A 72089-nucleotide genomic window follows, 5' to 3' on the forward strand; every position below is an offset into this window, starting at 1 on the left:
TCTCTCACACAGCACAGAACTCCTACTCCGACCTGCAGGAGCTGGCTCATGCCTGGCAGGACTTGGGCTCCGTGGTGGGCAAAAGCAGCTGCAGCACGGGAGCCTGACTGTCCTTGGAAATGCTGTAGCCAACAGCTGCATTTTAGGGAATGCCTATGGCTCAGGTGATGTGCAGTAACTTTCCTCTGGACATCCTGGAGTGCACTGTGCTTGTCTGGGCACCTGCCACAGATCCACAGAAGGGATCTTGGTGGGAGTTGCCAGGGTGAGTTGGATTCAGGCTCTCAGCCTTCAGCAGGCTCCAGAGTACTTGGCACGGGGGCAAGGCTCTCACAACAGCTGTGCCCCTTTGCTAATGGCTTGACAAATATGAGCATTTTTGCATTTGTCACAAAATCCCCAGGCCTGTCGCTTTCAAGTTTCTCAAGGCTTTAATTCCATGCCAGTATATTGGGCTGGGGGGAGTGAGGGAGAAGCAATGCTCCACAGATGTCCAAGGCTGGAATATCCTGGGAAGCATTAATCCTCTGAAGACAAATATTCCGTGAAGAGAGAGATTTTGAATATGCGCTGCGTTTCTACAAACACTTTAAGCTGGCATAAGCCAGCTCTGCAGCAACTTCTTTCAGAGGGCAGACCACTATTCCTGTTCCTCTGCCTTCTCCTTCCTGGCCCAGTACTGCTCCTTTCCCCATGCTGGCACCAGCACACACATGATTGTGAAGTGAACCAGGCCAGGGAACTCTGCCAGCTAAAAACTAAACAATTTCCTTTTCCCCAGGTTAGTTTTGACCTGGATGAGTTCCCTGATGTGGTTCACTGCGGGGCCACAAGAACACTTGTGCTGGCACAAGGTAGGGAGCAGCAGAGGGAATGAGGAGGAATGTGGGCTGCGGGTGTGGGGAAGGAAGGGCCATTTCCTTCAGCAGCAGTGCTGGTTTATGCTGGCTTAGAGACTTGCTGTATCTGTGGTGTTAATTGCTGAAAATTATGTGCTTCAAACTGTGTGTCACAGCTGAGAGATTTTCAGGGAAAAAAGCCTCTCTCTCTTTTAAAATGGGACCTGATTTCTTAGGTTCTTCTTAGTTAAAGTTTGGTGGGTTGTAGTCAAAACCGATATCATGATGTTATTGTGCCAAATAATTGTCAGTCTACCTTGGCACGATAAAAAGGGAGATGAGAGCATGGGGCAGGGAAAAACTGCTTCTAAAATTATACAGCAGATTAGGAGCAGAGGCACAGTGACCTGACATGTCTCCTTGCAGCCTGGTTCCCACCAGTGACTTCCCTGTCTCTCTGTATGGCAAGGAGAAAACCAAGTCAGTTGGCTGCCACACGGTACTCAGTTCCCATGTGCATTGAAGGTGCACATTTATTATGTGTTTATTTAAATATCAAGGAGAATAAATCACCTGAGTGGCAGCTTGGTGAATGATTTGTTGGAAGTTGTCTCATTTATCCTAATAAAATGTGAACGAATTCATTTATCCCAGTGAAGCTTTCTCTGGATGTACAGTGGTGTAGCTGAAAGCAGGATTGCCTCCATGACTCTGTAGCAGCATTGGTGAGTATTCCAAATATTGTGTTCTACTGGGTTCATCTGAGGCATCCATTAAATTTTGGGGCACAAATCTGCCTTTCATTTATAGCTGTAACCAACAAGGAGATACCAAAATCTGACCCATTAATGGAATAATGGAAATCAGCAGAAACTCTCTGTATTTGCTCCCCTGCAGTTCCACTGGGTGAGGCACTCATTTCAGCCCCGCTGGGCAGTGCTGAGGTCACTGTGGCTGCTCTGGCTCTACAAGGGGTTTTCTAACAGGGAGATGTGAGATGTTCATTATGCTCCTCATGTCTGTAGTTCACACTGAATCAGCCCATCAGATGGATTTTGAAGGTGAGGTTCTTGTGCATAAGAAATTCTCCTTTTTAAGAAAAAGCCCCTTAATTTTGGTTCTTTTCTTCCCCTTTTCTTTGGTTCCTTAGAATGTTATTGTTTTCAACTGAGAGGATAATTTAAAGTGAATCTTGTCCATATTCCAATACCTTTTGCCACCTGAGGAGAGATGTACATGAATTGATTTGCATATTTATTGAATAGATGCTCCTAGGATGGCCACACTGCGATGTCGTGTCTCATTTACAGCTTGTTCCTGCTGACTCTCCAGCTTGTTAAAGGAGAGACACTGTAAAAAGAAAACAAGTGTTATATGGGGACTACAAACATAAAAGTGACTGAAGTATGGAGGGAAAGGGATAGATTGGCAGCCTGAAAATGTAATAAACCATTAAAGCTTTATAGGGAGGCCTGCTGAGCTTGTTGTTTAATTACTTCTAGTGATGAAGAATATCAATAATTATCATTTTCAAGCCTCTATGACCTTTACATTTGTAAAAGCTTCAGAGGTTGGCTTTAGTAAAACCTGCTGAGGCTACTTTTAAGGAGCTCAGATGAGGCTTGCAATGCTACTTCTTATGAAAAGAATGGATTTTATACATCTATGCTCAGCCTATTGGATGCCCACAGCCTATAGCAAACATGTCCAGCCCGAGCCAGTCAAAGCAATGGGATGGTCTGGTCACACATTTATGACAGAGCCTGAGATGAGTGGTAGAAATAGCAATTTAAAGAGTGGCTTTGTTGGAGTGCCTTTGGCATCTCTCATTTCACAGGTATATCACTAATGAGAATTGAAGTGGCCCCAGATGTTGGCAGTGGTAGAATTTCTGTGATAAGACAAGGTTAAAGGATCAGTAAACTCTCAGTTTCTAGAGGTTTTCTGTGATAAGTTTGAGTAATTTCACAACCCAACATTTTGATAGCTCTTTTAACTCAATGGAGATGATAAAAAAATTAAGATTATGAAAATAAGAGAGAAATTAGGGTCATTGTAAAATGCCACGTGGTAACTTATCTGAAAGATCTCATAATTCCAGATTAATTTCCTATGCCCTGTAATAATATTGTCCTTATACTAGTCTTTGGCACTCAGATGCATAAAATTTTAGCATAAGTTATTAGAAACTATAAATAAGATCTCAGTCTGATTGAAATCCTTCAGAGAAATGGAAAATAATAATCTGGAGGAAAAAAAATCACATCGTAATTACAATATCAAATAAGATTAATTAGCAACAACAGTGACACTTTTGTTTTAGTTTCAGACAAAATGTGTATATTTAATGAAAATATGATAGGTGGTTTTTATACAAAGCTATAATTCCTTATTTATGCTGGTACAGGTGAGAGTAGAATCTGATCCCGAGTTCTGAAAGGCTTTCTGCATATTATATCACCTCACAAAAGTATTATTGTGAAAAAATCTAGCATTTGAAAACTTTCACTGCAAGGAGTTTGAAAAGATTCTTTTTGTTTCTTTTACACCTCCACAAATATTCTTCAATTTTTTTAAACCAGAATGCTTATGAAGACATTATTCTTATTTTGGTTCCACAACACCCAGAGAATAAGTATTGTTGCAGAGACAGGAAGAGATACTTTTTGATTTACTAAAAAATGCTTAAAAATATTTTTAAAGGGCATGAGATGTTTTGTGTTAAATATTGCCAATGCTGAAAGATGCTGAAGGTTTCATTTGAACAGCTTGGTGCAAGGTTCCCTCTTTCAACAAGTCTATGTCTCAAACTCTGTTGTGTAATAAAACCAGATGCCAACTATTTTGAAAAATAAACTGCCTAAGTTGGATTCCTGTTAAGCAATCAGCTTTAATCCTCTGGAGAAAGGGTGAGCAGCTTTGTTCCTCTTTGTTGAAGGCTGGGTTAACCTCCTTCATTTCTTGGGCTGTAATAACTTGGTTTTATAGAGAAAGCCTTCCATGTGCTTAAAGCTCTGCTTGGACACAGGGCACTTCCCAGCTCCCAGGACAGCTGGTTTGTGTGTTTGGATACCTCTTCAACCACCCAACTCTGGCCTTTGTGAGATTCTCAATACCACAGAAGAGCACTCGGAGAGCAGTTCCACAGTTACCCTGAGCTGACCTAAATCAGCACAATGCCCACACCACTGGTCTTGCCCTCCTATCTCTGTTTGGAGACAGGTCTTTTGGAAAAGTAAGGATCATTTGGAGCACGGTTTCACAACAGCCTAAGCTAGTCTGAGCTGGGACTGGCACAGCTTCTGGCTGTGCATTCCCTCCACGCTCACGGTTGGATCAGAGTTCACAAGTTAATGACTTTTTTCTTTTTGTATTGTTAATTTTTTTGCCACCTTCGCGACCTGAACTGGGTCATGCAGGAGGGAATCCAAAGAGTGCCTTTTCCTGTGCCAAGAACAAAATGAAATGTGCACAGGAGTTCAGTATCTACTAGGATAGACCTTGACAAAGAGGTTCTGAGACTGTCAGCAAGAGAAGCATGTCTGATACACTCGGGCTAGGACTTTCCTGGTTTGGTTTTCCAGTATATTTGCAAACACACTCGTATTTGGTTTTTTTGTTGTTTAAACACCTCTCTCTTTTTGTCTGGGACAGGTCTGCTCCCTGCTCTGGCAGCTGACAATGCATTTCCTTCTGCAGGGAGTCCTCACAGACTCCCCAGGGTTGGCAGAACACAGAGAAGAGGGTTGCTAGAGGCACTTTCACACCTACTAATGGAAGAGTCATCAAAACTGGTCTCTAAGGGAAATGATTTCTCCTTGAAAGTGAAAAGAGTTAAATCATGGTGGGTGCTTCCTGACACGAAATTCAGCCCGTGAGAGGAGACTGCTGGAGGGGAGGGAGTTGTCCCTCTTTAGGACTATACACACCCTTCTGAACATTCTCTCTGCTTGCTTCTTGTCTTACAAGAATATGCAAAAGATGACAAGTATCTTTTGCAAGACCTGCAGCTATTTACTACAGGATTTGTAGAGAAAAACAGTACAGCCTCCCTGTTTCCCCTCCAAACCCAGGACTGAGATTATTGCAGCAAAAGAATTAAGGCTCTTGCTGGAAAAGAAAAACTCACTCGTTTGCATGGGAGTTACAGGCAGGACTTGGGTGATGGGCTAATACCCATCAACACATTTTTGATGTCACTGTGCTGTTCCCCTCTACTTGAGCTGACAGCTGATGGCAGGGCTTGGCTGCATCTCCCCTGCATTGAGAGGAGTTTGGATGTCAGATGGAGGGAGATGGAGCAAGCTTGAGCAGCCAGCCGTGAGCAGAGCGAAGCAGTGAGGAATGACTCTCTGCTCGGGGGTGTGAGGTGCCACTGCGAGCCTGACCTTTTGAATACAAAGCATTTGTCAGAAATCCGGAGAAAAACGAGCCGAACCAGTCAGGGTGGCTCTGCCTTTCTTTCAAGGGAAGCTCATGTATTTAAGCAGACACACCTACCCCCAGGCATGACCCAGACATTGTATGCAGGGATCTCTGATGATACTGGGGGCCCTCGTTAACTCCAGCTAGCAGGAGAAATAAACTTCACAACCTTGTGTGGGCTCTTTGCTCATTCCAGATGGGAGTCCAGTAACTCCCATTCTAGCCAGGGCAAGTTGTAAAAGGTAACAAGATGTTAAAGGCACCATGACCTGGGTGCAGGCAGCTCTGCTAAGAGATGTGTGTATCCTAAATATCCCGTCCTGCACCTTGGAGTTTCAGTGCTCAGTGTCTACCACACAGACAGCCTCTCTCAGAGTCTGTCTCCCAACATCTCTGTGAGTCCCTGAGCCACCACTCTCCAATGCAGATCTCCCAAAATCTCATGCCTGGAGCTCTGGACTCCCATGACTGAATCCCCCATGATGTTCTCCGTGTGCACCACGGCCTCTCAGCCATGGAGGTTCTCAGCCTCACACCTTGGTGGTCATGGCAGGAGAATGAGGATGTGAATGGCAGCTCGGGGTCAGGAGAGAGCAGTGAAGTTTATGCACCCTGGAATCCCTCTCAGAGGCACTTTCATGCACCACAGCTGAGAGTTCTGTCCATCCAGATCTGGAGAGCTGAGACACGCCATCCTAAGTATGAGAGGTCACACATGATGAACCGTCCTTACACTCCACCATTCCAAGTATGCTTTTCCCAGGAGCATTTCTTCCCTCCTTTATTAGATCTGCTTTAAGCTGCTGCAGAGCTGCACCCCCAGTAACCTCCCAGGGACTCTTGGAAACATCCACAGGTTGCGCACCATGGAATAACACATCAGCACATTCCAGAGTCACTTTCAACTCCGCTCTCCTCCCTAAGCCATTCGCGCACGCAAATCTCCTCTGTGGATTAGGGAAGGCAGAACTCCAGCTGGGAAGGACCCCCTCCTGTTCCCTGCTCCTTTCTGCAGCAGCAGACAGAACAATTGGCCTCCGAGCGAAGCTCGAGTCCCGCAGCGCTGCCTGAGCCGTGCGGGGCAAACATCCAGCGGGGTGAGGAACCGGCGGATCGGGGAGCGAGCCCTGGTGTCGCTCCGTGCTCGGCCCTGACATCTAGTGGAACAATTCCTCTAAAGCACCTCAAGCCGAGCGGGAAGGATCAGGGTTCGCTTCCCTGCGAAGCTCGATGGAACAGCCGTTCGTCTGTGTGATCGTTTCTCTTATTGCACGTGACGGTGCCAAAGGATTTGTTGCGGGAGAAAGGAGGAGGTCGCTGCATGAACAAGGAGAACGCACTTTGGGTAGTAATTTTTACCTTTTCCTCCAAATCTGAAGTTCTTTTTGCTGTCAGGTGGAAGGTCTTTTTGCTGCAGCAGTGACAATCATCAGTTTCACAGTTACTTCTTGATTAACACCATTAAATGAAAACCAACTGTGACACAATCCCCAGAGACCATAGGGTAAAACTGTCAGAGAGCTCATAATAAACCCTGTGAAAGATGCAAAATTGCTATGGGCTAAATTTTCCACCTGGCTTCTCAGAACACAGCTGTGCCACTTGTAAGTACCACTGTTTGCACACACGACCCCTTGCTCTGTTTTCACAGGTGAGAAAGGAGCTCTCAGTGCACGGAAACATTTTGTCTGTATAAACCAGATTTTTCAACTGCTCAGCTGGAAGTGATGCACACAATTGTCTTTCATAAGGAAATGCATAAAAACCTCACTGCAGCCAAGAGGCCAAATGTGGTTTTTTTTTTTTGCTCTTGGAAAGTTGTGGAGTGGTTGTGATGCACTTTGTGTAGGAGCTGGAAGCATTGCAGTGACAGTGACAGCAAAGATGGCCAGCTGCTGCTGAGGTACAACAGGAATCTTTATTTGTAAGATTTATAGACTCTGCATTTGTGGTGCTTGATCACCAGCACAGACAAATTGAGTTTCCCATAGCCAGACAGCCCTGTAAGGGTCTGGGTCTTAAGTTCATGCCTTCCCACATGCAGGTCAGATCTTTACAAAGGCCAAACCTCATTCTTTTACATTATTCAAAGAGGGGCATAGAGAAAGGGGCAGGAATGCCTTAAATGGCCCCAGGAATTTCCACCCCAAGGTTGGAGTACTCCTCAGAGATGTGCTTCAGGGTGCCTGGCCAAGTGACTGACTAACCCTGGGGAAAGTTACTGCCCATCAGCTGACTCTGCTTGTGGGGCACACCTTATTTCATCTCTAATGCCAACAGAGTTGGTTACTGGGCTGTGCTGATTGTTGGCAACTTATTAAACTGCTTTCAGTTGCATGTCTGGACCTTAAAAGTCTGATCTGAGACAGGTGAAGTAGAATCAGAGCCAAAGCTTTTGTACTCTTTCCATCTGCTACTTGATTCTTCATCAAATTCAGGGCAGAGGCAGTGTCAGAGAGCTCCTGCAGAACAGAGGCATCTCTGCTGTTAATGTGCTGGGCAGTGCCTCTGTCTCAGGGCCAGGGCTTCTCCTGGTGGGTTTATTTAGAATTTGCACAGTTTGATCACTGCACAAGTCTTAAACAAGGAATTAATTGAGATTTTAATAAATGGTCACTGCATGCTAATTGAGTACCCACTTGATTATTTAAAGATATTATGTGAAGTTTGTGTAATTGGTTACATTGGTATTAAATTAGCATATAAAATCTCCTGCAACTCTCATATGATTTAATGAGGCTGTTATCGTGCGTGAATAAAACGGTGATTGATGAGTGAAAACCTCTTTTCCGAGCACCGAGATTGTTTAATAAAGTCAGAAATATTTCTGACATGTACTGAGTTACTCATGTTATGCAGGTCACTTTTTGACAACAGAGTGACCCATGTGTATAATGAGGACTTTGAGATTGAAATGGATTTCTAACTAACCCAGCATGTGACTGGATTTGGACCTGCAGTCTCACAGCAGCCCATGAAACAAAGAGAGGTCACTACTCTGTCCTGGCTGAACTCTCTTTTTAATTGTCAAACACTGAAATGAACTGAGCTGTATTTCAGGGTTCAAAAGAATAGAAAATATAAAAGACAAGCAGTAATCTGGAAAAGGAGGTTTTGAAGCTTCTTCTCACATTACTGTAATCCTGATGCCACTTCCATCTGACAGCTCAGAGCTGCCTCATGTGTGGTCTGTCTTGGGTGTGCTGAAACCCCAGCATCAGCCCAGGGACAGCCCAGCCAAACCCCCTTTCCTCTGGCTGTGACTTCCATCTCCTACTGTCCTGGCAACAGAAAGGTGCAGCATCTTAAGAGAATCTTTGATGGCCATTACAGGAATTGTGGTGTGTTGCACTGATTTGGGGCCAGAGTATGTGGATAAAATGGCACCTGTAGATGCATTTGAGCAAAGCCACTCCAGCAGTGTGGGGGAGAGGGACATTACCCTGCAATGAACTGTTTTGGGGTTCACTGGCAGTTGGTGTAAGAAAGAACAGCCACATTGGCAGGAGCTGAGGGCTGTTTGCAGGGAGTGTGGAGTCGCTCCTGCTCCCGAGTTCCTGAGCTGATGGCAGGGTACTCAGCCGCATAAGGTGAAAATATGGATGCTAGGATTTGATGTAACTGAGCCCTGCTCTGCCTGTGTGGAAAGCAGATGTTCTCAAGTTTCCAGGTGTTGAGAAATGCTGTGTCAAGCTCATGGAGAAGCTTGCCAGGTAGTTTAAAGATTGTTAGTTTTCTCATCTCCTGGGCACACTCCCAAGCCAGTGTTCGATGCCTGAAACAAGGTAGACAAACATCTGTCAAGACTGATGCCGGCAGAGCTGCTCCTGCCTTGGGGCATCCAGACAGTCTAGGTGATCTTTAGAGACCCTTTCCAGCCCTTATCTGAGACTAATTTCTTGAAGAAATAGGACCTGTACGAACTTTCTACTTCTCAATCCTCCCTCTCTCCAACAGTTTTGGAGCCAATTGGCCATTTTTAAATATGTTTAAATTGGCCAATTTTAAATATTTAAATTCTTTAAATAAGAATGAAGAATAGATATCTATGGTTGGGTGGCTGTGCATATCCATGATTCCTGGGAATCATACTACCTGTGCTCACAGTAGGAAGGAAGCAGAAGATGTGCCCAGGTTGGTATTTTGTGTTGCCACATTTCCATTCTGTGCTCTGGGCTCTGCAGTAGGATGAGTGTGCAGGATTCTGATGTTTGTGTGTGAACAGTCTGCCCAGGCCTAAAGATACAGGGACAAATTTTGAAAACAAGGTTCATTGCATTCCCTCTAGAGGTCTGATTCCTTATCTTTTTCCCTCCTGCTCGCTGGCTTGATTTTGCATGCTTATCTGTTACATCCTCTTCCTGCCCAATAAAAAGCCATTTTTGGAGGCGGATGTGCACATGTGCCTGAGTGCTGACCTCTACAAAGCTTTCTAAATATCCCAAGCTGCAAGCATACATTTAACTGACTGATGTCTGAGTCAGTATTCTTATTTACTCACACTTATGGCAGAACCTATAACCTAGCAGACCTAATGAGAGGAGTACTGGGATGGCTGGTTTGCTTCTGACTGTGGGGGGTGTGTGGGGTGCAGCCAGATCATACTTCTTTCTGCCACAGAGCCTCCAGGCAGATTCTTGTCTGAGACTTGTGCTCAAACATGTAAGGTCAAATCACAAGCTGTGCTTTTGATTATGCCAGAGTTCATTCCAAGGAGGAGCAAACTCAATTGTTGATTCTTCATCAAAAAATCTCCCTCGGTTTGCCACCACAGCTCTCCAGTCGGCATCAGAGAAGAGATCCCAAAGTGTCTCAGCCCAGAGAACCATGAGGAATATCAGGCACCAGTGCCTACAGAAAGGGTGATGGCCCGGAGCACTGTGAGAGAGGACCACATTTCCCTGGGTGCACATGCAGAGCCTGCAGACAGGGCAGTAACGTGTCCCTGAGGGCAGAGAACACCCATTTCCCTCTCTGCTGGGGCACTGTGTATGGTGGCATCTGAAAGGCAACCTGGAAACCACTGCCTGACAGGCAAAGCTGAGGGGGAAGCTAAAATGAGCAGTAAGAGCAAGGTGTGACTCACTGAGACTCACTGAAAACACACTCCAGGCTGGGGCTGGTTCTTGCTGCAAAGAGAAAACAGAGATGGTGAGAAATAAGGTAGAAACCACAAAGTGATGCAGTATCTTGCTTAGGGTCACACAACAGGATGGTGGCAGAAGTTGAACTGAGCTTTCTTGGTGCCTGGTTTAGTGCTAGTTCAGCTCAGCTGCCTGGCTTCCATCATGTTGTGACTGCAGAGCCCACAGTCACTTTGGCCTGTTATTATTTGTATGTCTGCTGCAGCAGGTTTCTGGATTTCACCCATGCTGGTCTATCCTCCTGGGAAGTGAAATGGAAATGCTGCAGCCTCTAACGATCTCATTCCCCTGCCAATGCACTGGAATCACAAGCGTTTGCCTTCGCTAAATATAGCAGAGAGGGACCTGTGGTTGATCAGTATTTCTCCCATTAGTGCTGTAGGTGGAACTGCACTTAATAGGAATTACACTAAATGGATATAGGAGACATGGGGATAATTGACCAAACTTGTCTTAAATGTGTTTGTGGAGAGAAAGAAGCCGCAAAATGACAGGCATTTTCCCCATTAGCCTCTCTAGAGAAGTTGCAGGCACTGTAGGCCAGATTCTCAGCTAGAGGGATTTGCCACTGCCTTTTTGTCTTCCCTGGAATCAGGCTGATTTACCCCAGATGCAAACAGTTTATTGGAGTCGCCTGGAATATTAAATGTCTTAGGCTTGTGGAAAAGTGAGGAAAAGACATAACTACTACAACCACAGGTTTATTGTCATGAGTTTGAGCTTTTAAAATAGGAATAACTGAGCCTGTTGAATAGTAGAATTAAGGCAAATATGCCCACTGGTGTAAATGAGCATGCAGCTGTATGGCCAGAAATAGGATTCCACACATTATGCCAGGAAGTAATTTAACACTGAATGTATTATTTCCTTAATATACAATGCATACAAGCTGACAGGCTCATTTACCAGAAGGCATATTTTAGTACCAGTACACCTGAAACTGCAGAATAGATATGTCTTTTGCCTTTCCTCTCCACAAACACAAAGCTGTTTATTTAAATGAAAGGGGACTTAATGCACCATTTATAGATGTGCGTTTTGTTCTGGTATTTGCATTCAACATTGATTCCCTTTTATTTTAAAGGAGGCTGTGGAAGGATTTGTAAATTATTCCCAGCCACTCTACAGTCTAAAAACCAGAGGTTGTGGGGTTTTTTTCACAATCACCTCTGGGGATTGTGCTACATGGTAACCTCCATGTAATGGTTCTGGTCTTTGACCCCACCTCCAGTGATGTCTTCTGCCAACATCTCTTTATACCAGTGCATTCATCTTCTGGTGACACGTGGATTTCTCAGACCTCAGGAAGATCTTCCTTTGAGGGGACGTTATGCTGCAATGCACTGGCATGCTTCATGGCTCTAATTCAGGAAAAAAATCTTGAAGTCAAGTGTGCCACTAAGATTGAAGGAAGAAGCTTTATTTTAAAAAAAAAATTCTAGCCAGCATAGTGACAAGCAAAAAAAATAACATCCTGGGATGCTTTTTTTTCCCCCGGTGTCATGCCAGTCTAATGATTCTAGGACCTGAGTCATGATTTTGGAATGCTCCATTGACTCCACTGGAAATTAAGCACTTCAGGTTGAAGTGCTTGTATAAGTCTTGTCTTGAGTAAGATTAGATTTATATTTGTGTTTAAGTGCTTTGCTGAACAAGGGCACAATTAAGTTAAATATGATTATTTTGTTTCCAGAGACAATCCCCTTTCATGAGTCTGCAGGAAACAGCTCCCGCAAATGTATTCATCCTTAGGAATGAACACAAATGCCTTTACCATGACTCAAATTAAAATGGAGCAGTTTATTTTAAAGAGAGGCTGGATTTTCATCTTTTCTAATGAAAAAAAAAAGAAACCTGATTAAACTCTTTACACTTATAAGTGCCCTACTTTCAAATCAGACCTGACACTAAGTAGGTTAGTGGGAGGGGAGATTTAACAAATTTCCTTTAACAGAACTTGATGTGATCCTCTGACCTGAATTTTCAGGCTTAATCTGCTTTAAAGAACATGCTTGAACCTAAAACAACAGCAAAACTCACAAAAGAGCTAAGCTGTTAATTTAAAACAACAACAACAGCACCACAGCAATAACAACCCCCCAGCAAACACAGAGCCTCAGCCTAGGACCGTGCACAGTCAGGCTGTGATGATTTTACTCGTGCACGTGTGTGCATGAGTGTGCTTGTGGGCTCTCATGTGCTTCTTTTCCTTGCCCCTTTTTTTTTTTTTTAAAGGAAGAAAAGTGGCTATTGAAAGTGTTAAAGAAGCAAACCTGGGACTAAGCCCAATGCTACTGAAAGGGGCTTTTGATGATACATCCCCTGAAAAACTACAGTCCTCCCATAAGTCATCAGATATGGTATTGCAAAGGCATTTAAATGTGAGGTCCTGTCAAGTTATGCGAAAGCCCCGTGATATATGGCCCAGAGGAGTTTATCTTGCTCTGGGAAAAAAAGACCTTGGAACTGACACTTTATATTCCGAAGCCAATAAAAACATCTTAAAATAACGCCCCCTCCCTTCCTCAAAGAGCAACTGACAGTGAGAGAGAGAGCAGGGGTGGGAGAGCAGTGATCAGCCGTGATTCGGTTTCTGGGTCTGAGAACTTTGTTGTGGGCAGTGCAACTCTGATGATTTATAATTAACTCCAACATGAAGAAGAAAATGCCAGGCTTTCATAACAGCGCTACAAAAATAACCACATTCTCAGTGTTTGCAAAATTGGAAACAAATGTCCCAAGGAAAACAAGAGCTCTTTACAGTCCTCTCCATGCTTTGGAGCAAGGAAAATGCTGGAATTCAATCAGGACCACAGATGATGAGCCAATATCATTTGTCATGGGAAATTCATCTGGGTAAAACAGGATTGCTCCATTACCCTTCCATCACTCTAACAAATAACTGGATTGAAATCTCTTAAATTAAAAGCAGTTGAGACCTTTTCTTCTGTTTGGCAGAGAAATATTGTCATCCTCTGTACCCCAAGGACCTGAAAGTGAAAAGTGATAGACTAAAATATATACATTTCTTGCATTCAGCTGGTGACACAAGATTCCCGAAATCTGGCTCATCACATGAGTGATCTTAGATAGTTGCAGTTGCTTAAAGACAACTGATGGTTTTGGGGTTTGGACCCAGCACTTTCTGGTTTATGGGATTTTAAGTAGGGCATGTTATTTCAATTTAGCAAGATATTACTTTTAAAGACAGGAGTACTCCCAGTACAGCCAGTGGGGCTACCAGGCAGAGATGTAAAGTATCTTGCTGACTCAGGACCCGAATTAGACAAGTAGCAGTGGCATAAAGGCCCCCAGAGGATCACAGTGAAAATCCTGAACTGGGTCATGAGGAAATAGTAAAGATGAAAAGTTTCTCTAAGGAGGATTCATAAGGGAAGCCCCGAACAGATCATTGCTGGCTTCCATTATGTTAGTAGTACTCTTGTGCTAATGGATCTTCTTTCTTAAAAATTAATCTCCAGGGTCCTGGGATTTTAGAAACCTCTCTATTTCTGCATCTTTATCTATCTCTATCTCTATCTTTAAAAAACTTGTAATTCTTAGAGTTCAAGGTTAAAGAAAAGCTGATATAATCACAACCCCTACTTTCCCAAATACCAGTGCCTGTCCGTATGCACAGAGGAGCAGATACATTCAGAAAGGAACACAGAGCAAAATGTTCTTTTTGAATTCTTTTGTGAGTCCTTATTTTGTGGATCCTGAGGTGAGATGTGTCAGGGACATGCTCAGCACTCCAGAGCTGAATCCTCCGGTGGCTCCCCCATTTTTATTGATATATTTCATGCTAAGGACGATACAGAAAGTAGTCATGCCAAGCAATGATGACAGCCCCTGACCAGGAGCATTTACAGTATAAAAAACACAAATCAATAAAAGTCACTGCTACTACACAACAGAGCAAATGCAACACTAACCTGACAAAGGAAGACAAAAGCAAATGTGTAATGAAAACATCCTCTCAATGTGTTTTTTATACTCCAGCGACTCTATAGCCAGCATTTATAACTACAGCCACCTATATAGCTGTCACTCCATTCCTGATAAGATGTATCCCTGTTTAAGACGACAGTTTCTTTGGAGCTACTTGAAAGGAAAGCACTGTCATTCTCAGGCATTATTATTTTGGTCCAGACTTAACATTTTTCTTTTTTTTTTTTTTCTTTTCCTCCTCTGCTCCAGCTGAACTCCTGTCAAATGCACCCATTGGAAACAATAAGATAAACCACCTCTGTCATTTACTTCCAATGCAGGAAGTGTTAACTGTGCTCTCTGTTCATTAGCACTCCCGGCTTCCCGAGCAGCCATCCGCAGAGCTGCTGCAGGATTCACAGCTACGAGCCTCTGGAACCTAATTCTGATTCATGAGCTGGAATCTCTCTGGCACAGCCCTTGTGGAGCTCAAAATCTAGCTGGTTTTTACCTGGCCTTACATGTGCCGAGCCAGCATTTGGCCATATGCAGAAGATTTTGCAGAAGCCACCTAAAATCTTTTGCTGAAGAGGTTTTGCAGAGTGGGAGCTTGGCAAGGTGGTTTTATGTGCTGTAATTTGGAGGTTGCTGTCAGACTTCTGCAAAACCTGACTAGTATTCTGTTTTGCTGGCTAGTACAAATCTTGTTGTGCTGAATGTAATCAAACATCTCTCAAATTAACAGTTACCAGAGGCACTGGGTACTTTTTGATTTTGTAAAAGAAGAACTTAACTTTTAAGTCTGTCTTACTCTGAAAGATATTTCTGTGTGGCAAATGCACTAGAAGTAGTCCACTGGAAAATATCCATTTAACAAAACTCAAATATTTTCACAAGTGTAACAGCTTCATCAGTATTTACATGGGAAGATATTTCTTACATAAGACTGAAATGCTTCATTTGATAAGAAAGGACCTTTAATTCCAAAAGGGTCAAAATGTTTCATTTCAATTTCAAGATGATTTCTTATAATGTATGAATTAAATTAAAAGGAAATACAGTGTGAACACATTTTGACCTTTCTGACAGAAAACATGGTTATGCAGCATAAATGAGGACTGTTTCAACAGAAAGTTTGAAGTTTTTAGTTTTCTTCAAAATTCAGAATGAAACATCCTTCAAAAATATTGATTTTCCTTTTCACATTTTTATGTTTAGAAAGAATTTAAATTTTCTTCAAGAACTGCAAGTGTTTATTATACTTGCATCTACATGGTCAAGATGTTACTACTTCAGTTTTTCCTAGAGATTAGGACCACGATTGTCTTTAAAATAATAATAATAACAATATTGCATTTACTGGCATGTAGCCATATCTGGGAATTCTTGAGAAAGCTCTATTTTAATAACTGGATTGGTGGTAGTGAAAATCCTCATAAACACTGGCTAAGAGCCAGGTGAGGAAAATATTATATTAATTTAATGGATAGACAACCTGCTGTACAAAATGGTCACTTCAGTGTCTGTGCCAGTATCACAAGTCCTGAGCAGGTGAAATTGGAGTAGATACTTGGCCATGCAGCAGCTGACTGTGGACTCTGTCTGGCCAGCCAGCCTTTCTTCTGCACGTCCCCAGAACTCAGACATCAGCACTTGGAAAATTCTTGTATCTTCCCCAAATTTTTCTCGAGTACATTGTTGTGCAACACACTGGCAGCTTCCAGTGCTTCTGTAACTACACATCTAGGGGAGAGTTTTTGTCTGGGAGGAATTTGCTAGGTTGAAGGAAAAATAAAGGAGGCTGTATTCCCTCTTCCTTTAGGATCCCACAGCGCATGGCATTTTTTCTGGCAGTGGGATGGAGGATTGTCCATATAGCTGCAAAATCCTTTCATGCACATAACTTCCATTCCTGCTCCCCCAGGAGTCACTGATTTACCTCTGTGTTCTCTGAACTGGTTAAAGCAGCACCTTCCAGCTGCTCCTCTCTCTGCTGAGCTACCAGTCCTAAAATCCTGTTCCTAATGAAGAAATGCTCTTCCTGGCACTTGTGGGATTTAACCAGCCCTAAGCCCTGGACAATTCTGTGTTTTAACCAAGCTAATGTGAAGTGTGCTACAAACACATGTCACCTCCTGTATGTATCTTCTGATTTTTTTACCTGTTTTTCCTAGATGAGAATTGTCCCATTTTTTATTCCCCTATGCAGAATTAATTCTTCTATTTTAGACCTTAGAGATGCTTGTATTAAAGCAACAAGGGAGGAGCTTGGCTGTAAAAGACTATCCCAAAAATGCCAAGTAAAACTGGCCTTTGTTTTGTGCCATTTCCGGACTCTGCAACATTTTAATAACAAATCCTGAAGCCATATGACAGTAATATGGAGCATCTTTTTATGATAAACATAAGTAATGAGCCTTGTCAAAGAGACAGGGGAATGAGTAACACATAGTGATCTCCATTCAAAGAAAAAGAAAGAACAACTGTTGGGGAAAAAAAAAAACCATGACATTTTCCCAAATCTCTGCATATCGGTGGCCATAAAGCAATAAAATTCCAGGACACTGTGAGCTTAGGCACACAGAGAAGTAAATGGGAAAAAATGTTTGGGAAGACAATGCAACATTGTCTCATAATTTACAAACCCCTAATGATTTCCAAAGCTGGTATGCGAGATTTACCCTCCTTTTTTGGCATTCAAATTGACGCAGGGGCTTTTTCCTGCCAACTGGAACATTCTTTAGGTGTTTTTTTTCCTTTGCATGAAGTTCGTTGTGATCCCATGCTTGCTATTATTCATAAATTAATTTCTGGCATCGCAATAAATTCTAGGAAAACCAATAAACCACAAACGTACAGCTAATTCTTTGTCATTTTTCTTTCTTTCTCTCTTTTTTTTCTGTGGGAAAGAAAAAAAAAAAGAAGCAGTAAATGTTTGCCGAGGTGCTGGATCCACAGCAGGAATTTATGTTTCCAATTGTTCTTCCTAACTTGTCAAAGAAGTTTTATTGCAGTCGACAATCTTTATTGGGTCTGTTGGGCAGAGCCAGCTTCAGAACGTATCTTAGAGTGAGCCTGTGTAATACATGGAAACACATTTCCAGTGCCTGCTGAAACTGGGGCAGATCCCAAAACTCTGACTTGCTTTCTGCTCAGTCTTTACTGTGAGATCAACAGGGTGGGTTTTTTGTGTGGAAAAACTCACCTCTGAAAAAAGTCATGGGGTCCTTAACTATTGCATGAGGTAAATGTTCCCAGCTGCATTTAACTGGAATTTCAGGTCAGCAGGAATTTTCATTCCAGAAGTAGAAGGGCTTGGTTGCTCACCAAGGTGTGCATTTGTGCTTGCACATTGCCCACGTGTGCACCAAGTGCTTTGGGGCAGGAAGTATTGCTTCTCACAGCAGCTGTACCAAGCAGGCTGACACGGGCCAGGCAACAGGAAAAAAACCATCATTAACAACCAGGGGAGAGCCTGTCACTTGCAGCTCATTCCCCAAGACAAAGGAAAATGTGTGTCTAGTCCATTAGGCAACTGAGATGTGAAAATAGCTCCATTTTTCTTGGTGTGATAATACAGATTTAGAGCCTCATTTCCATTAAAATTACTGGGTTGAAATGTCCACACCAGATCCTTATTATGATTAATCTATATACAGGCAGGTATGTACATATAGTAGCTCTAACTCATCTCTCTGTCTCTTTTGGCTGAGCTGGGTTCAGATTCCATTTCCTTTGGGAAACAGCAGGCAGAGATTGTAAAGTCCTTCCCTGATTGAAGACTTCATTCCAGAACTTAATGGAATTTAGGTGCCAACTGCCCACTGAAGTATTAGGAGTACCTAAGTGCACTGAGGAGCTGGGCATCCCAGCTGCAGCTCCAGGAAAGCTTCAAGAACTTCAGCTGCTTAAAGAGTGCTACATCACTGGAGATGGTAGGAGTTTTCTTGGCCATCTGGAAGCTGAGCTTCAGCACCTGCAAGTTTTTCTCTTTAAGGCTTTCATGCTACAGCTGGGGAAAGCTTGCATGAGCTGCCATGTCCTGCCCTTGAAAGCATGGAGGTTCCTTCAGGCTTGAGGGGCACTGTTGGCAAAAAGAACAGATTTACAAACAGAAGGGATGAATGAACTCTCAGTATCCTTCTAAATGAGGAAAAGCCCTGCCTGAAGTTTTCTTACGTGAGCTGACCAGCTTCAGTTCAAGTACTACAGCAATTAGGAAAATCTTGCTTTTTGCCAACAGGGGATGATTAACAGAAAGATGTTTGTTTTTTCTTGTAACCAGTCTTCTTTCTGAGTGAGTCCTGTCAAAACTCAACCAGGCCTGCAAAAGCACTTGGAATTCCCAGCATGCCAGGTGGTAATGCTAAGAGGCAAAACTCCTACAAAGTGTTTTTCTTGGAGTTCCTCACCTTTCTCACTAGAGTCAAGTGCACACAGGCAGGATCCCTTTCAGCTGCTGGTAAAGAATAGTAAATAATAAGCAGTACATGGACATGTATGCCACCCACAGCCCTGTGAGGTGACATGGGAAAGATGCTGCTGGAGGAACTGCTACCCAGTTCCTTCCAGCCCTGTGTGGTGTGTGGGCATGCCTGGGCTCTGCTCTGATCTGATTAGTGCTGTGGTAGCTGCCATCTTCAGTCCCAGATCTTTGGATTCAGTGATGTGCCAGAGCTGTGGTCACTTCATTTCAGACATCACCCATCAACTGAGCTCCAGTACTATCCCTGTGTGCACTCCTGGCTTGCTCCAGAAGCAAAGGAGCCCAGTTTAGTGTCAATACCTTTGCCTCAGGTCAAGTGGGGTCAAATTACGCCACATGTGATGCTGTCTGGAGCTCTGTGTGCTGGACTCAGAGTTCAGCAGAACACAGTAATTTGTGGTATGAATATATATCTGAGCCTCTTGTCTGTTTTGGTTTTTGGGAGATGACTGTGAAAGCTTTTGGAAGGAGATGCCACATGCCAATGGCTCTTGGGTAGTGTGGAAGAAATGGATGTGAATGTGATATCAGGAAGATCAAGGAAAAAACCTCAGTTGTGGATGAGAAGACTGGGCAGATCACGTATCTCCTCATCACGACCACATGGATATACGTGCCCAGCTCTGGAAGAGAATCCTTCCTCTCCCCTTCTTCCTCTGCTCCATTTCTTGTGCTCCTCAGCCTAAAGAGAACAAAACGTGATGGTATCTGGTTCACTGCAGGACTGTGAGCAGTGGACAGTCAGCTGTGGGTTGGCAAGAAATGATTAATTTTTACAGAACACTGCACTGCTCTTTTATAAAACATATTAGTGTTGTTATAAATCAATGAACATGGTTTATAATAGCAATGATGCCCTTGAAATCTGTTAATACTGCAGTCAGTGGTGGTTTGCCAGAGCATTTAGTGCCCTTGGTTTCACCTTGGGCTATTAACTAACAAATCGGTTATTAGCCAGTGGTAATGACCAATTTTCTAGGGATGATTGCTTAAATATTGCCCACCTTGAAAAGAGAATTATTGCTCAACTGAAAACGGAACCCTTATTTTCAACTCGACAGAGCTAATGATCTTATCTGATTTCTTTATCTTCCTCCACCTACTCGAAGGTGGTCCAGGACTGTATTACCAGAGAATGGCTTTGCCTTCTGCCTTTTGTGACTTGAGTCCAGGAAAAGTTCCATATTTAATATTTATTCCCTAAGCATCGGTGGATGAAGACAGATGGTAATGAAACCAGCGTTGCTGAAAGTGACCACAATGATAATAGATTCTTTATGATGTCCAGAAATTCTGGACTCTCAGTCTCAGCTTAAATGTAGCGTGGCGCCAAGCCCGTCACCTTAAGCTTAGTATTCCTGTCATCTCCCTGACCTGTCTTTAGACCTGATGAGTGCAAGCTGCACTAAAGGCATCAATCTGTCTTTTTCCCCCTATAAATGTTTTAAATACCCAAAGCTGGTCACAAGTGACACATTCTGCAAGAAAACCTGTGTGAGGTGGGGGCTGGGAAGCAAAATATCTAGGGTACAAAAGAAAAAAACAGAGAATCTTTACTCACTGGATGTATATGTTTGTTAACATGCTATACATTGGAAGGATATGCCTGTGGTTTGTGCTTTCTGCTTCTTACACTCATCTTCCCAAAGCAGCATGTTTTAGATATTTTTGGAATTGTGAACCCAACCATTTTTTCAGAAGTGCAAACACTTACGTATGAATTTAGTATATAGAGAGTGGAATTTTGGTTGTTAACTTTTGAGGATCCTTTAGGAGTTACCTAGGTGAGTGAATGAAAGGGTTTTGACTAGAAGCTGAATTTTCCTCTCTTCTCAGGCTAATTCTGCTGCTAAATAAAACCTTTGCATTTCAGAAATGAAAACACCTAAGTTTGGTTTTAACCAGCAATAGTTTGGACCTTGTGTGGATGGGGTGGGCTTGGAACAAGGAGTCAGAGGAAGAATTTGGGCAGCATGTTTGGGTCCTTCAATTCCTGGTGCCAGCAATGCTCTCTGGCAGCTCACACAAATTGTCCTGCAGGATGCAGTTCCTGCACTGTGATTCCTGCCCAGCTGCAGGACCAGGCCCACCCATGGTAAGGTTAAAACAGAAGTCCATGATTTCCACAGGCACGTAGGGTATTGTATGCTCACCTCTCTCTTCCTCCAGGAAGGTGTAAATGAGAGTTTAAACCTGTGCTATGGCACCAGATGGACTCAGCTTCTCCCTGCCCAGAAGTCTTTCTCTCTTAAAAAAAAGAAAACCAACCCAGAAAACAAGCAACAGTATTCTGTGCACAAGCAACTTATTTTTTATACCATCCTCTGCTTTTATTTTGCTTCATTTATCTTACACCTGAAGGCTGTGCAGTTTGTGTTGTTACAATGGAACTTGTATATGGAACTGAGCTCAGGAAAATTAATGGCAAAAAATCCCAGAGTCCTAAAAGTTGAGATGCACATGGCAAATATTTGAGGAGGGGTGGAGATGAATTCTTAGCTAAAACTGGAAAAGCTTGAATAACTATGGAGGAATTTGATGTTGAATATTATGTTACTTCATTTTTTTTACAGCTGGACTTGATGATCTTTTCCAAGCTAAATGATTCTATGATACTATTATATAAAATAACAACATTTTAATTGCTACAAAAATAGTGGAGCATGGGTGTAAGAAACTGTGTCTTACAGGACAGCAATGGAAAATCAGGTCCACCTAGCAGGGATTGAATCTTCTAAGATGCTGCTGGATAAATAAATAAATAGACTTCCTTTTTTCTTACTTTCCAAACAAGAGCAACATGCAGTGCTCTTCATCTGTCTGAGACAGCAGGAACAGTCTGCTGGGGACATTGGGGAGCATCTTTTTTGCCTCCACTCTACGCTGCCAGTGTCAGGTCGCTGGTGCTGGGTTTTGTTGAGATTCCCAGTCCAAGAGGAGTAAATAATGGATGTTGCACCAGCTGGCTGGTTGGCCTGTAAAATTCTGTTTCTAAACACAGGATAAAAGGAGAGAAAAAAACCAACTTGCTCTCCTCATATCCTCAATATTGCTTTAATCTAAAGTATGTAATACAACTCTTACTTAGCAATGTTTTTAGAAGACTTTTCTGAGTATATTAGGTGAAAGCATAGTCATTGTGTATGATAAGGCTCTGTATTTATATTTGTATTAGTTAAATTAGCTATACTACTTCTTTGCGCTACCTAAACACTTGCATCCTGGTGACCTTCAAGAGTGCTCTAAAAATCCAGAATTAACAAACCAGAAGGCTTCTCAGGGGTGAGTCCAGGCAGGCTATGAAGGGGAAAAAGGGGCTGTGTGACCCCCTCTTCAAAAGCTGACTGCTGTCACTCTGCCCTCACTGAGAGCTCAGAACCATTCCCACAGAGGGCAGCTTAATGCCAACACCAGCAGCATCGGAACCACCTCTCCTTTAGCAAAAATATCTTAAGGACAGATATTCAGGGAGAGACCCCTGAAGTGACTTCCTTGACCAGCTGGAAATACTTGAAAAACACCTACATTTCAGAAAGTGGTTGCTGCACTCAGCTTGAATTCTCACTGAATGGTTTGAGCCCTCAGAATTTAAGTCCTCATGATCACCAGGCATTTTGAAAAGCCTAGTGATTGTTGTGCTGTCAAACTTTTGAGGAACTGTATGAAACAGGTAAAGCTCAACAATAATTAGGTCTTTGCTTTCAAGACAGAACATGAAGTCTCAGGAGAGGCACTAAAATTTGGCATGACGAAGTGCAGAACAAATTAAATCATTATGCAGTTGAAATTCCCTTCTTTCAGTAACTCACAATACAGACAAATGCACCTTAATTTGCAAAATTTATTGCCATCAGCAATTGCAACCAGCTATATTGCCACAGTTTCAAGAAGCAGTGATTTTATTTCTGCTTTCAACTGACTTCTTGAAAGTCTTTATGACACTTTCTATGTGCCCCAGACCCCAAAGAATAAATTAGCCCAGTAGGTCAGTAGAGAAAAGGTTAACAGTGTTCCTCTGGGGAGAAAGTCTGCTCACAGCTAAGAAGAGGGATAGGGCAGCTGTAGGGCCTTATCTGCCTTATGCAGGTGAGACTCTGTGAAAGAAACAGCTTAAAAAAGAAATGAAGAAAAGGGGTTAGGGGCTTTGTCAGAACTCTTTTACCGTGGCAAGGGTTTTGTTTCTCCTTCTGATTTTATATGCCTTACCTCAAGGTATCTCTAAGATGCTTTTAACAGGTAGGATAATTTCCTTTTAGAAGCACTAGGGGCTGTGATTTGGGTACTCTGTACCTGTGTTCTTCTGAGAGTCCTCTACAGAGCACAGAGAGGGAATTTCCCTTAATTCTTTTTAATCTGGGGGTTGGCTGCATTTGTCTAGGGATTCTAGGTAGGTAGAAGCTCTTATCCAAAGGCAGGTTGACTTCTGAGGGGCCATGGGCTGCAGTAACTTCTGCGTGAGATCAGCAGGCTGGGAGCTTTCTGGAAGTGTCTTGATTGCTGTACAGGGTGCAAACACCACACATGCAGCGAGGCTGTCCAAGAAATCCTGGACAGATGGTATTCTGTGATGTGGTATGTTCTCCATTACTGGAAACTTTTCTATAGCAATTGGATGGCTTTCTGAAAGATAGTTAAATTCATCTGCAGCTATTGGACTCAGTGAGGAATTTAATTTAGAGAAGCCCTATGGCCCGTGTTTCTCAGGAGATTAGATTGGGTGATCAGTAGTACCTTCTGGCCTAAAATCACAACTGCCTAAATCTCTAATATATCTAGTTAAAAGCTGGGTTTGGCTTTTACAATGGCCAGGTTGCCCTCAGCAGCGTGAGTTTTTCTAAGCCTCACACTAGAAAGGACTGCCAAAACCTTCTGCTGCAAGGAGCACAGGCATGTACGCAGTGTGCTATACGTCTGCTCTGTATAGTTGTGGTGAGCAAAATATAAATCTTTCCAGTAAAACAACTCACAAGAAGTCTGTTTGCCAAGTTACTTTCCTCCTTGCCTGGGAATTTAAGGGAACTTTTTTTTTTTTTCCATATAAGCGAGAAAACAATGGAATTGATTCTCTAGTTCTGACCCCTGTTCTCCAAGGCACATGCTCCCACCACCCTGGGTTTTGCACAGCTTCACAAGGGAAATCAGGAGCAAAAAGTTCAACTCTAGGGGCTTATCTGAGCAGGAAGTTAGTACAGAATAAGTTTGGGGCTATGTTTTAGGCACTGTAACTGTTCTGTGTTAAATCCCAGAGCAGATGTTCCTCTGTACTAAAGTGCCTTTGTGCAGTTTGGCTTGATCCACTTTCCAAGAGGATTAATTTAAACTACAGAAATGGCACCTGTGGCTTAGGAGTTCATGAAATGGCTACTGTGTTTTAGATTTTAATCCTCATTTATTTATTGCTCCTTTGCTATATGGTCAGGTCTTTACTAGAGTAACATTGAAACTTCTCAGAGCAGCTGCAGAGAACCATATTGCAATTTTTCCTCTTTCAGAAGGCCAGAATAATGTTGATACATTATTCTCTTTTAGTAGATAGTGAGATATTGCACTGTACCCAGGCTTCTAAAAATCCTGCCTTTTGGGCAGCGTCTACTGCAAACCTGTTGTCAAAGCAATACCTTGAAAGCAGGAAGGATGATGAGCAAACCAAGCCTGAAACTGCCTGGATGGGAATATCCACCTGAACGACACTTGAAGGAAATATTCATAAGTCTGAAGACACAAATCTGTAATCATTCTGGTTTTAAACCCAGTAAATGTTAATTACAGACATGCCAGGGGTATGGTCTGTCTTGATGAAGCTCTGGCTTAAGCAGTGCAGGTGCAAAGTTGGAAAGGATCCCTCCAATGTCCTGTTGTGGAATAACTTTGCTATTACACATGGAAGTTGTAGGTGCAAATGACCTATTAGATGGAATTTTCTCCATCAAAGTGGTGAAGTTATTCCTTCTGGTATTTTACATATTGATTTATCTCTACTTGTTGGGAAACTCGTCCTGGCAATGCACGTCCCAGTAGTGATAACTGGGGTGTGTGCACTGAAAGTTGACCAGCATTAAATAAAGGCTGTATGGAAATGGGGTGTTAGACCCTTTAGATGCTTCAGCACATCTGTGACTGTCTGCAAGATCATTCTGCTGGTGTGAAGGCTCAGTCATCCCTGCCTGCATCAGGCCCTCCTCTAGCTGAGATTCTGGTGCTTTCTGCTGTGGAGTGTGAAGTTTTGATGCATGTCCAATGCCAGGGCTGAGACACAGGACATCAGAACTGAAGGAGCACATCCAGAATGACACAATCACCAGAATGACGTGAACATCTGGAAACTCCATTAGGAGTGTGGATTCCCAGATGGTGTTGAGAGGGGGGGGCTGGAAACTGGGCTGCAGACGCCAGACGGTCTCACCTTGCCTTGGCTGCTTGAGGGAAAGGAGATGGAGGGGTCAGTAGCAGCAGAAAAACAATGAGGAAGGAAGATCTACTGGAGCTTGTCTCCATTCTCCCGTCTCTTTCCACTGCCTTCCGCTGCTTCGGCCAAGTTGCCTGATGAATTTTCCTACTCTCAGCTCTTGGCTTATTTCTTTGAAGTCACACTGTGATCTGGTCCCAGGTGGCTTCTCCTGTGCCCCTGTGCTTCCCCTCTGTCAAGCACATCATTAAAACCCATTCCTTCCAAAAGGTAATTTATACACTCATAAGACTCCACATTAAATATCTGGGGATTTTCAAAGGGAAACAGTAGAAATCATTTCCAAACATGCTAACTTTGCTATCATCTCTAGTTCTACCCTTCTCCCTCCCCTTCCCCCATGCTTCTGTTGGTTTTACTCAGATTCAAGGATACCAGCCCCAAGGTGACACTTATTTCTTAAGAGCCTGGAAGACTGAAAAATATTACATCCAAGTAAATATGATACATTGCTCATTTACAACAGCTAATGAACTGATGAAACTGCCAGGTAGGGTTTTGTCTCAACAACCTGACTTGAGAACACTTTTTGATCTCCCCCTTCAGCACTGAAGGCTATTTTTTTCTCTTAGTACCCATGCTGGTAGATTCTGCAAAAGGCAGCACATGCTATCCTTTGTGTTAAGGGGGAACCCACTGTTTCTGTAAAGACTTTCCTAAAAAGCCAGGAAGAGGTAAACAGTGAACTTGTCTTCCTCTGGTATTACTTTCTTCTCCACCTGCCTGTAGAGATTCTAACATGCTACTTGTATTATGTAGGTCATGAATAATAAAGTATTTTGGCTGGAGCTGAACAAAGGCAACAGGTAGGAGGGTCAGATTTGCTATTTCCTTTGCAGACACTTGCAGGTTTTCTACAGCACAGGTGACCAACAAAAACATCAATATTCTGTGGGGTGCCAAAGACCTCTTTGTTTCTTTGCTATATGGATGTGCTGCCAGGGTAAAAATTTCAGTGATGCCAGATGAAAACTCTTGCCCTTTGACACACAATGGTGGTGGTTCTTATCTTTTATGATAAAGCTTGGTGCTGATCTGCACCTTACCCCATTGCTTGATCTGACTATAAGCCTTCTCCCCACAGCCTAGGAAACCTCTGCTGGTAATACTTTTCCCTCCAGTGTCCTTTTGTGGTGGTCTCAGCAAAACCTTGAAAGGTGAAGGTGAAACACATCAAATAAAATACTCTTGCAGCAGTGCTGGTTCAGCCAGGGGGAGAGCAGTAATGAAAATAGCATGAAAACACCTGATTACATTTTCAGCTCTGTTTGGCAGGTCAAAAGACCTTAGAGGGAACAAAAAGAGACACCAAATACTCTAGTAATCTTGAACTACATAATAATAGAGTATTCATTAGTCATTAAAAATAAATAATAATTTTAATAATAGCATGAAATGGTAAATAGTTCCAAAGTGGAAAGATATGCAGCAGTTGCTTTACTTATAAACAGAAGACAAAACAACAAATACAGTGTGTAACTGAGCAATAATATTCTCTTTTATAGTCTCTGGCCAGAAGTTAATAATGGTTCTGAGCTGTTAAGGGCTCAGGACAATTTTAAAGGAATTTGATATTTTGGTCATCCAGGGAACCATTTTTAAAGTGAGGCTGGTCTTATTCACGTGATGAAGCTCTGAAATCATACAAGTTGACCTGCAATGAAAGCAAACAAAAAAAAAAAAGGCTTTTTATTCTATCATAAACATTTGGCTGTAAATCACCACCAGCCTCAGAACCCACTTAAAAAAATATGATGTTATTTGACATTTTCTTAGCAGTCAAGCAGAAAACTCCAGCTCCTGGATCATACAGATTTAATGTAGGAGTACAGTAAGGTACCCAGTACTTTCATAATTATATCAACAGCACTTTCTGTTGGCTGACACATCAGGCTTGTTTAAAATCATTAGACCAAAGCAGACATGCTTCCCTTCACCTTTTTTTTCTTTTCTCATAATTTCTGAATTGATCAATTATGGGAGATTTTGAGAAAGTAGTAATAAAAACCAAACGGAAGGCAGACAGTTTAAGAGCCAACTGTTAAATCGTCATTATTAGCAACAAAATGGTTTTATGACTTTGGAATAAACAGATTTACTAATCTGAAAACTGTCTCTCTTCCTCCTTAGTCTTTTCTTCACAACTCCAATTTATAAGAAGAAGCTGTCCGGCTGCATTTCAGGGATACAGGAGAAAGCAGCTTCTCTGTGTAAATTAGAAATAGATTTCAATTTTCTTGCCGCTGTTGTAACTAAACAGCCTGTTAACCTATTTAAATAGGAGAACATACTCTGTACTCCTGTTCTAGAATACATCAAAAATAATTTGATTATGTCTGTTTTGATACAACCCTATCTTACTGCTACCTATATGCTTTTACATGAATGATACATGGAATTAGTTCCACATTTCTTCTCCTACAATTAGCATATTAATGTGCCAGACAGATAATGCTAAAAGCCTCGATGCTTGAGCACACACAGTGCCTTCTTCATGGAGCTGCAACACTCAGCCCCTGTGAGTCCTCAGGAATGCATCTGTACAAGCTCTGCCTCCTGCTTGTCCTGAGAGCAGCCCTGACCTATGGACCACAGCTGAGATACTTCAGGCACTTATTTACTTTGTTGGCCTCAGAAATTCCACTAAAAGAGAAAGGCTCAGTGTCAGGCTGCCCACAATGGGGCCTTTGCTTTTCCTAGGGATGTGTGTGGATGTGCTCGCCCGTCACGGCCCCGCGCACTCCTCGACATCTGGGACAGTCCAGGGGATTTCTGAATGCCCAGAGCTCACATTCATGTCTTTGCTGTGTGCCTGTTTCTCTGTTCACCTCTGCATGCAGGCCATGCATTTCTGTGTTTATGCATGCAACATGGAGGTTCAGACAGTCTCCCATGACTTTATATGTCAGGGATCCAGCATGGCTGGTGAAAGTCCCTAATCTTGAGTCTATCTTGGTGAAACACTAATGAACTTGTAAAAACAGGAAGCAGTGGAAAACAAATGAATTTCAGCTGGTGTTTGAAGAGCTGTCAGATCCCCTCGCTGAAATGTTTCAGAGGAACATCTTTCTGATAAAACCTCTGAGAAAAGTGGAGGAGTTTCAGAAGAGTGATTGGAAAAACAGGATGCCGACTGGCAGGCTTTGCTAATGCATCGCATCTGTAAAGACTCCAGCAACTGAGCACAGCATTAGCTATGTGAGAGCCACGGAACTAGGGAAAGTTATTACATCTGAGCGTGATGGGAAGAAGGGGGAAGGGTGAAAGCAGCTGCTCCCTTTATGCATCTTGCAGTTTGCAGTTTTTTTGAGCCTTTGACATTTTTCGTTCCGTCTACTTTGCTGTCAGCGTGCAGCCTTAATTCTAACACTGATGAACAATGCTGCTTTGCTGTCCAATATCATCCTTCCTCTGAGGCTCTCCCAGCATTTCATGAATGTTAGGGAAGCTTTGCCATGCTGTGAGACATAGTAAGGGCTTGCTGGCTTCACACAGGATGCTGCACCTCTTTGCATAGGTGACTGCACGTCTTTGGCAGATGTTATCCTCATTTTACAGTGGCTTATATAATGGGATTACTGGATCCTTGAGTTTCCACTAATTTCAGATTTTCTCCATTCCACAGTTTCTGGTTGCTGTTAAACTGACCTTCCAGCTGATTTTGGGGGGCTTCTTTCAGCTGCCAGCTGATTTTGGGGGGCTTCTTCTTCCACTCCTGTCTAGGACAGGACTGTTTCTTTCTGTCTTAACTCCTGCTTGACTCAGGCTCTTGAAAATCAGGGTGTGGGAGTATGACTGGAGCAGAGCCCATACAGATAAAGAAGCTCAAGGATATTCTTGCTTCCTCCAGTTTGTACATAGTTGTGCTTCAGACAAGTAGGAATTGGGTCCTTATAGCCAGGAGAGTGTTAAAAATGTAGAGTGAATTGACAGCATGAAGCAAATTGTAGCAGAACTATTGATGACACAGAACCAGTCCTGGCTCTGTGGCTTTACCCACATCCTTCCAGTCCTGCTTTTGCTGGAGTTGTCCCTCAGAGCTGAACTGCCAGCCAAGAAACACCTCTGAGAGCAGGAGCCTATCTGTAGGGTCTCACTGACGAGTCTCTAATACAACAGGCCAGCCTTACAACCTACAGCTGTGTACTTTCCCTCCTGCAGTGAGTTATTTCTTGTTTCTTTTCATTTAATCAATCTGCAATTCAATGAAAAACTTAAGCGTGAGCCCTTCTTACTCAGCAAAGCACTGAAACTTCTGTCTTCAAAAAAGCTCTTCCGAGAATGCCTCTGAGGATGTGCATGTGCTCTGTTTGGAGCTGGTGCACCCAGAGCATCGTGGTGGAGCTGACAGCTGCCTTTGGGTGTCTTTCTGGGGCTGCCACAGCCCTTTCTGGGGGAGGGACTCCAAAGGTTGTAGGCTTTGTTTATGCCTAAGTGGTTTCTAACATCCGAGTCATGGCAGCACAACTGCAATTCCAAACATCCTGATCTCTGCAAGAGGATCTAACAGTGGTCCCAGGAAAGCCAAGGACGGAGCAGCAACTGAAACAATGTAAACAGGAATACATTTAAAACAACAAGATGCAGAAAAATATCCAACAAAGCTGGTCTTCATTAAATCCTTTCTCAGCTGTCTCTCTCAGCCATTCCCACTGCTGCTTTGGTGCATCCCAGTTCTGTCTGCTCCTCCAGCCCTACCCTGGAAGGCAGATGCTTTTGTGGGTGAAGCATCAAGCTGGGAGTTGGGAGACTTGATTTTGCTACTGAGTTGGGCATAAGCAGTGTCACGTTTGCCTTTTCAGTGCCTGTCCCGTGATGCTTATCACCCTGACCTCCCAAAAGCCTGAGTTCATGCTTAGTTTCATGTACATGAATCACAGCAGCTGTTGTTGATGGGTTTCCATGTGTGTGGAAGGCTTTGGGAGGATCGTGGGGGCAGGCTGAGAGTAGATCTTGCAGGCAGATGATCTCTTTGAGGAGACTATTCAGGGCATAGCTCAAAAAAATCTCTGCTCTCCTTTTTATCAGGCAGTGTTTACAGAGATATAAAAATATTTCTTCAATCACATAAAAATATCTGTTCCTTAATTCCTGTATGCTCTGCTCCTTCCATAACTAATTAATCATCATGATGTCCTATGAAAAAGGTAATTATCTCAGTGGTCTCTGTCCCATTTCAAAGGCAAGGAAAACCCTGGGGACACCTTGCTGTACTGTGGTGGTGTTCTATTGATCCCAGGGAGCCTGGGTGCCTCTCAAGCATAAGCCAGGGTTTACAAATCCTACCTCGGTTCTGGAAGGAAATAGATGATGAAATTTATCATGTGCTGTAACTTACAGAGAAGAAGAACGATTTTCACATTTCTAACTTAATGCTTTCTTGTCTTTTTGTTGCTTTGCTTTGATCTGCTTCATCTTTTTGAGGCAACAGGCTTCCTAGAGTAAGAGCTGCTGTCTGTTAGCTGATCACATCTGAAGTTTGAACACCCACTCTAACCCTGGCAGGCCCTTCAACTTCTGCATTATCTATTATTTTTAATGGATAAATACTTTAGTGTTGTGGGGTGTTTTGTTTGCTTGGGTTTTTAAAATTTGTGTAATCACTGGGTTGTTTAAAATAGGTATCATAATGATGAGTTGCAGTTTTTTTGTTTCATTTAGATTGATGATGTTTTGATGGTAAAGAGTTTGCTTCTATGACACACATTTTGTTAATTTGACAAAATTAAGGTAGCATTTTAGGCCATGTTGTAGAAAGGTGGAAATGTAGAAATGTTCACTCACAGCTGTAGCTAATGTGTGCTTCTAACAGGAGTCAGTGCAAAGATGGAAATTTGGAACAATGGAAAATCTTATGTTTCTTGGTCTGAGATTCTAGACATCTGAGTTTAGAAAGAATTTTAATTTTGGAACCCGGCTATTCAGTATCTGTCACACACATCCAGCTTCACATTATCATATTAATCAGTGTTGTTCAATGCCAGCTTTGACTGAAAATCAGATCTTGGATGAGAAAGACTGACCTTGTGTGGCTGTGGGGCTGTGTCCCTTGGTGTTGGCTTCAGCCCCATCATAACTGCTGGACCCCAGTGAACTCAGACTCCCACAAATGTGCAGCGTTGACTCTGCAAATCTGTTTCTCTGTGAAATCCTCTATTGTTCTGTGCTTGAGGCCTTGAGAATTCTCTCCATCAGAAAAAATAATTTGCCAGATGTCTTAATAAGCCCTGTGCATTTATGATTCTATATAAGGAGGATTTTTTAAAGCAGCGGATGTTTATTTTTGGCAGCTTCTGTCATTTAATGATTTTCCTGCTCCAGCTACCCTCCAAAAAACTGATAAGGGTATCCTCTTCCCATCTTTCAAATTTAGAGATGAGCATCAGGACTGGGTCCAGTCTGTATGTTTGGCCTAAGTCCAAACATGTCTGAGCATGGCAGATCTGGGCAAAGTTCCAGTCCAGGTTACAGAATCTTTGGGTCTGCTATTTTGTTTTTCATCACTCAAATGAAATGGATTTAAAGGTTTAGCCTATACTTCTATTATTTAAGGAAGCATCTATGGGTGTACGTAACGGGAAAGAGAAATAGAACATCGACTTGAAAACCCTCCAGTTCTAATAAGGGAAACAGCTTTCTCATAGGTTCCCACATCATCAGTCAGCTCATCACATGCATGCTGCTGCAAGACATTTTTTTGGTGATGAATTGAATAATCACATCTGTTTCTCAAGCTTGAGAAAAGTTTAAAAAGTCATTAACATTCTCTGTTTCCACCATTGGCAGAATCTACTTTTTTTTTTTATTTTCCTTTTTTTTTAACCGGAATCTTGGCAGTGTAGACACATGTGCATGTGAAAAACTTGTCTGTGTGTGTTTGCGTGTGTGCCTGCAGCTGAAGTGAGTGCGTGTGACTGTGAGCACTTCCACACAGACAGCCAGCACCCACTTGTGCACAGGCACACAGCCACCACCTGCAGGCATGGACACGGGGATGAAACACAGGATCACAGAATATCCTCACTTGGAAGGGACACACAGCAATCATCCAGTCCAACCCCCGTCCCTGCACAGACACCCCGACAATCCCACCCTGTGTGTGACAGCATTGTCCCAACGCCCCTGGAGCTTGGGCAGCCTCGGGGCTGTGCCCATTCCTGGGGAGCCCGGGCAATGCCCAGCACCCTCTGGGGAAGAACCTTTTCCTGATACCCAACCTAAACCTCCCTGGCAGAGCTCCAGCTGTTCCCTGGGTGCTGCCACTGTCACCCAGAGCAGAGATCTGAGCTGTCCCATGCTGCCCGTCCTAAGGAACCTGCAGCCCCTGGCGAGGCCCTCCCTCAGTCTCCTCCAGACCGAACAGACCAAGTGCTCTCAGCCACTCCAACACAGCTTCTTCTCCAGGCCCTTCACCATCTCCACAGCCTCCTTTGGGCGCTTTCTGACAGCTCGGTATCGCTCCTACATTGCAGCGCCCAAAACTGCCCCAGCACTCGAGGTGAGCCCAGAGCGCAGCGGGACAATCCCCCCAGGATGCTGCCCCCAGGACAGCGATGTCCCTCCTGGCTGCCAGGGCACTGCTGACTCAAATTCCACTTCCCATGGACCGGGACCCCCGGGTCCCTCCCGCGGCGCTGCTCTCCAGCCTCACCCCAGCTCTGTCCGCGCCCCCAGGGCTGCCCCGTCCCAGGTGCAGAACCCAGCCCTTGTTCAACTTCATCCAGCTGTGATCGCCCAGCCCTCCGAATCGTCCGGATCGCTCTGCAGGGCCTCGAAGGACTGGGCTGTGTGTGGAGCAGTGCTCACACACCCGCTCTTCTCCCCAAATCCCGGCTTTTCCCATCAGGAGCGCGCAGCCAGCTCCAGGCACATGCGGGCGGGAGACACGAGAGGGCAGCGTCCCCTCTGCTGCCGCCGCTGCCGGGGCTCGCTCCCATTGTTATGTTTATGCAAACAGCCTTTGACATAATAGCTTTGAAACAGTTGAAAATTGGATTGTGCCTTTAGGCCAAACATTCAGACCACCACCTTGGCTATATTCATCTGCCACAGTAAATTGGGTTCAGCCTTGGCTCCGCACACTGTATTTCAGGGAAGGATTACAGCCTAGCAATAACTTTTGTACAGGAAAGACAAATGCAAACTCCTGGCAGAAATATTGGAGCTGTTTAGTTGTGCAACCCCCTATCTGGAGGAATACGGATTGCGCTGAGAATTTCTTTGGACATCCGAGGAGCAAATAAAACGAATTCTCAGGCTGGAATTTTCATTCCTTTCTTTTTCAGCTTCCTAATGCAATCTAATTATGGTTTAACCTCCTGAAATAAATACCTAATAAAAGATGAACCTATTAGAAGAGTAAATTTACTGCCCACTAGTTAGCAGAAATTCTTGCCGTGCTCCCTTTAAGTGATAATGTTATTGGTATAGAACATTGTTTGACTGGTTAATGGTCCTTCCACTGCAAGACAGATTATATGGAAAATAAAAGTCGCAGCACAGCCAGTCACAGTGTCAAAGCCCATGGTTAAAAATACTTTTAACATAAAAAGATGTATTGAAAAGGAGGGAGAGGGTAACAGCCCCTCCAACAGGGGTTCAGCAAGATTTTAAGCTGTGCTCTAAAAGGGAGACAGTATTCCCTGGATTTACCAATGCCACAATTAATTTTCTACAGGCTGCGTTGCAATTTTGTTGCATGTTTAAGAAAGTGAAGGTTTATTTGGTCCTGATCCCAGAGGAAATGTGCTAGTTTCAACCTTTTCCAATTCATCCTAGCAAATGTGATGTGTCCATGAAATGTGGGGGTATATTTTTCCTTCTATCTCCAAGAAGGGTGGACATCCAGGTGGAAAGGAGGAGATGGTGTCAAAGCTCTGCAAGCTGGCAGGAGGGATCTGAAGGTGAAGTTGGGGTGGGGACAAGGTGAAGGCTTGGGAGAGAAGAAAAGCAGCAATTCCTCTGGCACTCTTCCCCTCTGCATCTCTAGTTTCCATCGTGGTGCTGGCCCATCAGTGGATTAATGAGGCTATTGACTTTGCCAGGGGTGGAGAATATAAATAAAAGCAATTTCCTGGCCTAGCTCCCACTGAAACCTAATCCAGTGGGAAGAGAAAGGCTCTCCTCTTAAGACAAAGGCTTTTTTAGAGCGAGTGGTAGCTGAGCTGCTGATAACTTTATTGTGAAAACAAGGTGGTTTTTCAAACTATATATTGAGCTTTCTAAATTCACGCAGGCTTGCACACCAGCTACTTCTGGTCTGCAAATGTGTTGTTAGCAGGAATGAATAACAAAAACACCTTTCTTGTATGAGTATCTAAATGTTTTCCAGGATGGCATTTGCCCAGATCTCTTTGTGCTGTACCTGTGGAGCTCTTCCACTTGGGTGATCTTAACTCTCCTTTATTTATTGCATATATCAAGAACTTATCCCCTGCTTTTAAGGCTACAGAATACAGCAAGAATTTTACCTGCCTGTCACTGCTTCTGAATGAAGTAGTCCCTTTATGTTAGCATTGGAAGCAGTAGTTACACTTAAACAAGAAGTAGAGCAAGCATGGAAGACTCTGCTGTGTGCATCCCCCATCAGCTGTGATGGACCAAATTCTGAAGCAAAACCTTCAATGTTTCACGTTTTCAACAGGAACTCTTCCCTGACATACAGAGCCTCTGGCACCCTCCACAATCAAGAGGCACCAGCTCAGTTGAAGTGGGTCAGCAGGAGCATTACATATGCTCTGTTCTAAGAACAAAATTTTCAGAATTAGCCCACTTCATTTATTTATTTAGTTATTTTTCTAGCCACACTTTGCTCTCTTATGCAACAGTTTTGCCAGTGGGTAAAATACTTGGTGCTGGCTTCTGCCAGAAAACAGAAGTCACCAGCTGAAAACGGATAGGAAGTCACACATAATAAGAGAATCATATATTTCCATAGTACTATGAGGAAGTGTTGCTGCTTGGAAAAATGCTTGTTTCACAAAAACACAATTAATCTCTTTTTTTTTTTTTCTGTCTCCAGCTGTTTCTCCCAGAAAGAAAAAAAAATCCTCACTAGATGTTTTCAGTATGGTCCCTCCCATTTATCAGGCCTCTCACGCTGAATAGAGCAGTATTTTTATGGACAAAACTGAGTGAGCTAGCTGGATTTTGCTGTAGCAGACTCTGATGTGGTAAGGGCTCTTTGTCATATATCACAGTCAGAAGTCATTTATTATCCTGCTTTCCTTTGGGAAGAGACTGGGGCAAAAGATCCAAATTCTACCTTTCCTTTTCCTCAAGTGTGTGTTTTATAATCATCACTTATTAGCAGGATTATGGTAGCATCTAGGTAATCTTGCCAGGATCGGGGCATTATTATGATGAACAATGACAGAAGTCTATTCATTAGAGTCCAGAGAAATTGTTTTGCTTGGCTGTAAAAGCACTTGGGCCAAGGAGGTCAGACAGCTTTATTCAAAGTCCTCTGCCCATGTTACCAACTCTCGTGATATTATCAAAGTCTCCCACCATCCTGGGCTTTTCAGTGAGCAGCACCTCCTGCTGTCATGTGAGTCCACAAGAAGCTCAGCCTTCATTAAACCAGAGACATGATTCAAGCCCTGTTGATTTCAAGTGAAAAGTCTGAAAAATATGGCAAGCAGAAGGCAAATAATTACCCACTTGAGATATACAGAGACAATACATATATATATATATAGTAATTCTGAAAATTTTTTTGGAAGGTCAACTTTGTAGATTCTTGGAGCTCACTGGAGACAGGGCAGGAGGGGACTTTGGAAGTCCTTAGCCCTGTGTTTTTCCATTCCTGAGCCTGTTCCCTCTAATGCTGGTGCAGAGCAGGAAAGCGAGTGTGAAACACCTTTTTGTGTGACTCAGACCTCTGCCAAGGCAGGAAGGATTCCTCATAATCTGAAGGAGGCAGAAAAAGTGTGGGCTAAATACTCCTAAAATAATTACTTCATAAAGTGAGGCTCTGTTTCAGTCTAGCCTACCCATCTCAAAAGGATGGCTATTCCCTTTGCATTTAGAGGGTGAAAAGTTGGGAGCCAAGGATAAGTAGAGGGAAGGGGGTTATGATAAAAATACATCTTTCCTCTTTCTCAAGATTGTCTTCCCCACAGCCAAACACACACAAATACCACTGACTGTATCTCATTTATCCTTGGTTTCTCCTTTCCCTGTCTAGCCCCTTTGTCTCCTGTCTCTATGCCTTGTCAGATTATTTACCCATTCAGGCTCCCAGGCTCTTGCCCAACACTAGCAGCACTTAAAATTCTGGTTTTCAGGAAAGCACTACTTAGAGCAGATGGGAGAAGGATCTGAATTAGGATTAACCCAAAAAAAGCAATTCCCTTTACTGGAGTTTTTCTGATAGCCCCAATTTCTGTTTTGTTCCCCTTTGCGTACAAAGGGGTGAGTTCGAATACGATCTTTTCTGCCAACAGAATCCTGAAAATCCTGAAAGTAGAGGAAACCCTGAATTCTCTTTTTATTTTTTTTCCCTTTGAGCCACAAATGCTGGGAGCCCTGTGGCCCTAACTGATGGGCAGAACTTGCTGAAATGCAGATTGCCCCACTCACAGGAAACCAAAATTGTTGAAACAAATGCTGGAACAAAACTCAGGAATGAGAAGGCTTTCCATGGATTGGAAATGCCAGTTCTCTGTTTGTTTAGTTCTCAGAAGACTTTGAAGCATTTGGGTTGATGTTTTTTGTTTTAGAAACAAAACAGCTGCCTGGTCTCCTGAGCCTGTGCCAGGAGTCCACACTCCCAGGAACACTTTTGTGCTGTCTCCACATTATTTTCCAACAGAAAAGTAAGTCACAGGAGAGTTTCCATCCAGTTTCACTGGGAACCTTTACTCAGTCCTAACAAGCCTGGTACTACCAGGGGAATCCTGGGCCCCATTTTGAGGTCTGCTTAATTCTTGCTCCTTCTTGTTTCAACCTTTGCCTTGCCATCACAAACTCTGTGTGAAAAGGGGCCTTGCTGCCTGAGTAAAGGTTTCCAGAATTCAAGGTCTGCCTTCCTATTCTAAGAGCCTACATGAAGAACTTTCAGTCCTGTCCTTTCAGTCAAAGATTTTTTTCCTTTCCTCTTTCTTTTCCTTCCCTCTACAATTAATTAGCTAATAATTTTGCTACTGATCCATTCTTCATTAAATAGTCAAATCCCTTTTGTTAGATCTGGTCGGAACAAAGGTAGGAGAATTTATGTCTTAATTTTAGTTCATTATGGCAGAGAGCATCCCACCCCATCATTCTCCCTCTCCCCCCCTCCAAGCCCTCCCTCTTCCTTTAGAGGATCAGTTATCACTTTGCCCCTAAACTCCTCACATTCTGCAGAGGCATTGGAAGAGCCTTCACTGCCCTTTATCTTCTGCTGCCTCATTAAGAGAAATGAACCTGAGTCTGAGAGAAATGACACAAGGGAAATAAAAATATAATCCCTTGGTGCCACCTATAATGAATTGTTATGAAAACCATGAAAATATCTGTCTGCAGATATTGTTCTTTGATTTGAAGTCAGTGTTGTAAGCGGTAATTTTTGTCATTAAAGCTGTTAATCTGCGCAGTGTTCCTCATAAGTTTTTATGAAGAAAAACAGCCCTGCTGCCTACATGCTCATGCAGGGAGCTTCTGAGCACTGCTACGTGAAGAGGGTGCCTTTGAATAATTATCTTTAATTATAGCTGAGGTGGTTGTCTGTCTCAGAGATGGGGCTCTTTCATGGCAGCCTGCTGGCCACTGCTGAGAGGGTTTGGAATGAACTGGTTCATCTCAACCTTGCTGACACCAAAGTCCCCAGCTGGCTACTGCTGGGGGACGTGTGGGAATGTCCTGGAGCACTGAGCTCTCTGTGTGTGTGCAATTAGCTGCACTGATTGCCCCAGCCATGTGATTTTGTGATTGGGATGAGGTTGTGAGGGATCAAAGATGAGCTGTGGGGAGCAGAGGTGTGCTAGGAGTCCTTCCCAGCAGTCACAGGGCTGATCTCCTTCCTGCAATCCACCTTCAGCTTTTCTGGAGTGGAGTGCTCTTCTACCACATCTGAGAGCTTCCCCGAGATGCCAGGCAGCTGCTTTTCATGCTGTGCATGCCAGGTCAGGGCAGAGGGGTCCCTACAGCCCCCTGCACCACTGTGACTGCACTCCATTACCCCCAGGTGACCCTCCAGACAGAGCTCACTGATGTTGGAGAGGGCAGAAAGCATGGTAGCCTCATGGTGTTTAGATTCCTCAGACTGAAAGGAGCTGTGGGCACACTGGCCAGGAGGAAATGGCCTCAAGTTGCACCAGGGAAGGTTTAGATTGGACATTAGGGAAAATTTCTTCACTAAAAGGGTTGTCATGCACTGGACCAAGCTGTCCGGTAATGTGGTGAAATCACCATCCCTGGGGATATTTAAAGGACATATAGATGTGTCACTCTGGGACATTGTTTAGTGGTGGGTTTGGTAGTACTGGATTAGTGGCTGGACTCAATGATCTAAAAGACCTTTTGCAACCTAAGTTATTCTGTGATTCTAAGGAAAATCAGACTTTGAAAGGTTTTTTGCACCTCTCTCACAGAATTAGCTTCCTGCTGAAAATGGCAGTATTAACCTGCAGTCTGATCTTGTAAGGATTTCCTTATTCCCATCAGAAATTAGGTAAAGTCTCAGTGCTGATTTACACTAGGCAAACATTTGGCTTAATTGCTTGACTTCCTGGATCTTAGCACAACCACAGACACCCCCAGCTCTGCAAATATTTAGTTTCCCATTTGTGGAAAAGATGAAGGCTGAGACTGATCTCCACTGACTTTGCAGAAAGGGCATTGTGGAGTGCATGAGAATAGAGGCAACATCAGAGACTTAAAAATAGAAATAAAAGACCAAGAAAGAGAATGAGTTAATAAATCTTTCAAGACACCAAGTTGATGGAATAATGAAAACAACTACCAGGACTTGCCATGGCCCCTGCCCCTTAAAGGAAGCCTCTTCCCCATTTGGTCTCTGCTTTAAAAACAGAAGGGTTGTAAATAGCTTATAGTTGAAGGCATAAGACATTCATTGTCTTTTCTATTCTTATGCAACTGTCCACTCTGAAGTCCTGGTATTTTACTCTTAAACATCTGGAACTAAGATTCCTATATATAATGCCCATAATCTCTGTAGAGAAAGTCATTTATGTTTCCTGAAATTCTCAAAAGTATCCCTAGCATCAGGTCTTTTATTTAGGCAGCTTGAAGCTGTGAGAATTCCTGAGAAAAAGCTTTTTATTGGCTCTACTTCAAGGTAGAGAACTCCAAAATGTAGCAAATTACCCTTTATGCTCCAGGCAGAGTAGCAGTACAGGACAGGCAATTCTTCCCTTGCTTCTGACATCCTATAGCTCAGAAGGTTTTTGCAGCATTTTGGGGGCTGTAAGAACAAGCTGCTCAGGGAAGAGGGCTCTGCAGACACCATTAACATGGTAGGCTGAATCTGCTGACAATAAGTCAATGATTCTTTCTGACATGACTCTAAGAGTAGCAGAAGGACGTCTGTAGGATGACTCATGTTAATGGAAGAGTGGGATGTATGACTTGAGATTTAGGACAGATGTCAGGTTCAGGGAAGTGTGGTGTAAGGAAGGTAATTTTTATTGGCATAGTAGCAGGATACAACTTGTCAGAGTGATGTTGACTCCTTTTTTTTCTATTGTTTGGGCAAGTCCTCTGGGAAGATGGCAAATGGAAAGGGCAGAGGAAGATCTGGCGCTTCCCTTGCCAGATGGAAAAGGTTGTCTTCCAGCAGACAAATAGATCATGGGGTGGTGGTGATTCCCTCACCTCCAGATTGCAAAGCCTAGAAGAGCTAGGAGGAGATTTTTTTGTTATCTCTAGTGCAGTCAGGGTGGTTGCTCCTTGTCAGACCTGCCTGTGTGTTGAGTTTGCACTCTTCCTATGTGTTGATTTAAGTAAGGGACCCATTGCAAACACAGCAAACCCCTATGCAGACGCCACTTCAAGAGTTATGCAGTTCTTTTTCTGTCGTGCACACTCATTCTCACCAAAAGAAGCTAAATATTTCTAAGTACAGGTTTAAAATATCAGAGAGCAATCCACCAAGTTAGAGTTCTCATAACATCAGGAGATACACATCTTCTGCTGGCACTGATTTCAAGCTCCTGGTCTTACTTTTCCTGCTTTTGAAGAAGTCTAAGTATTCCAGGACAGATTCATGGGCCAAGAGAGGCCCAGCAAAGACATTAAGCAGAACTGTGATACTTCCTTTTCTTTGTTCAAGAAAGGTACGTGGGTTGCACTCAACTTCATTCCGGTAACTATAACAGTAAGATCAACGGTAATGATTTAAAAAGCCTTTGAATGATTTCCAGTCTCTCCTCCCACCTCCTAAAAGCTGAGGTGAAGTTCTATCCAGCTGTCATTGGGAACAAGAAATTCAACCAGACACCTCTAGCAATATTAGTTTTATTCATGTAAAGTCAATTCTTAATTAATATTGATGTACAATCTATTAGGCAAGGATCAGGGCTGTCTGCCTTCACTGCCATGTGTGACCCGCTCCCTATCCCAGAACTTATTCTTTACTGGTTGCCTCTTTGAGCCCATGACATTTATCTGCCACAATCTCTGCTGCATTTTGTCCCTCCTGTTCACAGAAATGATTGCAGCTGGAATTTGAGTGGAATTTCCTGCTCTCCCTGGTTTCCGTGTTCCATCTTGCCACAGGGTCAGGACAGGAAGTGGGATTTTGCGGAATATTTTGAATGTGGTGTGGGAGACTTAAGAAAAAAGTGAGGTTCAAATGGTATCCACTGCTGCATCTGCAGATGTGCCAGTGTTTGTTCCATTGTGCTGCTGTTTATAGGGTCTTATTTTTTTCTGAACACAATGGGATCCCGATTCACGATAAGAGCTCAGACAGTTCTGCCTTATACAGATAACAGTAGGAATGCCCAGAATAATTGGCAAGATATTAGCTAGGTGATAAATTTCACAAGGCTCCACTGAATAGGCAGAATTGTATCTTGCAAATAGAGGAGTAAAGATCTGAAATGAAAGATTAGTTGCTGGCTTAAAATGAGAGGGAGAAAGAAGGGCAGGGATCACATACCCTGCACTCCTGGCTGGTTGGCACCCAAGCATCTCCCTGTGCCCAAAAAGACATTTCTCCCACCAGGTTATAACAGATTCCAGAGCCAGTGTGAGCTGAATAAGCAGATAACCCAGCACATTGTGTGCTACTTCTGCTTGCCATAGCGGAAAGACTCCTACGGACAAAGCCTTTGAGTTGCCTTGTCATTTTTTGTGGATGGAGAAGGAGGAGCAAATTGATGTACAAAAGAATGAGTTGGATACAGCCAGAGATTGAAAGCCACAGGGCTTCCTTTTCTGCCTTCTCCACTGGAGCCTTGTGTTCATTCCCCACCCGGACTGCGAGGCTTCTCCTCTCCCCACACAGGGATGTGTTACAGGTTGTCAAGTGGCCACGGTGCCAGGAGATTGGAGACCTTACAGTGCCTGTCAGGGAGGGCTGTTCTGAGCCAGGCTCTGTCTTCTGATTTCCAATGCAGCCCTTGCAGCTCGGACACCCAGGGTCAGTCAGCTGCAAGGATGAAACAGCTTCCCGTACTTTCACAGCAAGAGTCAGGCTCTGAGCCCTGGCCAGCAGAGCCTGGCTGGGAAGCGTGGGAAACTTAACAGTCAGAGAGAAAATCTGCTCTATCAAGGGCTGTTTTCCTGGGCCTGCAATTTCTAATGCATCCAGCACATTTTTTGGGTAATCTCTACTCCTGGAGCAACATTTGGAAGAGTGGAAAGAGAAGTATTTTATCTTCGAAACAACAATTCGTACAACAAATTGAGAGGGATACTGTCAGTCACTAACAAAGTAAACAGAGCTCCACAGGTCTCAGGCTGCTACCTTTTGCTGAACTCATTAACTGTTTCCTTAATGGCAGAAGAGTGAAGTGGATTTTCCCCTTCATTACTTTTAGTGTAGGATATAGGTTTTTAAAGTGGATCCTTTCAGAAGGAAGGAATAAATTAATACACTGGAGTTTTCTTTTTCCAGGTCTAATCTTTATGTCAATGCAGCAGATTGTCTTCACCTTATTTTCTGTTCAACTCTCTATTTATTTAAGTTCAAGTAGATAGTTTTCCTTCAATATCTTATTGTAACTGCCTCCTTTACTGGGACAGTTAAGGGATATTGATGTGATTATTGTAGACGTGCTTTGCACAGCTGTTTGTCCACTGTGAGTTGTTGCAACTGTCCAGCAATAAAATTATTAAAATGTTGTAGACTATAAGTCAGTCGGGACTGAACTTATGTGAAAAGCATTCATTTGGGATTGGTGTTTGGGCAGGAGCTGGGAGCAAATGTCTCGGACCCCGTGGAAGCACTTGAGAGCTGCCTCTTGCAATCACTTATTACAAAATTGTGATATTTGCTTATTTAGCCAGTCAACACAGCTTCAGTCCTACATTAACAGCTGGGATCCACTGCAAAACTACCCTGAACTTACTGGTCACTCTTTTCAGGCAGGTTCATGGGATTCTATTAAACATCTGCTTCATGCTGCTTCCATTTCATCTCTTGGTCTGGGACATGTCCAAGTGTGCTGGGTGATAGCAGAAATCCCATCAAGACGTGCCTAGAAGTCGCTGATAGGCCTGTATCCAAACCAGCCTGGATTTGTAGACAAGAAACACCATGAGAATTAGTTTGCAAAGGCTATTATAGCTAAAAAGCTCTTCCATAGATGAGGATTATGATGAAAGTGCACAAGGCTGGTGTAAGATGACATCAAAGTTCCCTACAAATATTGGTGTAGACAAAACCTGAATGCCTGGAAAACAGCGTATCTATCGTGAATGAATACAAATGTTCAATATTCATGTTTTTGGGTGCATGAAGTTTTTTTTTTTAATACACTTTTCAGGAAGAAATGTTGAAATATTTAATTTCTATCCAGATCTTGAGGTAAATAGCATCTTTTGCTCCTTTCCTTGCTGCGGCCATGGCTGATACAACATCACGGGAAAACGGAATGCTGCCAACTGTACAGCACTCTGTCTGCTGGGTTCTACTGGCACCTGTGAATTACCCTGCCATATGCATATGTGTTATTTCTGCTTCCTTCTCCTATGGTCCTGAAGTGGGGCTTCTTCCAACACTGCTGCAACAGAAACTATTATCTATTTTCCACACTACTATATGTGCTTCACAATTACTTTAAAGTTCTTGTTTTGATTCCAGTCAGGTAAACTCCATTATTCTTACTTAAGATATAGGGAATTAAGGCCACAGAAATAGTGAGTTCTACACACAGAAAGACACCCAGAACTCTAATTTCTGTTTGGTTCCTAAGAAAAATTTACATGTTGATGTCTTTTTATGGACTGGAGTTTGAAAAAACTACTTCCAGAACCTAATTTTCAGGTGGAGATAAATGTTGCCTTACAAAAACCCCTAGGAAATTTATGTCCTGTATGAGTTTTCCCAAGTTGTTCCGGAAGTCAGCAACTAAGAGAGGCACCAGATTCACATCTCCTGACATGAGCTGCACTACCTAATTGATACATTTCATACTTGTAGGAACATAGCCAATTTTAAATCTTTGATCTTGGTGTGAATTTACTTGGTGTTATAAATGTTGAATTTTTAGTGTATTTTTATACCATTATAATTATGAAATTGACTTCTCATATTTATCTTCCTTCAGGAGACTGAGTCACACGATTATTGGAATCGGTTCTTTGAATCCTGCAATTCTGCAGGAGTTTTTTTCCCCTCTGGGCTGTCTTCAGGCAGTGACACCATGTCTAGGTCTCATCGTAACAGCCCTGATGAAAAAGCGAAGAGAACAACCTATCATGAGGTTCATATGTCCTGTAGGATTCAGGAATATGGCAGTGAGTCAGGCGCAGCGCTGTCGCTCTGGCTGCGGTGTTTTATGGGCTCCCTGACCCTGTGAAGTCACCCGGCCATCGGCGCTGGGCTCCGGGGTGAGCAGCGTGTGGTCTCCTTGGAAACCACAAAGTTGTGGGGGAAGGCAGGAGCTGTGCGTCCCAGAAACAGAGAGAGGAGAGCCTGATAGGAGATCTCCAGCTGGAATTTCACCAGAGGAAACCATGTCTGATAGCTTGGCCTGCCAAGCCTTTCATCTGACCTGCTGCTGTCCCAGCCTGTCACCCCTGTAACCTCCTGTTAAAAATACCAGCATGTTTCCTTGCTGGCCGGACATCCTGCCAGCGAGCTTTGGTGTCCCAGGGAGCTGAAACTCTCCGAGAGCCCTGCTGCCACAGGGGGCTGGACAGGCAGCGATTCAGCCTTCCACCCCATGGCTCCCTTAGAGGCATCTGCTTCCCTACGTTATCACAGAATCACTGAGGTGGAAAAGACCTCCAAGATCAAGTCCAGACTTATCTATGATTAAAGACACTGAGTGCTGGAGGATTTTTTTCTCATGCTAATCTTTATGTCAATGTAGTAGATCCTCTTTACCTCTCTATTAATTTAAGTTCAAGTAGGTAATTTTCCTTCAATATCCCACTGTAACTGCCTCCTTTAGTAGGACGTGCACAGCAGCATGTTAAAATCAACACCAGCTAATCAACAATTAACTCCAGTGCCAAATATTCCCTCTTCCTTTGTGATGAGAACTTGATATTCTGTAGAAAGGAACTACCAGCTTTGAAAATCAGAATATGAGTTGTCTCCAATTCCTCTGCTCAAGCTCTGCATTGTCACAGATTTACCCTCTTTGTTGGTTGTTTTTTTAATTGATATTAGAAGAGCACCTGAGAACCCCAGGTAAGAGCTGCAGCCCTGTGGGGACAGGAGCTCCCTGGCCAGGTGCTGTAGAAGGCAGGTCCAGTTCCAGAGATCTCATGGGCCATGGATGAGCCCCAGAGCAATGGATGAATTGGACAAATTGGGCAGATGTGGTTTGGAGAAAACTTTCTGCAGTGTTTGACAGAAAGGTCAGCTGGCTGCTGGATTGACAGACAGCAGTGGGAACACTGTCAGCACTAAGCTCGAGGAAATGATAAGACATGGTTTGCCAGAGGATAGGTAATTGGACAGGTTTTTGGCACAAGTGGGTGGAGCAGTGTGGGAGAACACATGGCAATGCTTTAGGGAGAAGTTGGCTTGCAGCTTTTCAGGCTTGTCCAGGACACAGTAAGCCCAGGAAGTTCCCAGTTTTTTTCCTGCAGGGATAAAAAATAGCTTTACTTTTAAAACACTGGCATTTCACTCTACCAAATTCCTTTTCGTTTCTGCTCCGGAAAGTTTTTTAACTTTGTTTTTATTTGTTTTGTATTTCCTATGAAAATTACCATGTTCGAAATCTTAAAATGTATCTTTTGGTACAGGTTTTCAGACTTACTACAAAGCCACATTTTGAAAAGCAAACATTGAATATTGTAAGGGAAAACATTTCACTGAGAAAGTCCTTGTTCATTTCCTTTGTTGGGTTTTCATAAAATCTGTAAAAAGCACTAAGCAGGTTAAATGCTTTGGCTAGCAAAAATTTCCATGTTTGTTGAAAAGGTATTTTTCCTGAGAATCAGTCTGATGAAAACACTTCAACCAACTCCTGGAATTAGAAAAAAATATTATTAAAAGATATTTGCCCAAGTTTCCTAAAGGGAAACAAGTGTCGGCATTAGATAATTAGAAACCAGGGACTCAGCCTTTTCTCAAACAACTGAACTGAGCTTCTTTGAACTCATCTTGACTTCTCAGTGCTGTTTCAGAGGAGGAGATTAGTGTTAGGAAACATGCTAGAGACAGGAGTGAATGCTGCACTGTTTAAGAATGAAAAAATTGCAGACCAAGCCCTTTTACTCCCCCACTCCCAGCTACAGCTCTTGCTTTGGGAGACAGGATATGTCTCAATTCCAGAACTGCAGCCACTGAAGGGCTGGATGGAGGTTCCCTGTGGAACTGGAAGCAGTGACTGCTCTGAAGAGCTTGCAGGCAACAACAACAACAACAACAAAAGGATGGAAAGAATGAAGAGTTTCAAGCACAGCTTGTGCTGCTAGTGATAGGAAATCGAGATGTAAACTCACACCAAAATATATAGCTGAGATTTACAGCAAATGTCTGCCTGGGAGATAGGGTAATCTCACTACAGGAGGTGGTAAGGAACACTGAGCATCCAGGTCCAGGAAAGGAGCAGTGTGCTGCAAAGAGGAGCCGTGCTGGCAGAAATGTATAAAGAGAAATTATGTTCTTTGTTCAGAGGAAAATTTTGGATTGGAATGCAGTTCAATGTCTTAACTATTGAGGAAAGTAACACAGAGAGTGCTTCTGGGAGATTTCCATTAGAAATTGCAAAATCTTTTTCCCCCTTTCTCTGCCCAATGCAATTAAACAGTAATAGGAGTGCATTGCACAGTTTATGAAGCAATAATCCAGTTCCCAAATGGCTAAAGCAAGAGACTGATGGCCAAATCATTTATCCCAATGAGGAAAATAGATTATTGCTCAGGAAAGCAGCAGGATGGCATTGTTACAGTTATTCTGCTGTCTCAGTTCAAAAAAATCTAGATAGGAATTCTTTCCCTGGGATCAGTTTCTGCTTTCCCTGCTTGCACTGCCAGTCCTGAGTGAGGAGTCCTGCTGACTGTGCCACGATTACCTGTGGAGCAAAGTACAGCTCTCAGTCAATGAGAGTGACAGAGCCAGGGTTTCGAGGCTGCAACAAAACATGGTAGCTGGTGAAGTCAGTGCAATTCTGGCTGGGAGATGTGGAGACATAACATTATGAAGTAGGAATGTAACAGCTCTCATGTGGCTGCACTGGGGATATTGTGCTTAGTTCTAAGCACCTCGTTAACAGAACCGTATTAACAAACTGGAGGGGATCCAGAGGAGAGAAAGTCAGTTGGGTATGTTGATTTATGAATTAAGATGGGCCTGAGTGGCTGATGTCCAATCTGAATCCATATTGGAATGCCTCCAGATCTTGCAGATGTTCGTGGGTTCAGGACTTTATGATCCTGAGTCGGCTGGAGGCTGCAGAAAGATTCCCACTGGCTCCGCTGATCACTTGATTTGGGTCTGCTTGAAGAAACCTTGGCTGAAGAGTGATTAAGGCTAAGGATATATATATATATATATATATATATTTTACTTGGAAAAAGAGTAAATAGAGGGGAATGTGATGTCAGCTTGGAACTATTAAAGAGTGCAAATGTGAGGACCACCGTCTTGGCTGACATACTGGGAAAATGACCTGGGGACCTTCAGAGCTGGAAGCAGGAGCTTTTTAACATCACCAGCCAAGGTGACCAGACTGCTGCATGTCCCCTTTGTGTGGATGTGGGAAGAGAGGAGAGTATAGGGTGCCCTCATGGATAGTATTACCATGGTCTGATAGGCATATGGAACGTAGCATTAATTGACAGAGCCAACATTTTAGGAGCAGGGTGATAAATTTAAGACAAATGAGTTTTACATCCTTTAACTAGTGAACCAGGTCACAATACTCCTGCCTTTTTTTTTTTTTTTTTTAATAAGGTTTTTAAATGAACAGGTGGACAGATACTCAGAAAGCAGATTGTTCTTGCTGATTTTTTAGGGTTTGATGTCATAGAACTGTAAAGTACAATGAGACTCTCTTCTACCTCCGTGTTCCCAATTAGACCTCACTTTGATCCTGAGACTGTGCTTTAGGATATAGCCATAATTACCATTTCAGGTAGAGCTGAGGCTGCTACACAGGCGCCATTCAGTGCCCTGAAGCCATATCTCTTAAATCTGCTGGAATACCTGTGCATTTCCTCCCTAACCCAATTCTGGTTAAATGATCCTGGGTACTCCTTCTCCAAACTGTTAGGAAAGGTGTAACTCATCTGGATCACTTTGGCAGAGACAGGCTGGAGTGCCAGCAGGTGCAGCAAGCTCTGAAGATGTGCAACAGTGGCTATGGAGATTATGTGCAACGCGACACTGAAGAACATCCCGGAGCCTGGCAACAGTGAAGATAAGCAACCCAGCCTATGTGGGAAAACAGAATTAAAAGAAAATTAGAAATCCAACTTGGTCCCTGGTGAATATCAAAAGGAAAAGATGTTACTTTATGGATTTTGTGTCACAAAGGGATTCTCTGTCCTAGAGAGGCTTTCCCTGCGGTTGGGGTGTTCTTACTTTTTTTTTCCAATGTAAAGCTTTCTTCTTTCTTGTGTCCAGAGAAGGGCACATAAATAAATGTGGATAACAGCAATGAAGCTGATAATGAAGGGAATAATTCCTATGAGGAGCAGCTGAGGGAGCTGGGGATGTTTAGCCTGGAGAAAAGGAGGTGGGGGCTGGCCTCTTCTCCCATGCAGTTAGTGACAGGACAAGAGGAAATGGCCTCAAACTGCACCATGGGAGGTGCAGATTGGACATCAGGAAGAATTTTTTTTCACTCAAAGGATGGTAAAGTGTTGGAAGGGTCTTCCCAGGGAGGTGGGGGAGTCACCATCCCTTGAAGCTTTCAACGAATGACTGGATGTGTCACTCAGTGCTCTGGGCTGGTTGTCAAGGTGGGGAAGGGTCACAGGTTAAACTCGATGACCTTTGAGTTCTTTTCCTACCTTAATGACTATGATTCCTCCTTGAATAGTGACAGATCGCTCATACCACACACACATCCTAGGAGCATTAATATTGTCTCATTTCTCTACCAAGTTCTTTCCAGGAATTTGAAATCATGGAGAATTCCACCCTATTTTCAGTTTGGCTGAAGTTGTTCAGCAGGTACACAAGTTATTAGATGGGAAGAATGACAAACATGATGATCTCACAAGCTTTCTTTCCTTAATAAATTCATTCAAAAAAGATTCTTATTTACATATTCCCAATGGCATACAAATCTGACCCAGGTGGAGAGCCTGCCTGTTCCCAGAGCACCAAGGAACTTCAGATGAATTTAGGTTAAAAGCTCATTTGTTTCAAAATTGCATATTTGCTGCCTGCTTTGTTCCTTTGCTTGGCTGTAAAACATAACACAGGGATGCTGTGAGCTTTTCTTTCAGATCCTTGCAAACATCTGCTTGTTTTATATTCCAAATGCTGCTTACAATATAAAATCATATCCCAAACAAAAGATATTTCTCTACAAATAAGGAACCAATTAATGTCAGAAAGTCTAAACCAACATATTAGAAGAAAAACAACTAAAAATAAAAGCAAATGTGGCTGAACTGTGAGTATCTGATAATGCTGTGATGCCCAGGGCTCTTGGCTCCAGCCAGTGCGGGTTGGGATTGAATTTACTTAGTTCTGGATAAACTGGAACAGAAAACTCCTGGATCAGACAGGGGTTTTCTGATTGTTTTTTTCAAAAGTACAAATATGATGCTGGAAAGCCCCAGTGGATGTTGTTTCAAGGCAGTGACATAAGATGGGGCTAAAATCTTTGCAAACTTAGGAGTGCCTTAGCAGACCCAGTAATATCACAGCAGGGAACAGCAACGTCACATCTGGAACATTATAAAATTGGCAATGCTGAAAAGGCATTAGTAAACATTATTAAGAATTCCTTGCAGGCAATTAGACTGCAACAATATCTTTGGAGAAAGGTGTTTTTTTTTCCTTTTGCATCTTTATTTCTATCTTGCTAATGAGGGACTAATGAGCCACAGACTTGTTACCTAGGAGGGATATCTCAACAAAGCTCTAGTGAACTTAAACCCAGTATTTACAGACTGATGACTGTTCACATTCATTATATGTTTTAAATGAGGAGGGACTACAGTAAAAAAAAAAAAAAAAAAAAAAAAAAAAAAAGGAAACAAGTTGTTCCTAGCTGAGAGACTTCTGAAATTCTAAATGTCAGAAGTTTCCTAATGTCAAGGTTAGAGCCTTCCACCTTTCCCAGCATTTAGGGCTAAGCACAGTTACAAGTTACCAAAATATTAGTCTTCTCTGACCATTGCAAAACCTACTTTTGGTTTCAGTGATTTCAAGGGATTTTTGGTTTGGTTTGGTTTTCTGCTTCCTTGGAAAATCAGGCCACTAAACACAACCCATGAGCATTCACTGTGTGTGTAGGGGTACATTGGCACATGCCTGCTTCAATCAGCCCCTGCTCACAATTTTTTTGCCAACACAGTGTCTTTTTCTCTGTCTTTTTCTGACTACCTAATCTTAACTATCCAACAGGCTGCAGATAAGACATTGGAGAGTCTCAAGCAGAGCACACTGGCAGTTCCAGGCCCAAGGAAATCACTCAGAGCTTATCAGCAGCTCTGATACCAGCTGTGATTAGGGGACATGGGTGGGACTTGGAAGCCATGGCTAAAATGAGTTGCTCTGCTGCACTTTTTCTACACGCCCTTGAGCAACCCATGCATGGACAGTTTTTTTAAAAACCTCTCTCTTACAGGCTGGAGGCCTAAATCTGTCCTGAGACATCATGGACTGAGGCAAACATCCCTGGGATCTACCCTTGGAGCAGTGAACACAGTGACCTTTGTGACCAGATCCTTTGAGCAAGCCCTCAATGCCAAGTGAAGGGAATTTTGTCTCCAAAGGGTACAGTCACCAGGACAGAGTGTGTGTGACCACACAGTGAATCCACCTGCACCTTCCTCTCCTCTTCACACCCCAGAAGATCTTCATGTAACCAAGACACAGAGGCAAAAGCAGTTTCACAAAGTCTTTTTTCACAGACCAGGAGTGCGCAAACTCTTTTTTTATTTATAAACAGCTGCTTTGACACAATTTCCTTTGCAAAGATGCACAAAAGATTTTGGTTGATTTTTAAGAACAAACGAGGGAACCTTGAATGTTGCCACAGAAGAATTCTTGGGCAGCTCACTTTCTCTTGAGTTTTTCCAGTCTTATTTTCGCTTGGGATGTCCAGTTAAGTTTTTTAAGCTCCTGGTTCCTGTGGCACCTTGGACTTTTCACCTTGACCCCCTTATCCTTGGCTTCTCCCTTTTCCCAGTGTGTATCCCACATATTTTTTTGTTTTGCCTGGTGTGGTACAGAAGGCACAGCATTCACTGGGGGCTGTCTGGGCCTTGGCACCCAGCACAGGGCTAACAAAGGACCCTAATTCCAGGCTTTTGAACCATTCACCCACAGAGCTTCATGTCAGCTGGGCAGGGATGTAAACCTGCGATTGCCAAGCGCAGGGTGGCTCTCCCACCTGTTCCATCATTTCTCCACCTTATGTGCACTCACTCTGAGGACTGTAAGCAATTACTCTGTTAGGTACTAAATACGATATGCAGCACATGGTAGTGTAAAATTATGGAATTTGGGGGCTTTAATGAGCTCAGGTGCAATACAAAAGAACTTTTTTTTTTCCCTGTCCATAAAATTATATGGCTTGGAATCAGGGGGTTTATACAGCCCTGGACAAAACCATTTTATTTAAAGGGTGGGTAAAAGTGGGGGGTGGAGGAATACTACAACAACAACAACACCCGAGCCCAGCACAATTATATGCAGATTTGTTCATAAATCTGGGCTGGAGCAGATGTGCTGCACATGTTGAAAATCCAGAGCATGTTGCTGGAACTTAAAACATAAACATGAACCTGTTTCCAAAGAGGAAAATCTGCTCACAGCGAGGAGCTGACCCTGTGCTTTAAACAAAGATCAAGTCCATTCTGCCTATTGTGCCTTTGCCATGTGTTTACTTTCCTTGCTTGGTGCCTAGGGTAGCTTAAGGAGTAGCCAAAAGAAAAGAAGCAATTTACTCAGGTCTGAAAAGAGCCAGTGGCACTTCAGGCTTAAGGGAACAAGAGGTAGGATGTGACCCAGCTCACCTGGCTATCAAGGGTCCTATTAGACTGGGTCAGCAGTATCATGCTGAATCTCACATCTGTATTTTTAGAAGTCTCTTGCCCTGTAGGTAAATCTTGTAGAAAAACATAACTGCACTTCACAGTGGGTAAGGCTGTATGAAATGCCCTGCTTTAAACACAAGCCTGCATCTGTAGGCAAGTTGGAGGTGAAGTTGGTTGTATGACTAAATTCCTTTGGAGGGTAGCAAGGCACATTGCTGACTTAGTGCCCCCATACTTTATTTTCTTAAAAGTGACAACTGAAATGCTGGTAGCCCCTCCTATACAAAGGTGAGAGCTCCCAGATTTTGGCATGGTCTTGATGCATGTCTGATGCACATGGTAGCAGGTGAGAAAATTTTCTCTTTTCGTGGCTTTTTATCCTGTCAGAAATCAGTATGTGTTGGTCAAAGGATACTGAGAATTTTAAGTGCTTTCCTCCTGACCCTTAAAAAAATGTAGCCCTCCAGCTAAGTGACAAGGACCACTTTGTGGTTATTATGAGGCTGCTTACATCCTGTTCATCCCACTGGGTGTTTAGACAAAGAAAGGAGTTCATTTTCCATCACCAGGCCTGACGATGCCATGACCTACATGAACACAGAGTTTCCAGCTCTCTTTTTCTTCTGGAGGAACAGCGGTGGGTGTGATCATCTGTGTGCCTTTGCTTGAGTTCTCTTAACTCTCCATGGAGGATGTTGGATTGAGGCATGATGTTGAAATCTGTGCTCATCCTCTCATCCCTGCAGGCCAGTGATGCCAGGAGCTTTAATCACTAAGACTCATGTGCACACTCATGCCACTCTTTGCACTGGCAGTGAGCTGCAATACCCTGCTCCTGGGAGAGGGGCATTTGGTGGTTTCAGAGCTTGAGAAACCCACACCTCTCTAGCAAACTGCTCGTGTTTGTTTTCACTTAAATCAAAGAGCCATGAAGAAGAGCGACTGTTAAAAACAGTTGGGTTGACATAGATGTGGATTATGTCAGAAAGAGCATGGGCAGTTTATGTTGAGAGCAGCCACAAATAAAACATATCTCTTTGGTTTGTTGAAAGTAAGAGAGATGTGCATCTGGATCAGCTCCCTGCTTGTTGCACCTTCCTGCCCAATCCCAATGCCTTTGTTTGCCACTTGCACAGCCCAGGATGGGGCTGCCCCACCAGGGGTGTCACAAACATTAAACCTGCCAAGGGCAGTGAGGTCCCTCCATGCTCTGCTGGGCAGGTATTGTGATGACTAATTGAAAATGGGGTTTCATTTGAGAAACACTCACACGTGCAAACTCCATTAACTAATTAGCTTTCCAAGGAGCTTTACATTTTTGAAGCCCAAAAGCTCCTGCCACTGACAGCACACAGCCCAGGATGAAGGGAAAAGGGCTGTCAGTGCTGACAAGTTCACCTTAAACTGGAAAATTTCAAATGTTCCAGATGGCCTGACTATTTGTCCTTCCACCTGACTACTGTTCAATCCATTGCCCTCAAATATGGTAAGAGGAAGAAAAGATGCATTATTATTAATAAATGAATGGAGCTATTTGCTATTTATTATTTAAGCTCTCGATACTGGCAGGCTTTAGTGATACATGAAATATAGGCAAGTAATTTATTTATTAGGCAAAATAATGATTTTTCCCCCCACCATTCTGGAGCCCTCTTTGACCCAAAACAGCAGGGGGTTTATCAAGTACAAATACGATGACTTGTAATTTTAGAGTCTTTCAGAGCACTGTAACTGACAACCTTTTTAACATAAATACATTGAACAAATAATTTATAGAAGTATTCTGGGAATATTTTAGGGTGTTTTATTACTACTTCTGAAAGCCATGGCATGTTATTGATTTTGGTGTATTAATATAACCTAAAAGTGAGGGCACATGCTTGCCTCCTAATCCAAATCAGCTTTGATGGCAACCCATATATTTTACTGAAAGGAGCCTTGAACTAACAGCAGAGGTTAACAATTACACATCATAGCCAAAAGTTTAAGATAATGAATTTTACACATTACACACTGTCCAGCTCCAGCCACAGGAAGTTCCCCACTACTCCCTCCTTGATGTCTTATCCAAATTTCTCTAGTAGCTATTTGTCAGAATTTTGAAGCCTTATCCTTGCATTTTTGTCATACAATTTAGATTGTATTCATGAAGGCTACTACTGAGGAAGTGTAATCATCATTACTGTTTTCTTTATGCCATAAAAATAGCATATTTCTCTTTAAATGAGAAATATTGCTCACTTGTTTTGTATTTTATGATGTACTTATGTGTGTGTGTGTGTGTGTGTGTGTGTGTGTGTTTACAGAGGCATAGGTATCTATAACAATAGCAGGCATGTGTGCAGTACTGGATTTGGGCATTTCTCTGTTTCATTCTCTGCTGCCCTGGGCTGCTGCTGGTGGGCACTAGAGAGGTTTGAGTTGCTCCATCTGCCTCTCTCCAGCTGTCCAAAGGCTCCAGAGCAGCCCCAGTGTGGTGTGACAGGAAGGTTGGTGCCTCCAGCCCTTGCTTTCTGGTGACCTGGGTACCTGCCTGGTTAATGCTTCAGTGAAAGTGGGGCAGTTCACCTGGCTGCTGAAAGCTGTGCAGCTGCACCAGTGCCTGATCCTTGCCATGATGGTGCATTTGTCAGCCAGACCCCTGAAAAGGGGACTCTTCAAACCTCACCACCTAATGTGGGCTCCTTTTTTTTCCTCTTCCCAAGTTTTCTCTGTAGTCTTCTTTGCTGACAATTAGTTTCACTGTAGTTATCTCAGTTCTGGAGGACTTTTTTCCCCATGTTTATTTCTTGGCTTTAAAAAGGAATGGTGGATGGTTTTAAGTGCCTTGACATAGCAACTGTGTGAGCTAGTTTTCTTCTCTGGCTGCACTTTCTTGAGAGCATCCAGACTGTTTGGTTGCCATATATTTCTCCTCTTTCAACAAGAAATGGAAATCTTTTATCTCATCTTTATGTTTTTCTGATCACTCAGTGGTGCCATCAGTGATGGCTTGGCCATGGGAATTCCTGGTTCTGACCAGCTTGTTGAGTGGGCAGAGTCTTTTGGGACAGCTCTGCATTGTTGGGGGCCAGTAATGAGGAACAAACAGCAGCAGAGTGAAGGAGAAAAGTCCTTCCAGGTTTGTACCATATTTCAAATTTTCTGAAATTCCATGTCTGGGGCAGTCAGAGACTTGTCCTACCCTTCACCATCTCCAGCCCCTTGATGCCCTCCCTTGGTGCTGTCACCATGGATATAATGACATCATGGTGCTATTGCTGCTGCTTAGAGTAGGAGGGAAAGCCACAAGATGCTCCTGGAAAAGAGTCTTAAGTCTTGAGGTCCTGTTGTCCTCAAAGCCAGAAGGATCCTTGCCCACCTTTACACCGTGATTTCTGTTTAAAAAGCCTGTGCATGGGCAACTGTGTGATGTGGACTGAGAAATATTCATTCAAATAGCATAAAATATGGGCTTTTAATTTTTTTTATTCAGGGCAGAATTCAATCAATAGAACTCTGGAGGGGAAAAAAGCATGCAGATCTTGAGGGGCAGGGAACAGGCCATCTGGCTGAACATGCTGCCTGTTAAAATGTACCTTAATCCCCACTTCCTGCTCTTTTGCCATATGCTTTGCTGTGTGAAAACTCAGGTACAAAGCAGTGCCCTGAAAAGGTGACTCCTAATTAAATCCAAAAGAGGCATTTTATATTCATCATCGTAGATGTACTCACATCTTTATTTTCCAATAAAATGTGCTCTCTCCTCCTGTCCTTGTGGTGTGACTGATGTCACTTCCCACCCAAGAAGTTTCTGGAGGAAGGATTCTTTTTTCCTGTTTTTTTACACAATTTAAAATTTTCTTTAGTGTTTTTTAGTGGTAAACCTCCAGCACTATTTATGTCCAGGTGTAGTTAATGCCTTCATTCTCAAAGGAGGAACAACAAGGGACTAGAGTTGAAATAGAAGTTATACCCTGCACGCCTGCTTCCCTTGCAGTCAGCATTTAATGATTTGCAAATAGTAATAATACACTGGCAAAGGAGACAAGAGGCTTAAATGCAGTGAAAAGCAATTTCAAATGTAAATTAGGTCCTGAGCCTGTTGCAGCTAAGGTTTTATTTGTACAGTTTTTTTTAATATAATGGACAGGGCTCAATACTAAGGAACATTTTTAAAACTTTGTGATTTTCAAGCTTCATAAACTCTTCAAGCTTTCAAAGCAAATTTTCAAGCCCTGGTTAATCCACTGGTCTTCCTGCAGCTTGGTCCAGACTTTTCAAATGGCTTTGGTGCTGGGACTTGTTTTTCATATTTCAGGTGACTTAGACTTAAGGGCCCTTTGGAGAACAAGGACAGTCAAACCCTCTGAGAACTAATGGGAGGCAAGGGACTTGGAAATCCCTGAGGAAGTCCAACCATTCCCTTGTGTGGGGTAGCCCAGAGCAGTGGTGGGACAAGCAGGCAGCATGTCCCAGGTCCCTTGTTTAGTGGGATATGGACAGACCCACCAGAGCATCGTATTTCCTTATGTGCAATAGACTGCACAAACTGCACTTCCTTTCCTCCAGGTGCACTTGATACAGAGAGCTCCTGTTGTTGTTTTGGGTTCTTTATTTTTAGGTTCAGTAGGTTTTATTGGGTTATTTTCCTACCCTGTGAATGCAGGCACCAGTTAGTCAATAACAATCGCTCCATTAAAAAGGAAAAATAAAATCTTAGGTGTTTGCTGCATACACTTAAGAAAAAAAAAAAAGAGGGGGAAAGATGAAGGGAAAAACAGATGCCAAATGTTGTTTTACATGTCACAAAGGCTGCTGTTCCATAAATTCATATCTTTGTAAGAGTGCAAGTAAAATGTTACCAAAGAGATGCCTTCTATCACATTCTTCTGCCATTCTTTGATATTATCATGTCTGAAAATCCAAATGCTTATTTGACAGCTGCATTATCTTAAATTAACTTTTGGCTTCCAAGCTGAGAACACTTTGGCCCAGACAGGACTCTCCTGAGGTTACAAACGAATCAATAGGAGGGCCAGGAATAGAAGTGGAATAGGCCTCCTGTGCTGCTTTTAGCTACCAGACCTCCTTCAGCTGAAAATCACATTGTGCCTCAACCCATCTCCAGGAGTTTAGTCCCAGGAAGGACGAGCTCCAATTCCTCCTGTCCCATTGCCTGGCAGTGCTTGGTTGGTGTTCAGCACCTCCCTGGGCTTTACCATCCCTTAACGCTGCTGCTTCCACTGCCTACAAAAAGCCCAGAAACCCCACCCCATCTTCTGCTCCTCAGCATTCAGCTCTGAGCACCAGTCACAACTGGTTTGTGTTCCCTGCCTGCTTCTGCCATTGAGGCTTTATTTAGGCTTGATAGTGAGTGGAACAGTCAGGTGTAAGATTTTAGGTCTCTGCTCAGATGAATCGTGCACGGTACACGCCGAGCAGCCCGAGTGTTTACAACAGCCTGTGACAGAACGTGTTACTCCTTGCAGCTTGAGGCACTGCCACAGAAATATGGCACATTGCACAGAAATTGCTTGTGCAGCAAGCTGAAAGTCAGGTTATTAGGGTGTGCTGTTGGATTAACCCACCAGCGTGCAATCCAATCCGATTCCAGCAGCAAGGATTTATTACCTGCTGTGACTTCCAGTCACATCTGAGCTCCCCATGAAATCACAGGGTGGTTTTTTGTCCATGTATGTGTGTGCGTGTGGTTGCTGTGAGGGAGAGAGTGACCAAGCTTTACAGGAGCTGGGAGCGAGTACCCATGGTGTAGCACTGCATCCAGAGCTCTTTGCAGTGTGCCATGTCCTTTGTTTGGGATTAAAATCTCCTCCTGTGGTGCTTAGCCTGCAAATTATTTGTGTCATGGGAATGTACTTGAGGATGAAGGAATTTGTGTCTCAGATACACAGGTGGACCCTGCTGAGGTTACAGAGTAACTGGCTGTAGTGGTAGGTGCCAAAGGCTTTGCCATTCCGATCAGCAGCCCTGTGAATATTCAGATTACATCCTCTCTGCTAATGCTGGCACCCATTTGATTCAAAGCTGTTGGTGTTTTGGGGAGCTGTGAGCATCTGTCCAGGGGGGAATGACTGAGATCTCACCTGTCCATGGTTCTGGCAAAGTGCCCACAACTGGCTCTGACTCAGCCACAGAGAACTCTTGACACCTCTTACTAGTTTCTTACTAAAGCACCAAAAATCTCCATGCTCCACTGCCAGATAGGATCAGCTGGGATTTACCTCTTTCACCCATGCAAATAGTTTAGAAAAAAGCAAACTTTATCTCGTTTTCCTTACAGCTGTTTGTTCAGTCCCATCCTCACGTCACTCCAACCCTGTGAAATACAAATAGTTTGTCAAGGAATGTTGGGTTTTATCAGTGACCAGCCTGTGGGGTAACCAAATCACCATTGTACCTGGCAATAATAAGCAAGTTTGAGTTTAAATAGAAGCCAACTGGTGATGTCATTAAGCAGTTATTATATGATAATGACTATACACATCCATGCTTGATGTAATTAGAAATTTTAATATGTGCCTGTTTGTGATCTGTAAAACACTTAAGAGGTTCTGAGGGTTCAGGATTTTCTTTCTTTCTTTCTCAATTTTTTTCACATTCTGTTTTTCTGTCTTTGAACCTTGTGACATGAAAGCTGTAAAATTGCAAGTGAGACTGAGAAATAGATTTGACTCATGAAAATTCCTTGGAGGAGATAGAGGACTGCAGCCCACACCAGTGACAATTGCGACCCGAGCTGCCCTCAATGGAGCAAAGAGTATTTGTTTTGGATTACTTCAGAGAGAGTTAAGAGACTCTGTAATTTTAATCTTTGATTTAGCAGAAGATTTAGGCTGCTGCCAGAACAGACCTTCAATACTTTAATTTAAATCTGAGCATGTTCTTGAAGTAAGTGAAGTTGTTGCTGTGTTCAAGCTAAGCATAACCTAATATTGCTGAATCAGCTGGGAGCATCTAAAAGACTGCCCCTTCTTAGACTTTGAATCCACAAAAGGAATAATCTTCATTATTGTAACGTGTACCTTGAGATTCTAGAGCCCTTCTCTAACAGTCTTGGGGAATCAATAACTTCCTATTTCTTCAGAAGATTTTTCCTGTGTTTAAGAGTGTGCTTGTTGCTACAAGAGCCTTTTTCCTTCTCCTTTAGATGTCCCTGCCCAGTTGGTAATTTATTATTATTTTAAATCAGTGCACACATAAACATTGCTATTTTAATTAGAGAGAAGCAAACAGAAGTCACAGGCTATAAGGCTCTGCAAGCATGCTCGCTACTCTCACATTTTAATTATTTATTGGAGTAAATAAAATTAAATATTTTCATAGCTATCCAGAACAGGATTTGAAGTAATTACTCTGTCAAATTCATCAAAAATTCTCTCATCAAAATAAAAACCTTGATGTTACTGAATAATTTATAGTACAAATACACAGAAATTGTAAAGTATTATAAATAGAAAACTGCAGGGTAAGTGAACATGAATTAGTTAAGGGTTATGTTTCTGAAAGAGCCTGTCATAAGCTTTATAAATTTTTAATCAGTGTTTTTGAGGCCTAATTTTCAGTGTACAGTATATACCAACAACTACAGGAAACAACCCGAAAATGGTGATTTAGAAACACAGCTGTTTATGATAGAGGCCAGATTGCAGCTCCTCTTCCTGGGCCTTTCTCTCACACAATTTCAACTAATGATGTTTGCCACTGAATGCCGATGGCTTAACATGAATCATCTGCCTAAATAGCAAATACATTAAGTAAACCTAATCTCTATTATTATCTATGAATACCAAATGCTGGGACAATATCCAGCCTATTAAACCCCAACTGTTCAGTGAGGCATCTCTATGCCAGTGCCTTAATGTGCCTGTGCTCTGGTTTCTGGTGTGACAGGATCTCCCTTGCTTGTGCAGGAGCTGGAAGGGGCCCTTGGTGTTTCTGGCACCCAGGGGGTGATCCTACAAGCTGCCCTCTTCCCAGCACGGGTAAAAGGAGCTGGAAGTGCTCAGCACCTTGCAGGTTGATGGTAACTCTTTCATTAAATCTTATAACATTGAAGATGATCGTCCATGTTATCGACAACCGAGGATGTGCCAGAGCAAAACCTCTGATCCCAAATCCCATGACTTTACTTCTTCTCTTTGTAATTCTGGATCAAAACTCTCTGCTAAAAGTTCTTCCATCAAACAAATTGGCCACAGGTCTGGACCTTCCCATGCTAGAGCCACTGTTTTCTGTGGATCTGAGATGGATGCAAGTATCAACAGCCTTCTACAAAAGCTACTCCTGCTAGCTCATGGGAGACTTGAAAAGCAAAACTTCCTCCTTCCCAGCCACCTGAAACTTGAGATTTATGGTGGGATCTGGATCTAAGGCAGCAAAGGAAACCTGCTGCAGCTCCACAGATGCTGAGGGAGTTCTGGATGCAGTGGTGTAAGGCTGAGGTAATGCCACAGGAATCAGTGGATTTGTTATGAGTTACTCTCATCGTAATGAAGCCTAGAAGTCTTTTTTTCACTTCTTTCTTACAAAGGTCATTAGGCAAATTGTACTTCTATTCTTTAAAGTGGATCAGGAGTTAAAGAAAATAGATTTGGTGCCATTTGCTGCTTATACTATTCTAGGAGGGATCAGTTCAAGGAGGGTTTTTTCTTTGTCTTTCTTGTAGCATATCACTGTTTTGGTAGACATGTCAGTTCAGATCATATCTGGCTAAAACTTTGGGGTTTGAGAGCCCGTAAAAAATATGCACTTTTTTGATCAATATGTGTTACAGAAATAGATGCAGGTAATGATTTTCAGACAGCTAAGCCAAGGAAGCTTTATCAGATGTAGAATATGCTATCTCATTTCATGCATGCATCTACCTCTGGCAAGGTTCTTTCTATTTCTGGGACCTAAAGGGCCTCAGCAGGCTAGTTCTGCTTGTAAATATCTGCTACATCAGAAAGGTCAATATACAAGATGCAGAGTAGGCACAGAATGACAGGAAGTGGGAGCATGATTGAAACAAGTTAAAAATTGCAATCCTTCTCTGCTTGAAACTGAAAATCCATGTACGGAACTCATGGGAACAACTAGGGAATGTTCAGGAAGCTTTGGAAAGCTTTGGCTCACACAAACTTAAATGAAACCTAAATTTTGCTTTGCTTCTCTGCACGAGGTGAAAAGCACCTAGCTTGAATAAAGTACAAGACAAATCAATTGACTACAGAGTAGACATAGGAATTTATTGCTGTTCTGTTTCTCTTCCCATTCATCAGCCAAGATTTTCTTAACTGGCTACATTAACAGTGCCACGAAGCATTTTGTGGAGGTTTTAAGTGACTCAGGGATTTAGTCTTTAGTATAATTGCTGTCTAACCCTGTGCTCTGCAATCTGAATAATGTGGGGAACATTTGCCATGTACCCCAAAGATTACATTGCTTTATGTCAAATTGTCAGCAAAGAAGCTTTTTATGACTATTTAATTAAAGAGAAACCATTTGATCATTTAACACTTCTATTTTTTTTCCTAGTGTAAAGCTTCGTCTTCTTATAAATCCAGGCTATCAAAGTCTGTGAGGAGCACAGAGGTGGAACCTTCCATGTATTAGTTATTCACCAGGTCCTTCCTTTCTTTCTGTTCAATAATTGATAGGCACAATCGTTCCTCCTACTTCTTCACTGTAGTCAATAGCGTGTCATCCTCTGCTGTCATCTCAGGTCACCTTCCTGAACTGCTTGGGTTTAGGAGTCAAGTCTGGTACAGGCAAGTTAAAACTTTTGATAGTAGAAAGAGACATTCATTTAATATGCTGGTTGCTAATCATTATCAGCCCATTTTAAAATGAGAAAGTGGCTCGTATTGGGAATCGCCTAATTTCCCTAAGCACATTTGGGTCTCACTTGCTTTAAAGACGTGCTCTTAGCTTGATTTTTCTCTTTGGGTTTGGGGTCTTTAACATTTCCTCTTCTGTTGCTTGTGGTTTCATTGTAACATTATTCTTACTGCTTTTCCCCTTCCATCTCTTTCGCTTTCTACTCCACAAGGATATTGTAGTCTTTTTGGACGTCAAATGGAACGACAAAGGGAAAAAATCCCCACAATTCCTTTTTCAAACTATGAATAGTCTTCCTTTAAAAAAAAAAAAAAGTTCTGGTTCATCTGTAGCCAAGTTTATTGGAAATGACAGCTCAAAAGTTCAGTGAGTGAGTGAAGTTCCTAGAGATCAGAAGGCCTCTGCTGTTTCTACTGTTTCCAGGCCTCAATACAAGGGCACCTTTTGGAAGTTTCAAGGTCAGCTGTAGGTCTATTATTATGTTGAATGGAAAGGAAATAATTTTGCACTTGGATACAAGTTCTTGTCATCTTTCTCCTTACCCTACTTGGCTTCTTTGTAGTACTTGAAGGCCTCAGCTCCATCTCTTATGGCCGTTGTGAATGGTTTGATTGGTGTTGGCCATGCTATCCCTTCTTTCCTCTTTCTAAAAAGCAAATGATCATATTACATTGAAGAAACCATTATTGCCATCAAACAATCTGCCTTAATTTTCACCTTCTCTGAAAGTTTCAACTCCTCATCAGCATTTCAGAAGGAAGGAACTGTGTTGGTTTTCAGTAACTCTGAGGAATCCTAGAAGTTCTGATCCACACTTTGGATAAGTCACAGAACAGAGACCACTATGGACAAAGGATGTACTGGTCTTTTCCTTTGATTTTTTCCACTTTGCTGCTTCAGGGCCTTTTTTTGAAGCATTTGTTCAAGTCCCCTGAAGCGAAGGCAGGGACACGAATCTGTACAAAGTTCCATTAACCAACCACCTCTCCTAACCAGCAACACAGAGAACTGTGGGATCAAAATTGTGTATGTGATGCCCAGAATTGTAGCTTTGTCTTCCACGGAAGGACTCAGGTAGGTGTGTTGGAATCAAGCATTTGCAGGAAGCCCACACACAGATATTTTTTCTCAAACATCTCTTGGCAGCTTTTCCTTCTTCTGTGCCCAGGAGAATGTTGCTATAGGTGGTACATTACTCTGGCTCTGCTCTGTCTGACAGAAACACAACACCAATTCAGCAATGTACTCCTTGCCCTCCCTCCCTTTTCCTGATTCACAGCAAAGATAAACAGGACACCAGGACTTGTCCCTCTGCGTTCTTATTTCTGCCAGTGACCAGTTCTACACCAGGGTTCAGGATTTTAAATGTAAGTGCTGTTAGGCTCTAAAGCACCTCCTGTGTTTTGCTTGGCACATGGAGCATTTTCTTAACCACTTAGGGTTGTATATGGTCACTGAGACTGAATGTGGGACCACAGAGCACCTTCAGCTCTTTGCTCTGATTACCTCCTTTGTTTTTATGGAATTACACCTAATTGACACCAGTGTAACATGGATAAGGACTGGAGCTTTCTGCTGTCCCAAAAACCACTGGGATGATTCTCTCTTCAGAGCTTACACAGTGCTTTTCATATATTATACCTAAAATGCAGTTTACATTGTCCTGAAAACCCAAGACTAAAGGCACAGTTCAAGTCTGAGGGGATTTGTTTACAGGTCAAAGGGAGCAATGGAGAAAAGGGTGTACACAGAGAGAAGGAACTGTGTGAGGGGCTGGCCTGGCAATAGCATTTGTCCCAAGTAAAATGGTGGGAAGTGCATTTGGGCAGCTCTGGTGGTAGATGCTTGTGACTCTCTGCAACTTTCATGTGGCAGCACTGATGTTGGGCACTGCTGTGTCATATGGAGTTTGCTCTTCAGAAAGATAGAAGAAGGCTCTGTAATATTCCTAAGAAGAAATAATAGCACAAGCTCAGACCAGTGGGGGAGTTTACTGCCTGCTCCTGACCTGCCCAGAGTGCTTTGGCAGGTGTGAGGAAGTCGCATTAGCTCCCAGCTACGTATCAAGCAGATTTTCAAAGAGCTTTTGACGACTTATAAAACAGAACATGGTTTGGGGCTTGAGTATTTATCTGAGCAGCTGTCTCCCTCTGTATGGGCCTAAGCACTGTTTGACATCATCTAAAGCTGTTTTATTGGCCATTCCAAAACAAACACAGCGCAAATAGGCTTAACACCTTTGGAAGGCAACTGCTTAGTTATTGTGTGGAATTCATTTTGGGCTGGGGATCTGTAAAGCTGAGTCAATATGCTGATTTGGATCTAAGCCACAAGCTTACCTTTTAACCTGCATTTTTTCCTTCTTCTAATAGAGCTTTTTGTCAAACCACATATTGTTGTGCCTTTATTGTCAGCTGTCCTGCCTGAATACATTTGCATGATAAATACTGAGGGCTCTTCCTTTGAGTTGACACTACCTGGGAAAGAGTCAGAAATAAAACCGGCACTTCTTTCCCCACTCTTCTTGCTTCACAGAGGGATACTCTTGGGCTGCCAGCTTGAAGATCTGGAGCTCTTTTGCATCCTTAGAATCTGCTGTCTTTTCTGGAGGACTGACCATTAGGCAGCTACGTGATTTTCCCCTGGGGAATCTCTCCAAGTCCTCCTTGTCTGCTGTGCATCTGCTGCTGAAGTGCTGCTGGGTGCTGATGATACCAGGGGCTCTGATGTCTTCAGCTTATCAATAACCTGCTTTAAGCTACCACCACTTTTAGAGCAGCCTGTGCAGGGATGAGAGGATTGACTCAGGAATGAAGGTTGTCTGGTTAAAGATATGCTCAGGTCAGACAGACACTTACAGAAAGGAGGAAGTGTTTGGTGAATTGGAAGCAAAAGGCATCAAGTGTAGCTGAATCCTTCCTGCCTGCTTGCTACTCTCATGATTTTAAATCTGGTGACATGAAGTATCCCAGTTTCCTTTTTTAGGGTCTTCCTAGGTAGGATTTTCTAAATGGGTTTACAGGTAGTGTCAAGACATTATTGTCTTATGAAGTGTGGTCACTGCTTGTGTTTTGGAGTGGCTGCGCACTTTGAAGGATTTAAAGTTAGCATAAAAACCTTGAGACTTTCCAGACATAACTCTTCATCTAGAAAGTCAGGTTAATATTTAGAAGGTTTGTTTTGCTGGTTTAATTTAGTAGGACTTCCTCATTGAATGGCCTGATCCTGCTTTGAGCTGGCAGCTGGGCAGGAGAGGCATTGTGAGAGTCCCTCAGTGTCTTCATTCTGCTCTGTTTCCCTCATAAGAGTCATAAATGCCCTTGTATTTCTTCATCACTCTGGGAAAATGAGAGCAATATTCTGGTGTTATTTCTCCTGAAAAAAATTGAACTGAATGGGCTCCTTGGGACAAAATTCAAGGGAGAAGTCAAAGATTTTGAGTACTTTCCTAATAGCTGGAATACTGGGAAATAAACCTGGGCCAAAGCTGTGTGATTTCTCCACAAAAACCAATCATCTGAAAACACAGGCTCTGGAAACTGAATGCTGCATGAAAGGGAAACATCCCCCAGCTTTCTGGAGGTCTCTAGCAGTATCACATTATAGAAACAGGGAGTTGTCAATTGTCTGTTGGATGGGTAAGATCCTTGTGTGACCTCCATTCCTGGGTCATCTCAATACCTTAGGATCTTCTACACATTTTCATGGGGCCAGATTTACACCACAGAGGATGACTGATAAAATCAAAAGAATATAACAAACTCTCTGATAAAATTATCTCCACACAGTCTTCGCTTGCATTTCTTCTAAAGTGACTTTTGCTTCAGTTTTGCAAAGTGCACCAGAATCCCCCAAAATGAAGCACAAACATGTGCACCAGGATAGATATGTGACCCCTTCACCTTGTGTTCCCACATGGCAGCACTTACAGTTGCCACAATGCCACTGCCCTGGCTCTTATGAATGATTCTGCCACCCCACACTGTGATTAAGTATTGCTGTTATAAACCAGGTACCTCTCATGTTAATAACAACATCTGTTAACTAACAAATTGCTCATTAACCAAGAGTAATGGTGAATTTCACCAGATTACAGCTCTGCAGGTCTTTTACGAAAAAGCTATCAACAAACTATTGTGCCTTTTTTCTCTAAAAAATTCAAAGTATTTTTCCTTTTAGTGCTGAGTTTCTCAAAGCAATGGTTATCCCATACAGTTCAGTATTATCTGAAAGCACTGTAAGAAGATATTTAGAAAGAACAGGTACATTCTCTTACTATTTTATGGAATAAAATATCTTTTCTATAAGTCATCTTTGAAGGGATTCCTGAACAATGTGCCAAAATTCAACTATAAACACACTACTATCATATAATAGACCCTGTACTTTACAATACCTACAGGGAATCACTTTTTAAAGTCTATAACATACACTAGCCTTTTTATATGATGGAATCACATAAAAATAAAAATTGATAAAAAATAGTAATAAATCTGGATTTTATATCATGCACTGAGCAAAGTCTAAATTAAACTACTGTATTAAACCTTCTATGAAGTAGACCTAATTAATTAAAAACACCAGGGTTAAGCAATTTAGCCATCAATCTCTTAGCTTAAGTGGGGGATGAGGTGCATATGGTAGCTTACCGAGGAAGAAAAATGAAAGACCTGTTCTCTCCAGACTCACATTGACATGATCTAGGGGAGGTTAAATATGAGCTGCTATTCCCAAGGAGACTTCTCCTACACTTCCTCCAGCACAATGACTTTCCAAAAGCCCTCAGCAAGTTGGAGTGTGACACTTACCTCCCGTTCCCAGAGCAGCGAGGGGAGCAAAGTGGGCTGGCAGCACCTCTGGAGGAGCCAGACTGAGATGGGAATGGCAGTGGTGCCACAGCAGGGGGAATTTTCTGGGAGTTCACACCGTGAAACAAAGTTGGCCAACCCTCCCAGGAAGGAAAGGGAGAGGCCATGGTTTACTTTTGAATCCAGAGACTCATCCTGGCCGTAGGAGCATCACTCTTGCATGCTGGGCCTCGGGGAATACTCAGATTGAGAGAGGAGCAGGTCTGGAGGGGGCCAGCAGTGCCCTCTTTTGGAAGCCAACCTCAGCAGAAAGGCAGCCCAGTGGCATGATGGATGGTTCCAGTTTCCAAATTGTCAGTGTGTTTGCAAGATGTCATCAGCCCACTGAAACTGCTTGTTGAGAATTTTCCATTCAATCCTCCCTCCAACTCCCAATTCTTTGGCCAAAACAAATTTGTGAAAAAAATTAAGATTATTTTTGTCGCAAATTCCCTGTTTTTAATGGAATGACTGAATGCCCAAGAGATGAAACTTCTAGGAACTGGTGTCCTTATGGAATGACTTGACTCAAGTGACTGCTCCAGCAGAAAACATACATTTATTTTACAAGTCAGCCTGATGCCTGAGCTATCCAGTGACCCTGTGATGAATACATCCACCAGGGAAGGGACACACAGAGGCACATGGCTGGAGATGGAGGCTGTGCTGGGATCTCCCTTTGGCAGGGGCTTTCCAGTCAACTGACTTGGCTGCAGTGTAAAAATGCAACCTTAGGAGTAGCAAAAAGATCCCTCCTATCAAGCCCAGGAGTTAAGCTTGTTTGCAGGCTCTTGAGACAGCAGATTATTTGTTGTTGGAGATGCACTTCAGGGTTCAAGTGGCATTGGGAGCACTTGGCATAATGTGCAGCCCACTTGAGCTGTGCTAGTGGATGTCAGCAGCTGCTGGGAATCCTGCGGTGCCTCTTAGTAGAGGAAAGCCTAAACCTTGAAGATCTTGCTCATTATTTCTTATTCCAGCAAATCCTTCACTCTGTAGAGAGAGTGGAACTAAAAAAGGACCTTGAGTCTTGGCCTCCTATAAAAACCAAGCTTACAGGCACTTGGTTCTCAGAGATCCTTTAAAAGAAATTGTTCTGTAATAGGTGCTTCCACAGACTTGGGCTTTTACCCCATTATTGTTATGGATCTAACATCCTAAAATCAGTACTTTGTAAAGGGGATTCTAGGTACACCAGCTAAGTCCCTAGGAGAAGGTGGGAAAAATGTCTCACCTCAATAAATAGAAATAGGCTTTCCTGCACATCATTCAATCCACCTATAATCTGAATTGTGTCCTGGCTGGGCGTCTCTCTCTTCTTCATCTGCACAGGAAGATGTGACTGTTCCCAACTCAGGGGAGCACTGCACACAATGAAAGCTGGCAGACCTGTGTGATAAGGACTTGAGCTGCCATTTTTGCAAATATCATAAACTTGTGAAGTGAATTCAGCACACAGAAAATGCATTTATCTGGAAATAGTGCATGTAAGTCTCCTTTTAGTGTTACATAACTTCGCTGCTTGCAAATCCTGGTAAAAAAAAAAAAATGTTACCATTGCAGCAGTGGTCTTCATCATTTATAAACAATGAAGCCAGAACAGAGAGATCAACAGAACAGGCTAAAAATGTATCTTAATGTGTCTGCAGGGACCTCTACAAAAAGTCACCAAGATAAGGGAGTTTTGACATGACACAGTGAGCCATGAAGGAGCTCTTTTAAAAAGAAAAAACAGATTTAAATATTCAGACCAAGCACTGAGCAGTAAGTCAAAAAGAAACTACCACCCTCAAATCTTCTGCAGCTTAGAGCTAATTAGACTTATGCCTCAGAATGCCCAAGCCTCCTGCAATGTGGCAATGGTTATGATAATTATATTTTCACTCTGTGTTGGGCTGTGAGTTATATGTGGATTGCCTATAAATGCTGTACATGTAAATCCCCTCCTCAACGAGGTGAGATTATGCCCTGATGTACCTTAAGCAGCATGTAAATGCAGCAGTTGGGGTGGCAGCTACTCCAGACTGGAAAATGCAGGGCTTTGCAACCTTTACAGGCAAGTGATAGCTGTGTGGACAGGCTGCTCACTGGGACAGGTTGACCTGGGAACCTGGAATTCCCAGTGATCACATGGATTTTCCAAGCACCTATTTGCCACCGAACATCACCGGTGGTAATGGCACAAACCCTATCTCACTTTCCTGTATTAAGGGCTCTTTATAGGTACATCCCATTACTCATCTCTCAGCTGTCTGATGTGTGTCAGGACTGCAGAATGTTAGGCCCACGGTATTCGATGTATGGATGCCAGTCATGTCACCTGGGCTACAAAAAGCTAGTATTTCTGATAGCATGACCACTCCTCCCTCTCAGCAACTTATTTGCTACCCGAAGACTAATTCAAGTGGTCTTTTAGTGCCGAACCAGCCAGCTGTGCCCACAATGATATAAATATTACATATAAATGAGATCATGAAGGGACATTCCTCCCCTGTCCTGAGGGCTGGTGGCTGCAGGACTGGTCACACATTACATTAGTTCTGTTGTGGCCTGACTTGTTCCTTGATAGGAGCAAATGTCTCCAGGTCTTTGCTGCCAGAGATTTTGGCCATGGCTCTGTTGCAGTCATACTTTTGAGAAAAATGCAGGAAATCAGACCTCCCACTTTTCCAGTGCATCACCAGCTTTCCCTTGGAGTGCGCTCCCACATTTCTCCAAACAGACAGACCCAACCTGCAGAGGGGCAGGCCTAGACCCAGATGACCCTGAACACCTCACTGCTTTTCAGCAGAAACCTGTCCCAAAGTGTCAAACAAAGAGCAGCTCCTGGTGCAGCAGGAGAATTCTCAGGCTTTTCCTAGGATTTGCCTTGAATGGTAGAGCTGAAGCAGGGTGAAAAGGTTGGGGTCACTCTGTGATCAGCCCCAAGCTGATGTCTGGGTTTGGTTTAGAGATTTGGTCTCCTCTCCTGCTAAATGTTCCCTGTTAGGGTGAGTCCACTGACCTCAGAAATGCAACTTACATTCTTAGTATGAATTTGAGGGATAAGGACTTCTTGCTCTGAGATCCCCAGCTCTGTGAAGTTTGGAGTGAAGGAAGACAGGAGGGGAGAGGCTGGATTTTCATTGGCAAAGTGTCCTTCATACAAAGAAATGTGTATCAGCTGAATGGCACAAATGAATTCCATGATGAGTGGTCTCGAGCAAACCTTGAACAGCAATTCTGCCTCTTTCTTGCGTTACTCTGTTCTTATTCTAGGTATTTATTTACTGATTATGAGGAAAAACACACGACCTCACAGGACCCCCAGCAGGTGCTCACAGCCTCCATGGGCTCCTTGAACAACCATGGTATTCTCTCCCTGCCTTATTATGGTCCTTTCTCAAATGTGGGAATGTAGAGTTCAGACCTGCTGGAGTATTTGGGGGGATTGCAAGGTATAAATAAGCCAGCTGGGGCTTCAACCCACCAGCTCAGCAACATTATATCGTGCTATTCTTTGTTTTCACTGTATCACCTATTTTTCGGACCAGCGGTATAACCAAGTTGTAAACTGCACACCTTACAAATCAGTCTATCCTGACATTGCTGGAGCGTTCATTACAAGCTGTAAAAAAACACTAGCAAGGAAGGTTTCAGTCCTGCAGCCCAATTTTCCATTGCAATAACCCAATTAACTGGTGTGTGTTTGTTTTACAAAGCTCTAAGCTACAATAAACCATGCCGATACACAGGCTGCAGAAAGCTTCGTAATTAGGACAAGGTGTACAAATTAAACCACTCTTTTTAAACTTCAAACCAGCTAACTTCTGACATACTGTACTGCTGGGGCTTCTGGGACTAAACCCAATTAACATCTTAGTATTTTATAAGCATCGTTTTAATTGCATTTGTATGCAATCTTCTCTCCAAGAGCCTTTCAAGGTGCTAGCCCTCGTTCAGATTTTATTACTTTAGTGATTTAAATCTCCTCTATCTGTGCTTCCCGTTAATAATGACTAGTGCAGCTTCAAATGCCGGCCCAACATAAAACTGAGCTCTCCAAAGAATTATACTTTAAAACAGTTACATTTAACTTTATTATTACATTTTTAATTTTTTTTCTCCCTCTGTTTGAACATTATGCCTTGAACCACTTTATCAAGCTGTCAGGGCAGTAAGTGCTGGAAGAGTGAATGTTTTACTCCTCAGTGCTTTGCTCTGGCACAGCCTCTTGGCCTACACATGACTCAGTTTTTGCTGCACGAGATTGTCTCAGAAAAAGAGCTTTTCTAGGAGCAGCCTAATGACTTGCATGTCCATGGATTTTCAAGATGTGGGAGGTGGTGGGGAGGTTTAACTCTGTGGGTGACAGCCAAGACAGTCCTTCAGGCTGAGCTGATTTGGGTTTTTAAGGTGAAGATCTACTCTCCTTCCTTGCCTGTCAGAGGCAGTCCTGTGAAGCTTTACTCCTTTGAGTAGTTTTACTCACTGTAGTGGGATTGCTCAAGTTTGGATGAACTGGGCCTCAATGGGAGCAGTGGAACATTCCATGGAAAATCTGATGCACTCTGAGGAATGTCAATTCCCATCACTATAATTTCTGTCTGCATAAAATCCTCACAAGTGCTCTGTTTTTCTTTATGCATCTGCTTCTTTGGAAAATGACCTGCATTTCAAAGATCAAGTAGGATTTGAAAAGAGCTGTAGAGGCAATAAGGAGTATAATGGAACTGCCTCAGCCCAATTAATAAAATAATATATAAAAAGGGATCCAAGATTCTTTTCTAGCACATTATTATCCTGTTTAACATTATTCAAAAGAAGGAAAAAAGAAACAGGAATGCGTTGGATCTTATTGAAATTATGAAATGAATAAGATATTTATTTTAAGATGCTGGCAGCCACGCTCAAAATATTTTCCTCTTTGCAAAATGCAACTTGAGGTGAATATAGGCTAATGTTGCTCTCATTTAGGATTTCTGTTACGTGGATACAAATATTGGGTCTTAAAAATGCAGGAGGTTCCTCCTGAAATATTTTGAACCTTTTCACTTGATTGAGTGTCTTGTCAAACAAAACTGGCAGCAGATCTCTTGGAACTGCCTGAATCTATGCAGATACGATTTCTATCATGCCCTTATTATGTGCAGTCCATAATCAGGAGGAGCATGTATAAATCATTTCTGGCTGGCACTTAGGATGCAATACTCAAAGGAGAAAGACATTTCAGTCTTCAAATGTCTAGCAATTTCTGATATTATACAGTGAGTCTCCCCAGAACCATACAATCCTCAATTCCATGCAGCTCTCTTATGAAAGAATGAGACTTTCATATCTTCCCTTGCGAGAGCC

General features: G+C 42.9%; 1 long non-coding RNA gene across 2 annotated transcripts; it reads left to right on the top strand.

Annotated features, from left to right (window-relative positions):
• Positions 1-281: 281 nt before the first annotated feature.
• LOC119706590 lies at positions 282-47337 on the top strand. Of its 2 annotated transcripts, none has more exons than XR_005258576.1 (4): positions 282-854; positions 1494-1564; positions 4494-9398; positions 44010-47337. It is a non-coding gene; the product is annotated as an uncharacterized LOC119706590 (long non-coding RNA). The 2 variants fall into 2 exon arrangements; XR_005258575.1 differs by lacking the exon at positions 44010-47337 and adding an exon at positions 14609-18730.
• Positions 47338-72089: the final 24752 nt, after the last annotated feature.

This window comes from Motacilla alba, chromosome 13 (genome assembly GCF_015832195.1).
Source record: "Motacilla alba alba isolate MOTALB_02 chromosome 13, Motacilla_alba_V1.0_pri, whole genome shotgun sequence".
NCBI classification, from domain to species: Eukaryota; Metazoa; Chordata; class Aves; order Passeriformes; family Motacillidae; genus Motacilla; species Motacilla alba.